This window comes from Anser cygnoides, chromosome 3 (genome assembly GCF_040182565.1).
Source record: "Anser cygnoides isolate HZ-2024a breed goose chromosome 3, Taihu_goose_T2T_genome, whole genome shotgun sequence".
Taxonomy (NCBI): Eukaryota; Metazoa; Chordata; class Aves; order Anseriformes; family Anatidae; genus Anser; species Anser cygnoides.
Window position 1 is genome coordinate 80,316,791 of NC_089875.1, and position 72,089 is coordinate 80,388,879.

A 72,089-nucleotide genomic window follows, 5' to 3' on the forward strand; every position below is an offset into this window, starting at 1 on the left:
ATTAGGCAAAAAAATAGGGGTGTAAGGCAGAAGTGAGATGGGATTTAGATATTCCTTAAATTTCATTTAAGATCTGAAACTAAGAATAGCCACCTCTCCCTCCCAATTTTGATTGCACATTCAATCATTCAATTTTTTATTTTTTTAAATGCAACTGTGAAGCTTGGAACAATCATCTTCTATATATATTCACCCCAGAAAATGTGCACTTGTAACAGAGAATCTTATTTCTTTGCATTTTGTACTAATCTTTTCCCATAGGCATACTTTAACCACTTTGAAAAAAAAAACAACAAAAAAAAACCTATTCTGATTGCAGCAGCAATTCATCCACAGAAGTCTAGTTTTTTCCTCTAATACTTGCATTAATATTTGCTCCAAGTATATAGAAAGTACTGGGAAGGCAGATGGGGTAGTCCTAGCAGCTGCTACTCCGTCAGATCTCCTCAAATTAAATTCTAATCTATGAATTTATTTTTTTTCAGGTTGCATATTTAGCCTTTAAAACACATTAAGCTAAGTGCTCAGCGGTGATGAGAACTAGGTAACTTTTTTATTTATTTTTCCAGAAATTCTGTACATTCTTCTAAAGATCCCATTGACACACCTGTGTGTCACAGCCCAAATCACTTCACAGCAAGGGCTAAATGATACCTTTACAGCAATTACAGTCTTTCTAAGAATGGAGATCCATTATGTTGTTACCATAAATTATATTTTAAACCAAGATCATCTCAGTTGTACAACACTACGCAAAAATTTTAAACTTTCAAACATCAACAAAAGAAGCAACTTTTACAGTCACAGAGAAAATATAAACTGCTACCGGGAGAAAGTAAGAAGCTGAAAGCTGAGTGCACAGTTGTCAAGACTAGTAAAGAGTTCAGACAACTACTGCGGGAGAAGAAGAGTGGATGACAAAAGTTTAAGCAGGGAAAAAGAGATTTGTCCTTTAAATGGTTTGAATCCAGAATAATTTTTAATAATATATGCAATATAGATATGCAAATAAGTTAATCATTCTTTTACATTTAAAATAAATATATGGGCTCTTTGGACTGTAAAAAACATGTACCAAATTATGAAAACAAATTACACATAGCTATTCAAAGGAGTTATAGTAAAAATGTATAAATCATTTTTCCTTAATAAATGGCAAAGTGGTTAATTTTTAAGTGGTAAAAGTCTAACAAGTGCTTCATGCGTCTCAAACACAATTTTGTGACTGTGGTAATACCTATATCTTTCTTCAGTTTATCCACTTGAGTGCACGTAAAATAAGCTCTAGTAAACATTTCTGTTAGAAGAACTTTCGAGTTTGCAGAGACACAGTATGAACGTGAAAAAAATTAACAAATACAAGTAAGACTGTAATAACTCTAGAGGCAGACTTTAACATGTCAGATTATCCATCTGTAACCCAATTTCTGCATTTTTTCAAGCAGCTGATGGCATTGCGTGACTTTTTTTTAATAATTGCAAAGAAGTGACAAGAGAATTAAATTGCAAATAAGTGGAATCAAGCCTTTTTCATACCAGCAGAAGGACTCTAAAACATACTGTTTTCTTTTTTGGTTTGTCTTCTTTTTTAGCCAGAAGTCCCCACATGCACTTTACAATTTCATGGACAGAGCACTGTGAGTAACTGAGTAAAAAGTGTGAGTAATTACAGTGGGTAGTGCTGAAATTATAGGATTCTAGTGGTCACAACAGTTCCAGCATACTAACTACAACACAGGATCAGCACCTTGTATAAAAAATGTTTTTTTGAAAAAGCCACTTTGCTACAGATTAAACACTTGCTGCAAATAAACAAAATACTGCAGTGTCTACTATTCCAATGTCTACTGTTTTCCTATAAAGTATGAAAATGTCTTGCCTCATCCCCCCCACAAAAAAAGGCATCTTAAGGAGACATGCCCATGTGACTTGAACTTTTCAAGATTCAGTAAGAAAACCAGTTAATAATCACTCACTACATCTGAAAGGTGAAACTCCTAGGTCTAAAAAGTATTTATTTCCAGGCACACCGTATAGTTAAAGGTAATATTGGTGGGGAACTTACTTGAACAATTAGAAGACTTTAGTATCTACTCTCCTGTATCTATCTCTACCCAATGAACTCTATGAAAAATTGAAATCTCATATTTCAAACAAAAGTAATGTGTGCTTGCTGTCACTGCTGCCACACTACACTGCTCCTAAATTACAAAAGAAAAAGCATAACCTAAAATTGCATTTATTGTAGCACTAGAAATATATTAGCTTTAGAATCCTTAAACATTTCTAAAAAGAAACTAAAACTGTGTCTGCAATCAATTGAAAATGTAATTTAAAAAAAAAATAGGAGTTTTCCCCCACAAAAAAAAAATATATTTTTTAATTCAAACATAGAAAACCAATGTAATTGGTCAGTATCCAGTATCCAAAAGTCCGCACCATGTATTGAACAGAACAAATAGAGTAAACTATAAATCTTTCAGCAGTTCTTTAGAACTCAATCTTTGAAAAAGTTTTTTAAAAAAAAACAAAAAAAAAAACAAAAAACACCATTGTTGCATCACACATACATCTTCAGTGTTTTTACCACAAATTAATCTTATAATCAAGAAATAACAATGTGCAAAAGCATAAAAACAGTAGATGCAGATTACTCCACACACTACAGGCATGCATCCTGCAAGGATCTACCAAGATAAAATTCAGCTTAAAGCATCACTTTGATTAGGAATACAACTACATGAATAAGTACGTAAATATAACTGCCAAATTTTTGTTCTACTTCAGTCATGTAGTTATCCCATGCAAACGTTCTTGAAGTTCAGCATGCAAATTACTATTAAAAAAAAGCTTTCTTGAACTACACTATCCAATGTTAGAGATGTCAATTGTTGTAATAATTTTTTTACTCTTTGAAATTCACATTCAGTAGTAGTGCATATACATTCATGTGATATAACAATTTGGACATATTTATAATAAAGACATTTTATAACAGATTCTTCAGCTCTCCATTTCTTTCTCATTGCATTCAGTACGTTAAGAAACAATGGCAGCAGCAATAGCTCACATAAGCCACTGCTCTTTTTCTTTTCTGTACTTCTCAGACCACTTCTGAGTCAGCTCCAGGTAAACATTTGGTTTATGGGGCTTATAATCAAGGTAAACTATCTGTCCAGTCCGTTTGGGGACAGCTTTTTCAATCTGAGTACCTTCATGCCATTCATTAAAAGATGTAATGGAAATAATTTCTGGTCGCACCAAAAGGGCTGCATTAAAGGCAGTCTCATAGTATTTTCCATTGACACGATTACGGGTGTTGTGGTTGTTCCATGGTCGAATACTGGTGTCAATATAGCCTGGTCCCACGCTTGGAATAAACATTAAGTTGTTACTATCACAAAAGGCTTTTAAACTTGCCCAATTATGATGAGATGAGCCATAAGAGAAGCCATTGGTGGCAAAGTATGTATACATTCCATCAAAGCCACTTCTGTGAATATCATGCTTATGTCTTTCTTCTACAAGAAGAGCAATGAATAATGCATCATATGGAGTATTTCGAATAGTCTGTGATCCAGATACAGTTAACAGATTTGCCCATATTTCAGGAATTGTTACATAAGAATCATAAACATAAAACATGGGAAGAAATCTGCCTGTGCTGGTCTTATGCCTGTAAAAGGCTGGATGGGCTCCATATCTATAAAGCAAAGAAGTATCATTAAAACAAGATTTGCCATTTGAAAAACACTGATTTACAATCTGAAGATTTTTATCTCTAAAAATCATTTTAAAGACAGTACAGGTGCTTCAAAATGTAGCAATCCATATCCATTTTCAATCCAATGCCTGCTGAAGTATTGAATAATCAATCTCCAAAGATCCGTTAAACTATTGCTAATCAGTAATTTAGTGTAGAACTGCACTATAGGTATTACGTTTCTCTGAAAGGCAATTCTCTAATTCGGTAAGGAACAAGACGGTGATAGTAGCGCTGATGAACAGAACAACCAGTAGCTGTACAAAATTTGACAAGCAGAATTAAAATCATTACAGGTCAACACGTTATAGCTCACTGCTCATTTGTCACTATAAAAACATATCTGATTTATATATCGTATACTTAATACTTTAATTGATTTCATGAATGTTGAAAGCAATGTACATTTGAATAACTACACAAAGTAGTTGTTAAAGTAGTTCATACTTCAGTATTTAGAAAACAGAATGAGTTTCAGTACTACTGGAAATATGAACCAAGTGTCTTAAAATTTTATTATGTCTCAATACACATTCTTAATATATTCTTTCAAGGTGTAGATAACATATCAAAGTTCTCTAAATCAATATGTAACAAAACTAAAAAGAAACATTCTGAGAGCACTCACTTGTCAATGATGTATTTGACATTGTGGTACATACTGCGGTCATCTCTATCTTTGTAGGGCTCAATATGAAAAGTGACCTGAAAAATGAAAATGCAGTAAAGCAACAGAAACCTAAAATATTATTAAATACTTGGCATTGTCTGTTATATGAAGCAAGTACCAGTCGGCATTAAAAATATTTCCTCCTTACAGAGCATTACAGTTTTTGTTAGTAATTTGAGAATAGTCCAAACCTAATTGAACTCTTAAAGATGAGTAGCTTGAGATCCAAGAACGTTCAGTAATAAATATTTTTCATTAATACAAAACACTCCTTTTGTTTTCCCTAGGCTACAGTGAGTAGTAAGCATGCTTCAGAAAATTTAAAAACTACAACAGAAACTAAAACTTGAAGTAAAAGATTATTTATTTGAATGTCAAAGAACCGGTTAACCAATTAAATATTTTAATTTTTATTTTCCAAAGAATGCATTGCTATTGATAACAATTCTCCAAGGAGAGTTTTCACTGTCAGACTAGATTTTAAGATATGGAATATGAAAATTTTTATTTAAAATTGTATGGAGTTATCAACAGCAATAAGCCTCTGTAATTAGATCTAATATGATGTCTTCCTACTGCTCTGAACTCAAGCTTGGGGTTTATGGAATTCACATACACATGAAGTCATGTCAATATAAAAATCTTGTCATTTTCAACTACACAATTAAAGGGAGGAGTATATTACATCAATCAAAGCAACTAGTTTTTCAGAAGCAAGTTTAGAGTAGAATACATTTAATAAAGCGTTCAACTAGTCTGCAATAGCAGCAAATTTCATTGTAGAGCCAATGTCTCTATTAGGTACAAACTATATAAAAATAGAATGTTACACTAAATCACAAGGACCGATAGGACAGGTTGAAGAGCATTATAATTTCATACTTCATATTTCTATCTCTCAAAAACAGGCAAATCAAAAAGACAACTTTATCAGAGTTGCATTTTTAGCGCATGTTTATTTCTTATTTTAATAAAACAGATTTATTTTCCATGCTGTTTTGGGTCTACTGACATTCCCCAAACTTAACTGTACTCATTTACTAGAGCAACGATGTTTAGAAAACATTATAATGAAAGTATAGGTTCCCTGGTAGTATCTTTACTTAGTATCTGTATTCCAGATATTACAATTTTCTTTGGTAGTTTATTTCAGTTTTGCCTGGCTCTTTTGAGAGACCTGAATGTCAGCTAGCTCTTTTAGGTTTAGAAAACAAGCTCCAACATATCATCTGAAAATTTTGTGGAAAAATAAAACTTCTTTAATAGTAATATATACATATATATAAGGCTGCATCACATCACAGTGAAATTCACATAGCATTTGCAAGTTTGCTAATTTTACTTCTGTATCTGATTTAATCTTCCTACATTCCTCCTGCTTTACAAAGGATCTACAGCTGATACTAATGACAGATTTTTTTCTGTAAATCTGACCACCTAAAACCAGAACAGATGAACATTTCTTTAGTGCCCAATACAGACAACACACTCCAGAGATGACATGCACACAGCTACTTAGATCATTCAAAAAGTCAACTTATTATTATTTGACAAAAATAAAAGGAAATATGTTTCGTTTCTTCATCCCACCCTTGCCCCTCCCCAACCATTCAAGGTAAAATAAATAAAATCAAAAACTGATTTTAGATTAGATGTCATCCTTAACTGATTTGGTATTTCAGAAGGCAGGTAATTTAGCCTTTCTATCCTGTCATACCCTGGAGTATCCTAAAGCCAGAGCAGCATCTTTCCGACCCAACTGTCCAAGGTAAGTTTTACTGATACCTTTCAGAATAAAGACATTAATACAAAACAGAAATTCTGAATTCCACTTTGTTGTTGATAATACTTGCACCTGACCTTGAGTACCAGCAAGTTATATGGTAATGTGAAAAATTAGGTTACTCCTTTCTTCTTTCTCGGTTACCTAGTTTATAGATCATTGTATTCTATAATATTTTGAAACATAATACTACCCTCATCTCCAAAGACTCATTAAAAAACAACAACAACAAATATTGCATGATTTTAAAAACTATTTCCTAAAAGGAAAGCAAAAATAAATCTTAGATTCTTCAAGCGTTAGCTCTAAACCGAAATAGAAAAACAAACAAACAAACAAAAACAGATTATGGTATTATTCTAGTTATAAGGCAATATTGCTTAGGTCTCACCAAAATTTAGTGTAGTGCAAGGACACTACATACCTACTTCCGGACAACCCCTCCCTCCCTCCCTGACCCCCCCCCCCAAAAAAAAAAAAAAAAGTGCAACATAACAGGAGACACAGAAGATACTATTACATCACAAATCTCCCTGCTCTACATCATGGTTCAAATGTAGAAAACTTTTACTTTTTTGCTTCTTTCCTATGTACTCCTATTTTAACTGTCTTAAAAGACTTTACCTTTAGATTGTATTTGTGTGCATAATCCAAAATAACAGGCACCAAATCATCAGTTGGTTCTCCATTTTCATCAGCCATACCTGGCGGGTACCATGAAAGTGCTATTACACCTGAAAATACAAAACACCACTTTTAAATTATGTGAAAATGTAACACGTAGATAGCTTGCCATGAGATGTAATTATTGTTTGATGCAAAATCTATATAATATAAACGAGAATTTCAAATTACTTTTTAATCAATTATGAAATTTCAGTGTTCTCAAGGTATATTTTAACTTCTCTTTCCCAATTTTAAAAGAAACCAGTCATAAGAGCAACTGTCAAGGGAACAGATTTGTGGTCAGTGTCCCAAGCTTGCCGTCGCCTTCCACTTTTCTGCAGAGCATGAAACATCTCTAGGTGTTGATGAGGGGAGGTGGAGAATACTCTGAAGGCATTATAGCTATGCCTAAGTATGGCTAGAGAATACCATGATACATAGGGCTACAGAACACTCCAGAGATGAGACCTATGCCTGTGATCAAAGAGATTCTTATTTTATTAAAATTTATTCCACAACGTATTTCTGCATTATACTTCATGCTCTATTACAAAACAACCATTTTGTCCTAGAAGCAGTGACTGTAATCTCACAACCTTCCTTATAGCCAAAAGCAGTCCCTGTGCTGTAATTCACCCTTCCAACTAGGTAAAATTAGTTTTTAAATTTATTACCTAAAACATGCTTGAGTAACTCTCAAAAATTTAAGCAAGTTATTATGCCTGACAAAAAAGAAGACAATAAATACAATGCCCATATGCTGTAAGTCTTCTTAATGCTCTCCATGAAAGCAAAGGAAGACATACCTCTTCAGAAGGGGCTAAAACCTTTCCTTCTAAAATAAAATGCTGTCAGAAAAACAAGTGAGACCGCTTAGGTGTGTAGCTGGAAATAATGTAATATATCAGGAAGAAGGTTAAGACAGAAAGAAATATATGAGATAGTGATGTAGGAATATCTTCCTAACGGTACTATTTTAAATATATGGAACAATAACTCAGTGTGGTTCTTTTTCACTAGATAAAGATTTAAGTAAACAGATTAGGTCACAGAGATAGGGATATGCTCTAAATTCATTCCACTTTACTAATATTATAAGTTTTCTAACTAACAATTTCCAAATAAACCCCAAATTATTCAAAATACATAATTATAAGGAATACACAACCATCTTCTAACGTCAAAACCCGAAATTTCAGTTCACTATACAAAGTAGAGGTTAGTTCGACTACCCACAATATATTCTCTCAACATTTTTTCAAAAAGGGAATCAAAAATAACAGACTACCCCAACAGACAGTCTGCTTTAGGACAAGAAAAATGCAACAGTTTACTGCATTTTTATCACCCTATATTTTATTTAACACAAGAAGAAAGGACAAAATTCAAATGATTATGATGTTAAGGACAAACAGAACAACAAAAACACAATCAGGTTACAGTCTTCAAGGTATCTCGAATACAACATCTGTCAAGACCCCCTTCTACACTGTTAGGAAACAGAAAATTTCAGGTTCTGTGAAAAATTTTGTCTCCTAACTCACACTTACATTGCTCTTTCCCTGAAAAGACGGACTTTTTTTTTCTTTTAATTTTTTCATTTACATCACAGAAAAGAAAATATACGAGCAAGGGACCACTTCAGGAGACTACAATGGGATTGATTTGCTCACAAAAAGCGCAATGTAACATGTTTTAAATCAGAGTATAGTCATTCAAGACAAACAAAGGACTTCAAAATGGAACTACCAAGAAAACAGGGTGGTGCAAAAAATAAGTTTCACCAAGCACTCTGAGGAATAACAGATGAATACAACAGATTTTGAAACTAGGAAATTAAATAAGGAAAAATTGTGAAATGTAAGAATAACACAAGGCAGCACTGCATGTGGCTCCTGCTGCTCTAATCTCTTATGTGCCTTTGATCATTACACATTATTGGCTGAAAGAACCACTTCTGAGAGTCTTGATAAAGCCTCTCAAAAAAGGCTAAAAGAAAAATTATTTGATATAGCATAAAATGCATTAGATTAGGATTAGAAATCAGCTAAAATACAAAAAGAAGTTATAAACAGTCAACCTCAGAATACACAAAAAATAACACAATATTAATCTCATAAAAAAAAGATATGAAGTAATGACCTGAGAAAAGCAGTAAATTATTGTCAAATCTAGCCTGAAGAAAATTTCAAATGTACTTCAGAATGACAACAGAAAAAAAAATAACTTTTGACAAGTACAAGTAATATATCACAAACAGTATGTTACAGGGAGCATGTACCACTCATTCATATTGCTGAGATTAAACGCAAATATAACTTGAGGTCCTAAAAAACCTCCTTTCTTAGAAAAGCATTTTTCCTCATCTTTTGGATGTTTCCTACTACCAGTTCAGCTTTATCAGGCATTTGCATTAAGAGGCTGAGTGATGTCACAGATTCTTCTAAAGCTATGTTTCATCACACTACCATGAATTATTTTGTTTTAAATAAGACAAGAAAAGTGCTTACTGACAACTAACATCGAGTTTTCTCTGCAGCAGCTTTTCCACTGTCGCTAGTGTTCCTGTTGTTAATAGAGTTATCCTGTTACTTAAAATAGTAAGAAAATTCCTACTTTTGTATTAATTCTTGTTCAAAATACAGGTTAGATCTAAAATAAAACAAAACAAAAAAAAACCACAATAATTAAAAATTACAGAAGCACTACTAATTGGAATATAGCAGTTACATCAATCCTTAGATCCTTAGTATCTAAGTGAATGAAAGTGGTTCCTTCTGAAGTGATTTAGTGCTCTGAATGATTCTATAAACTCTGGTCTTGTTGTTCCAACTATATTTATAGAAGCTGTTCAGAATTTAATACTAAATTGTATGACTGCTTATTTTAAAGACGGTAAACATAAGAAGAGCCATAAAACACACTAACGATGAATTAAAATGTATTAAATACTGTAATTTATATATTCCACCTATTTAAGAAATGGAATGTCAATTTATATTGGAAAAAAAGGTATTTTTGGTATGGAAAAAAAAAAGAGGTATTTTTTAACCATTATTAGCTATGCTGAAACTATCTTACTTGAGACACTTCTATAGCTAATGAGAACACCTAGGAATAAACTACATAAAATATAAGTTACATAAAAGCTCTAATCCTACCTGTTTTTGAAAGAATTAATATAATTTTTACGCAGCAAATACTTGGAAAAATTGTTCCATTGCCATGTTAACATGATTTACTGTTATTAAAACTTAAGTATCAATTTCCAAAAATAACATACACAGACAATATATTCTAACAATGATTTCTATATTCTCTCTATATACCATATAGTATATTCTCTCTCTATATATACCAGTGCTTAACAGTAAGTCATGAAACACACACACCTAAAGGATTACAAATACAGTTCTTAGTTTCTGTGCTGTTACACTCATCAGAAGCAGCTTCAGATCGAGGTTTCAGATTAGAGGTTAAACCTTGAAAATACAAAGACATTTACTAACTTCAGACATTTGCAGAACTACACAGGAAAAAAAAATGGTCAATCATGTTCCTTCAAATATTTAAGGCTGGATAAATGAACAATGTTCTGAAACATTAACATTCATTACCAATTGAAGCTGAAAGCATTTGTTTCATGTGTGCTTCTATGACAGAAGGGTCTTTGGAACTGTAAGATCCAAGTTCAGGATAAAAGTTAGCACCAATGTCCTCAGGAGGATTATGCCTGCCCTTCGGATAATTGTTTGCAATTTTGGGATCCCAGTGTGGCAACAACGGATGGTTCCAGTGAATATATTTGCCATCAAACTGTGGATTCCCAAACCAACTATAATAGAATATATGAAAGTTATAATTAGGAGAAGAAAGCTCTTCTTCCAACTTGCTTACAGGAGGCATAGACGCTTTCATAGTATTGACCGCAACAGCATGCATATTGCTGATTTGTGTTACAGCATCTCCATGAACCCTATTCAGTGAATTTTGTCTATTTTCTAAGAGCTCTGTCCGTTGTTGAAGCTCGGGCAACAAACCAAGTCCAAATGGGTCCCCAAAGCCAGCTCGGTCAGGTCTCAGAGTCTTCAATGCCATCATTATGGAGCAAATAAACAAAATAAAAAGCAACAAAATGATGCATGTTCTTCTGCGAAATCTTGCCATGATGTCATAGTTCAGAATCCAAACAGAAGGATTTGGGCAGCAACTATCAAAAGACAAATATTTTAAAGTCAGATTTCTTATTACCTAATTTAATAGCATAAATTTATTTATAAAGTTTCTATATAACAGAATATGGAGACAATTATGTGACATTTATACATTGCATAAATGACAGGTTTTCGCAAGAGATTAAAAGGGTGGAAAGGAACAAAAACATTTCTGGGTTTGAGAACACATGTCAATGACTAAAGTTCTACCACTGAGGAATCACAGATTTTATTAAATGTCTTACTTTTGGACTTTGCTGTTTTCCTAACCCAACTAAATCCCATGAAATTGAAATCTTTGTGATGTTATTTAAGAAGTATTACATTTTGACAAGTCTGACAGAAATAAAATAATTACAAGAAAAAAGCAAAAGCCTTGAAAAGACAGTGATGTCAAAGAATAAGAATAAAGAACAAAATGAGATATTGACAGAAGCACAGTTTATGTTCAGAATATGGGTTTGTTATTACTAACCACTTACTGGACCAACCACCTCTTGTTTAGTTACGAAATTCATTGCCTAAATATTTTTGGCCAATTACACTTTGGACTATAATGCTTTTCAACTTTCACATCTGAAAATTCACATTTATTTGCTGATTTACCTAATAAATAAATAAATAAATCAGCATAGCATTAAAGATACACTCAACCAGAAAGCCTACAAGTTATCTGCTGGCAGCCTGTTAGTACAGTACCACAGCTGCATGTGCAATTCCAGGACTAAGTTCAAAGCAATAGCGCACAGTAAAATTTGAGCACTGGAAGGAGGGAGAAGAAAAACTGTATAATGAAACCTTGATTACTTTATTCCTTGATTACTCTATTTCCTGTTCAACATTAAACTCAAAGCAAAAGAAAAGAAGAAATGAAAGTTAGGTCACCACAGAATTTCATGGAACAAGAAAAATGCATAATGCATAAAAAATGTATAAAAATGGAAAAACGCATAAAAATTGAAAATCTGAAAATAAATTTCTGATTCAACAGCTATTAGACATAGCATAGCTGTGATTTTGTGTTTCTGCCACTGACATCCAAATTTTAGAATCCAACTTTAAATTACGGAGGTATACACAGGTCATTTTTACATACTTATAAAGTATCTCTCACCTTAGTTTCCTACCAATGTTCTTGACTATTGTTAATGTGCTTTAATTGCTATGTATTGACATATAGCTTTAATTGTCAAAATACCATACTTGTCATTGCTATGACAGTGATAAACTTAGATAAGGAATTTTAGAATATGTTTTTTAACAACATAGTTTGAGTTAAATTAGCACTGTGACACTACCGAAGTGGGAAATTCTGTTTCCACTTGAACCTTATTCCATTCATCCTGTTGCCTGCCTTTTGTAACCCCTGGTATTCATCTGGTATACATAGTACTCGTACGCTCAAAGAGCAAAATCCTGTTAACATCTCAAAAATAGCCAACAAAACCTCTTACTTGGAGAGCTGACTCAGCTGAGTTAAGTATAACAGCATCAATGCCAACAAATGAGCTAACAGCACAGATGGAGGAAGGGAAGAAAAGGAAAATGAAGTAGCTCATTTTCAACAACTGGACTGTGAAACCATACCCTTGGTTACTGTCAGGGAAAATGATTTTACAGCATATATTCTTATAGTACTTCACTTTATTTAAGACTCTTCATTTAATGGATTTCACATCACTTTACATCAAATTACAGAGCTCTTTTTATCCAGCTCACAGCCCATCCCAAGATCTTAGAATTCTGTCACAGACCTTATTTGGAATCCTCAACAATTTTCTTCTAGTGAGAAATTAAAAGACATTCAGACTAATTCTACTATGTTTTTTTTTCTGGCCTTCCCAGCCTTCTTTCTAGTTTATCATGCCGAACTCCCGGGAATTTAACTCAAGTTTGGGATCAGGCAAAGTTTTCTACAGGATGAGGGTGCATTTTTTATTTTTTGTTCCTCCCTCCTCCTTCAAAGGGAACAATGTCATTTACCTGGTTAAATATATTAATGCATTCCAATTTTCTTCATTTTAACCACACGCTATTGATGTTCAGAAAACAAAATACAGGTTTGCCAATTATAAATTACTTTTGCAATTATTATTTTATCTCTTCTGTAAAGAGATTTCATGACACTAGGGATTATGGTCTATCATTAAAATGTGTTAAAGTTTTTCATTAGGGCTCTCCTATTATCTGTTGAAGAAACTGTTATTTTCTGTTCTTTGCTTGTCAAGCAAAGAACAGCTCTCAAATTTTTCCTGAGCATTTTTTCACTCTCATAAAGTATTTTTTTCTGAAACGTCAGGAATTGATCTTAGTGCTCCACATTGTTATTTAAACATTTTTCCAATGAAATATTTATAATTAAAATATATTAAAAAGTGAGCACCAAAAGTACTAACTGTACTTCCATTGGAAGCTTGTGATTACACAGATAAAAATTTTACTAGCATCAGGACAGACTCTGGTCTACCATAGCATATTATGAACCTCTCATGTACTTATACAGAGGCTCAACATTCAAGTGCAATATTTCTAAAACAAGCACGTGATACCTATGCTAACGGCTTGTGTTTTGCATGCCAAGATAGTCTCGATGACATAGTTCAGCCCTGGCATAGACACCTGTTCTGTAGCAGCTGCATTCAAGAGCTACAGGTTGGCAGTGTTTGCATTATGTCATTCTTCAGAGACAGTGAGCAAATTATGCTCATCCACACTAGTGCCACAGCAGAACAGTAGTATCAGGGAAACAGACTGAGCACATATGCCATGTGAAGCAGCTAACTGAAGTGATGTTGTTTGGCCTCCGAAATGGAGGCTTAGAATACATTTCTGATCAAAAGACATAAAAAAATCACAGCTATGCTCTGTTATCAACATCCAAATTTTAGAACAGACTTCAATTTACTGATGTAAACACAGGCCATTTTTATATACGTATGAAGTACCTTGCCTTGGACTGTTGGATCCAAAGGCAATTCCTCAGCAGGGAAAACTATGCCTGAATAACGTCAGCTTTATGCAGGTTAAGATCTCATATGCAGTTGCTATGACTGGTAAGATGCCTTGTTAACTAGTTAGCCTTGTAAACTTTCGGATTCCAACCCAAGTTTGTTGAACTACATTGGCACAACAGAAAATATATGAAAGAAAGTAGTTCAAGCTCCTTCTATTGACTAGGGAATTCATTTTAAAAGAACAGAAAAACCCTGCCTATAACAGATCAGAAGGAAAAGTAAATTAGCTTCTATCACCAGTCTCTGCCTGTGGACAGGTCCAATGCATGGCAATGTTTTATCAAAATATTTAGCCAACTTCAGCTATTTGTGGATCACAGACTTCTTAAACCGAAAGTCATTTCTTTGCCCAGTATGAAAAAACACCTGCAGTCCAGAAACTCACCTGCAAGTTTAATTTGATGTGCCTAGTTCTCAAACTAGGAGAGCAAGCATTTGGTTACATTCATTTTCACTTTCATCTTCTACATCACTGCTAATTTAACTACTTCTATCAAGTTAGCTCAATTTTCCTTTAGAAACAATTCTAGTTTTTAAAATGCATTTCTATAACTGGATATATTTAAGTGCTCGTTTTTTTGTTTGCCTGTTTTTGTTTTTTTCCTCTTCTTCCTATACCGTTTGAGGTCCACGTACATTACGTCCTTCCCTTGTAAGGGAACAAATTTTAATATGGTTCAGCACTCAACATGCATCCTGGATAAAACATTTTTTTTAATTGGCTCTCTATTCCTTTCCCAAAACTTTTGCATTCTATCAACTCAGCTGGCAGCTAATAAACAATCTGACTATAGAACTATTACCACCCCTAAATCTAGTTCCTGTGTTGTAAAAATGAGCTCAGCATTTGTTACTCTAAAATTAGAATTGTTTTCCTCCCTCTATGCATTATAATACATCTTTTCAAAATTAACTTCAAATATATGTATACACATGCACACTAATCATTCATTCACTCTGTGCTTTGGAAAGTATGGCGTAAAGTCCTTTGGCTATTTTTCCTGGGAAAGGTCTCTGAAAAAGTCAGAATCTTCAGGGAACTTGGGTTGGAAGGGACCTTAAAGAACATCTCATTCCAACCCCCCTGCCGTGGGCAGGGACACCTCCCACCACACCAGGTTGCCCAAAGCCCCATCCAGCCTGGCCTTGAGCACCTCCAGGGATGGGGCATCCACAGCTTCTCTGGGCAGCCTGTGCCAGTGCCTCACCACCTCTGAGTGAATCTCCTCCTAGAATCTAATCTAAACCTCCCCTCTTTTAGTTTAAAACCACTCCCCCTTGTCCTGTCACTGTCTGCCCGAGCTAAAAGTTGCTCTGTATCTTTTTCATAAGCCCCCCTTTAGGTATTGAAAAGCTGCAATGAGGTCTCCACAGAGCCTTCTCTTCTCCTGGCTGAACAGACCTAACTCCTTCAGCCTTTCTTCATACATAGGAGAGGTGTTTCAGCTCCCTGATCATCTTCATAGCCCTCCTCTGGACCCGCTCTAACAGGTCCACATTCTTCTTGTGCCCCCTCTGCTCTGCCCTCGTGAGACCCTACCTGGAGCACCACGTTCAGCTCTGGGGCCCCCAGCACAAGGACAGAGAGGGCCATGAGGATGGCCAGAGGGCTGGAGCACCTCTGCTATGAAGAAAGCCTGAGGGAGTTGGGGTTGTTCAGCCTGCAGAAGAGAAGGCTCCGGGCAGACCTTATACCTCCTAGAAAGAATTAATACTTCCATGAAAAAAAAAAAAAAAAAGCATTTTCTAAACTGTTCCCCAATCTTAACAATGAGCCTGTCACAAGGATAACTTCTTCCTTTCAAGCCCACATTTGACAGCAATGTACTTTCTTCTCCCTCACTCACCACTGCCTTTTTGCCTTCAGCTATTCTGCAAGATAGCTCTAAATTTTACTGTTTGTCCCTTGCCCTGTTATGAAGACAAAGGGTGTAGAGTGACAGACAGTAACCCAGCTTTCCCCCTTACCCTCCATCATTTTTCCCAGAATAAGTACGTTTCCTTACTCATAGAAAAGAATGGGTTTAATTTCTCTAGATCATTTTGGTCCTTTGATAGCTCAAGTTTATATAACCAGGCCTATATTTGTTTGTTTCTCCTGCCAGTTTTATTGATCCCAACAGAGAAACATGCAATGCAAGGAAAGTATTTTCAGATAAAACAGTATCTATTTTAGTAAGAAACAGCAAACACTATAGATTTCTTTGTTCTGATACTCCTTAAACATAACAACATAACATAACAAACAAATGAAAGCATAACAACAGAAGGTTAGGAAAATCTGACTTTCTTGATTCAGTGAGAGGAAGAGGTAGGTAAGGGCATCCTTAAGTCTTTGAGGCTGGTGGCCCACAGCAAGTATCAAAAGCTTCTCAACTAAGTTTCCTTAGTTTAGCTTCTGCTAAAATTTCCCAGCTAGAAGAAGAACCTGAACACTCTGAAGTGACAGATCAGCTCCAGACAGAGCTGAAGTTTAGGCCTTTAAAAAGTCTGATGTTTTGCAAACAGGCTGTCCTTGATCCTGTGCTGCATTCTGAGACTACAGTGCAAATATGCACCTGGAAACATTACTCAGGGTCCCAAGTGACTGAGCAGGTGACATTTAGTAAACTAAATCTCAGGGGAGGAGTCTGTCCAAACCACACTCACATAGCACATTTGGGTCTGAAATACAAACACTAAAAGCAAAAGAGGCTGGCCTGGGCAATTTTCCTTTTGAGAGCATTAGAAGTGTTTCTAGCATTAAAGGAATTTCTCCAGTAGTGTTTGCAGAGGACAAGTCTTTAGAAAAAAAGACTTTTTTTTTTTTAAAAAGCCCTTTAAAACCATTAAAGATGAGAGAAGACATTTTATACGGCATTTTATAACTGAGTTTACATTTTAGTATACACAATACATATACACATTTTTAAGCACTTCCAATAATGCAAGGTTTCTTTTTCATCCACCCAACTTAAAAATAGGGATTTGACACTTGACAATTCTGACCTGGATCATTTTATAACATTAATAAAACAGCTATTATCTTTCGCTAATCTGCTTTGAATTCCAAAGAGAAAGCAGAGACAAGGACAAAAACCAACCCTGCAGTATTTTCTTTGTTTTAAACGTGCTAAGGCAGCCTTCAGCATTACTTTATGCTAACAGATTATAGTGCTGGACTTCAGACCGCCAGCCTCCTCTTGCTTTGTGGGGAGGCTGAGGCTGCCCAGAGAAGCTGTGGATGCCCCATCCCTGGAGGTGCTCAAGGCCAGGCTGGATGGGGCTTTGGGCAACCTGGGCTGGTGGGAGGTGTCCCTGCCCGTAACAGGGGGTGGAACTGGCTGGTCTGTAAGGTCCCTTCCGACCCCAGCCACAGACACCTAACTTTGAGCATCCACGGACCGTGCACAGACAGCGACCTGCAGCCTGGCTCCTCACTTGCAGCTCCCTGCGGGCCGGCTTCACGGGGCGCTCAGAGCCCCCTGACCGCAGCGAGCCCGTTCGTGCAGCTCAGCCCCAACGCCGGGGCCGCTCCCCTCCCTCCCCGAAACAAGCCGCCAGCTAACGGGCGCTCACGTTTCGCCCTCCGCCTCGGCCCTCGGCCCCCTGCCCGCTGCCGCCGAGCCCGCCTCGGCCCCGCTCCCCCGCCCCGAGCTCCCCGCCCCGCCGCCAGGGCCCGCAGCGCGGCCGCTACTCACCCGGCCGCGGCGGGAGGGCCGGCCCGGGGGCGGCCGCAGGGGGAAGCCGAGCGCCGAGCCGCTCCGACACGGCGCGCATGCGCGGGCGGGGGAGCATGCGCGGCCGCTGCGGCAGCTTCAGGGTGGGCGGCGGGAGCAGGGCGGCCCGGAGGGCGCGCGGCAGTGGTGCGTGGGTTGTGGAGGGATCCGGAGGGGTGTTGAGGTGCTGGGGTCGTGAATCCCTTTTGCCAGGGTAGGGTTTTGGTCGTGAAACCTGCCGCCGCTTTTCTGTCGGCAGCTGGCTGCGCTTGGTGTTGTGGGGAAGTGACTAGCTGCTTATTAGACCTCCTCACGCTTTAAAGCTTTAAACTACTTTTTTTTTTTTTTTCTCTTTCATTTTTAACTCTAAATATATGATTTAAGGTGCTTTCCAGCGTCGACCATTGGTTTTCATCCCGGGGAGAACCAAAGGACAGTGCATGTTGCTGTGTGGTGACTTCAGATCATGGTGCTTCCAGAAAGCCAATGCGTTGGGGTGATGCCCCTTCATACCACGTCAGAAGCAATAAGCGTGAGCGTGTGGGTAGAAGCTTGGTCTGTTACACAGCCCTTATGTGTTCACATGCAGTCACAATAGTGTAAAATTGGGTTTTTGTATGTTTCATGCACTGATGGTCAGTGTGTGATTTACTTTTTTTTTTTTAAGTGAAAATAGGGTATGAATAGTTGCCATAATGAGTTTAGCAAACAAATCAATTAAAAAATACACGCTCATTTTCCCCTGTTACATTAGAAGCCTGTCAAGAAGCTTGCTTGTTGATGAGTACTTGAGATTGTCTCGACACAAATTGTTCCCCTCGATGAACGACATGGTTTCCCCAAAGAATAAAAACATTTTTTCCCTTTGCCTCATGAAAAGTGACTGTAATGAGTTGGATCCCCACGGTGCAGTTTGACTGATTTTTTTAAGAACCTCTCTAAGCCCCGAGAGAGACAGAGTAGAAACAGCAACCAGAATTGTGGTTGCACTGAAATCAATGCAAAACTCTCATTGATTTCACCTTGGATGTGGGTGAAAGGACTTGGAGTAAGTGTCTCACAGTGTCGATACAAACAAGATAAACAAGTAAATTCAAGACCTCCTGTGGTTCTCCTTGAAGTCTGAGAAAATGGGCAGGCAGAATTGTTGCATGATGTTTCCTTTATGCTGAGTGCTCAGATGGGAAATACATTTGCAGTAATGCACATTTCTAATATTCTTTCCTGCAAGCGTCTGAATAATAATTTCATTAACAGGGAATATATTGTAAATGGTTCAAGAATGTCATGCTTTCATAATAAATGAGTTTGCATATGAATAGACTGGAGACTGAAACTTGAACACTTGATATCGATATCATTGAGTCACTGGCTCACAACATTTTTTTAGGTTGCAATTTGTTTCTTGCTTGCTTTCTTTACCCTTTATTTCTTCCCTTAAGAAAAGATCTATTTTTTTTTTTCCTTCTCTCTTTCAAAAGAAAAGATACTATAGGTACCATTAGGATGCTTTTCATTTGTATTTTGTAGAGAACATAACTTTAATTTTTACTTGCTCTTTATCATGTGGACAAACTACTACTAGAAATAAGAAAGTTTATTTGAAAATTAAATAGCTTAAGAATAGAGAAGTAAATCTGAAATTTCATTTGGTCATTTATTTGGCAGGAAGAATAAATATATTCTTTTAATCAGAGAAAAAAAATCAGATCTGTTATGTTTGAACATTGTTGCTGAACAGACCAAATGTACTGGCTAAGATTTAAAAAAAAAAAAAAGTTCAAATTATATAATTAGTCATCATTATATTATCTGCATAGTAATGAAATAAGATAATTATGTCAGTTGAAACTTAGGTGGGACAAGGAAGGTTAATATGCCTGTGGTAATATTGTTAACTGGTTACACTTAACACTGGTTGATTAACAGTATTACCACAATTATTTTGAATTTTTAATGTCTTACATTTATTTTTCCTTCGTCTTATACTTGTTTATTTTTCTATGTTAGATTAAGGTGTACCTTTCACCAGCCTGTCTGCAGTGTATGTTCTTACCTTTCTTTCAGCTTTCATAATTTTCCATTATATCCTCTGTTTTCTCACTTATTCTTTATTTATGGACATAATAGCTGTAATAGCATATTCTGGCTTCAGAGCAAATACAAAAGAAGGAGTACCCTGTGCTTGTAGCCTTTTCTTTTATTCCAAGGAGTCCTATCTGTGTCAAAATCATGAGTCTCTCTTTCTCGCTTACAATTCTGTACTCATTCATATCCTTAGTATATTCACCTTTTGTTGTAGAATATTCGGAAGACACTGAATTGTCAGTGTATGTATGTAAAACAGATGCCCTTGGGAGCAGCAGTCAGGTGAGAAGCCAGCAGCTGGAAACCTTTTTGTTCCCTCAAAGTTCATTTAGTGACAACAAAATAAGGTATTTAATTTCTAAAATTATGTGGAACCTAATCTAATATTGGAATTTAATGCTGAGTTATATTTTCAGATAGCAAAGCACTCCTACAGAGCAGGAATACAGAGAATACTACCTTGACCATGGAATGTACATCTCTCCTTCTCATACTTTTAATACTTTTAATTTTTTTCTTCTTGATACTGGACATGTGAATTCAATACTCTAATCCTGATGCTTCGTAGCATGCTTTGCAGCATGGGTAACAAACAAGAGGAGCTGGAAGCCATCATGCAGCAGGCAGGCTATGACTTGGTTGCCATCACGGAAACGTGGTGGGACCACTGTCATGACTGGAGTGCTGCAATGTCTGGCTGTAGGCTCTTCAGGAGGGACAGGCAGCACAGAAGGGGTGGTGGTGTGGCTCTCTATATTAGAGAGTGTTTTGATGTTGTGGAACTGGAGGCTGGGAATGATAAGGTTGAGTCCCTATGGGTTAGGATCAGCGAGAAGGCCAACAAGGCAAGCATCCTGGTGGGGGTCTGTTATAGACCGTCAAACCAGGATGAGGAGACGGTTGAGGAGTTCTACAGGCAGCTGGCAGAAGTTGCGAAATCATCAGCGCTTGTTCTCGTGGGGGACTTCAACTTCCCAGACATATCCTGGAAGCACAACACAGCCCAGAGAAAGCAGTCTAGGAGGTTTCTGGGGAGCATGGAAGATAGCTTCCTGACGCAGCTGGTTAGTGAGCCTACCAGGGGAGGTGCCCCGCTAGACCTTCTGTTCACAAACAGTGACGGACTGGTGGGAGATGTGGTGGTTGGGAGCTGTCTTGGGCAGAGTGACCATGAAATGGTTCAGTTCTCTATTCTTGGCAAAGTCAGGGGAGGGCCCAGTAAAACTCCTTTCTTGGACTTCTGGAGGGCAGACTTTGAGCTGTTGAGGACACTGGTTGGCAGAGTCCCCTGGGAGGTGGTTCTGAAGGGCAGAGGAGTCCAGGAAGGCTGGGCACTCTTCAAGAAGGAAATCTTGATGGCTCAGGAGCAGTCTGTCCCGACGTGCCCAAAGACAAGCCGGCGTGGAAGAAGACCGGCCTGGCTGAACAGAGAGTTGTGGCTTGAGTTTAGGAGAAAAAAGAGGGTTTATAATCTTAGGAAAAGAGGGCGGGCCACTCAGGAGGACTATAAGGATGTTGCGAGGCTGTGCAGGGGCAAAATAAGGAAGGCCAAAGCTCATCTGGAGCTCAATCTGGCCACTGCCGTTAAAGATAACAAAAAATGTTTTTATAAATACATCAGCACAAAAAGGAGGACTAGGGAGAATCTCCATCCTTTACTGGATGCGGGGGGAAACTTAGTTACAAAAGATGAGGAAAAGGCTGAGGTGCTTAATGCCTTCTTTGCCTCAGTCTTTAGCGGCAAAACCAGTTGTTCTCTGGATACCCAGTACCCTGAGCTGGTGGAAGGGGATGGGGAGCAGGATGTGGCCCTCACTATCCATGAGGAAATGTTTGGCGACCTGCTACAGCACTTGGATGTACGCAAGTCAATGGGGCCGGATGGGATCCACCTGAGGGTACTGAAAGAAAAGTGGCGGAGGAGCTGGCCAAGCCGCTTTCCATCATTTATTGGCAGTCCTGGCTGTCAGGGGAGGTCCCAGTCGACTGGCGGCTAGCAAATGTGACGCCCATCTACAAGAAGGGCTGGAGGGTAGACCCGGGGAACTATAGGCCTGTCAGTTTGACCTCAGTGCCAGGGAAGCTCACGGAGCAGATTATCTTGAGTGTCATCACACGGCACTTACAGGGCAACCAGGCGATCAGGCCCAGTGAGTATGGGTTTATGAAAGGTAGGTCCTGCTTGACGAACCAGATCTCCTTCTATGACAAAGTGACACGCTTAGTGGATGAGGGAAAGGCTGTGGATGTGGTCTACCTTGACTTCAGTAAGGCTTTTGATACCATTTCCCACAACATTCTCCTCAAGAAACTGGCTGCTTGTGGCTTGGAATGGCGTACTCTTCGTTGGGTTAAAAACTGTCTGGATAGCCGGGCCCAAAGAGTTGTGGTGAATGGAGTCAAATCCAGTTGGAGGCCAGTCACTAGTGGAGTCCCCCAGGGCTCAGTACTGGGGCCAGTTCTCTTTAATATCTTTATCGATGATCTGGATGAGGGGATCGAGTGCACCCTCAGTAAGTTTGTAGATGACACCAAGTTAGGTGCATGTGTCGATCTGCTCGAGGGCAGGAAGGCTCTGCAGGAGGATCTGGATAGGCTGGACTGATGGGCTGAGGCCAACTGTATGAAGTTCAACAAGGCCAAGTGCCGGGTCCTGCACCTGGGGCGCAACAACCCCAAGCAGCGCTACAGGCTGGGAGATGAGTGGTTGTAAAGCTGCCTGGCAGAGAAGGACCTGGGAGTACTGGTTGATAGTCGGCTGAATATGAGCCAGCAGTGTGCTCAGGTGGCCAAGAAGACCAACGGCATCCTGGCTTGTATAAGAAGCAGTGTGGCCAGCAGGTCTAGGGAAGTGATTGTCCCCCTGTACTCAGCTCTGGGGAGGCTGCACCTCGAGTACCGTGTTCAGTTTTGGGCCCCTCACTACAGGAAGGACATGGAGGTGCTCGAGCGAGTCCAGAGAAGGGCAACGAAGCTGGTGCGGGGTCTGGAGAACAAGTCTTACGAGGAGCGGCTGAGGGAGCTGGGATTGTTCAGCCTGGAGAAGAGGAGGCTCAGGGGCAACCTTATTGCTCTCTATAGGTGCCTTAAAGGAGGCTGTAGAGAGGTGGGGGTTGGTCTATTCTTCCACGTGCCTGGTGACAGGACGAGGGGGAATGGGCTAAATTTGCACCAGAGGAGGTTTAGGTTGGATATTAGGAAAAACTTCTTTACCGAAAGGGATGTTAGGCATTGGAATGGGCTGCCCAGGGAAGTGGTTGAGCTACCATCCCTGGAGGTCTTTAAGAGATGTTTAGATATAGAGCTTAGTGGTATGGTTTAGTGAAGGACTTGTTAGTGTTAGGTCAGAGGTTGGACTAGGTGATCTTGGAGGTCTCTTCCAGCCTAGACAATTCTGTGATTCTGTTTTTAATGCTGGTCATGCTCAGTAAGCATCTGATAAAATTGGATCCCTCTGGACACAGAGAGACCAAAAACTTTTCTTTCCTTCTTGTCATGGCTCACACTCCAAAGCTCCTTGTTTGGTTTCATCAGTCTCTGGGCAGAAGCAAAAGACAGCTTTGCTTTTGTGCCACAAAGAGTGGCATAGTGTGGGTCCTTTTTTCAGTCCATTTTTCAACAGCAGGAGAGATACTATAATGTTTCGGTCAGATTTTGGTTTTGGATAGCCCTACCGTTGCTTGGTACATGTTTGGAAAGGCAATTTTAAAACAACCATGGATGACTGTAAGTCTTTAAGCTGTGGATGTAAGCGAGCCCTAATTAAGGTCATACTCTTTCTCTGTCATGAAACTAATCCCTGGATTTACTGAATGGTTCACTACACTGTTTTATTTATTAGAGGTTTCTTCCAGCCTTCTCAGAAATGACCTACTCTATATATACAGAAGTTACATTAGATTCAAAAGTATTACTCAAGTGTATAAAATCAGTGTTTTTCCTTGGAAAACTGTGGACTTTGCATATTTTTAAATTTGTGCTGTGAAATTAATAACCTGGATAAGCGAGAAAAAAATAAGAACTTGCAGCCATAGGAAAAGTACTATAGTCACCTTAGAAAGTTCCATTTATATTTTTATGTCTAGGCAATATATGTAGGTAGAAATTTCTTTTACTTACACAGGGAAATAATATTTATGTAGCTAATAATTCTAGGATGTCAAAATGCTGTATACCTTGTTTACCAAGCTTGGCAAGCTGTGCTGTTGTATATATTGGATTTGTATGAAGGTTATTCATAGAGCAAAGAATGCAGACAATATGTTGCATGTAGGTTATGTTAGCATATATTTGGATGAGCTTTTTCTTTCTTTCATTCCTTATTAAGTTCTAAGACCTTTTCTGGAAAGATAAAAAGATATAGTCAGTTAGCAAGCTTAACTCTTTTTAATATATATATATATATTTCTGGTTAGAAGCGAAGTCACATATTTTAGGGAAAAAAAAAACATTTTTTTTTCTCTCTGCTGATAAAGAAAATGATACAGACAGAATTTACATATTGTTTTCAAGGTTTTCCATGGAGTAGTTATCAATCTGTGGATGTATTTGATTTGGAGTCTCATCTCCCTCAGAAATTAAAAGCCTCATTTGTGCTTCCTCTTAGATTAAATGAACTGTGATAAGACAACGATGTTTTCTTCTTCTGGCAGAAAATGTAATTCAACCTAGGTAGTCATATGCAATGGTTTATTTATTTATTTATCATCAGTTGCAACAGAATAAATAGTTCTTCAAAGGAAGATGATACAAAGATTGAGTTGCTTTGGTGATAGAGTGGCATATGCTTTAAACATACCTGAGATAGGTGGGGTTGGCAAGAAAAAGAACCAAAGCAAGGGAGTGTTTAAAAAAAAGGCACATGGTCCGCAGCTACGCATTAAAAACATCAATTTGGATTCAGAGTGTTCCAATACCATCTAAGCATTAATTGATTTAGTATTAATTGAGAAAATAAATAATCTGAATAGTATTTCATCCCATTTCTAAGAGTGATCCAGCATTTCAGTTGCTAGTCATGCATTAATGCATGCAAACTTTCAGAAGAAATAAGAACTGTTCTCATTGCCACACAAGGTAATACACATATAAAATGCAAATGCACATTTACCTAACTGTACATCCAGAAAGGCTGTAGTCTTACCATTTTAAAAGGCCCAGTTTAGAGTGCCTATTAACTTTCTCAAGATAAAACCGCTTAGTGATTTTGTTTTGTGGTCAGGATAGCTCTGCAGGATAAAATAATTCCTTTTAATCTTGTAAGGAAACCAGCAAAGATCACATAGCTACTGCAGAGTTAAACTACCACCAGGGTTTAAAAGTGAGGTTCAGAGGTCTGTGTGCTTAACTGCTGCCTGTATATGTGAATATTAAAATAAGTAGTGCTATGTTTTGTTATTGTTGTTGCTGTGGAACATCAGTGATGAAAATGTACTAGTATCAAACAACGTGCTATTTGCAATTCAAACTTTTTACTACCCTTTTTTTATATTATTATTATTTTTTTTAGGAATAAATGAAGCACTAATACATTTCACGCTGAGATGTAACTGTCATACGAAGACAACTACATTTTCTTTTTGACCACTGGGTACATGATTAAGCTGCAGTTGAATAAACAGTAACAAATGTACTTTTTTTGTTTTGTTTTGTTTTGTTTGTCTGAAGGATTGCTGGGTGAGATAAATTATTTGTCTCATTTCCCAGTAAAAGTTTATAACAAATTTCAATTTGTAGTCACATATTGAACAGAAATACTGGCTCAAAGTAGGTTGAAGGTGTGCAGTATCTTAAAGCACCGAAATGTACTGCATGGCCTTATAGCAGTAGTGCAGCTGGGATGACAAAAGGCTACAGAGAAATGTATATGCTGCCAAATCAGTCTGCAATTTGAAAGGTGCTGGCACCGAAGGAGTCACAAGAGAATGGAGGGAATATGTTGAGTTAGACTATGAAATGAGCACTTCCAATAGTGGAAGCACTATGAAGCACAGATTTTCCTCATAAAAAATAAAATAAAATAAAAAAGATGTATTTGTGTTTAAAGTATTCCTGCCTTCCATCCTGGTTAGTTTGAGCTCATAAACCTAGAATGGGAAGCATACTAGAATTTTTATTACATTGCTGTTCTATAAAACAGCATAGTTTCCTTCTGTGTATTAGTGTTTATGTAATTGAGATGCAGAAAATGTTTGGTGCAGTTACCAAAATAGAATCCCCATTGCTCTTTCAGCCACACAAACTGCACTTGAAGAGCTCTTCTACCAACAGCATACTTTTCCCGCATTGAGGGTCTCATCTTGGAATGTTGTTAGAATTGCGAGAAGCAAAACAGGATCATGCAGACCAGGATACGGCAAGAAGGTGACCTGGTAGTTCACAAGAATATCTGTTTGCATTATATAGCCAAGCATTAGTGTCTGGAAGGTTGCCAAGTGAGTCCAGTAATTTCCGTAATTATGCAGTTAAAACCATCTGCATCATGAAGGCATCTAATTAATTCAAAGATCTTACTGTTTTACGTGATGAGAGAGGGATGAACGGCATGCAGTTATTGTTGCACTTGAGACCGTAGGCAGACTTGGCAGCTGATTTATCACGAAGAGAAAAGGAAACCTCACTGAGCTGGCAAATGGTCAAGCACTGCAGCTTTCATTATTACAGTCTCTAACAATTTTTGACATTAGATTATTGACAGAGCATGACTCTCCATTGGTCAGTGCCTATATAATAATAACAATAATAATTTATTTTGTGTAGCCCCTAATTGGATGAAAATGTTTCACAAAATAGATGAAAAGAGATATTGCTTATCATGAGGGCTTACAAACTTCTCAAGCATGATTCAATATAGAGTTGGAAGGGAGAGGTAGTTGTACACCATTAATGACTGTCTTATCTTACTGTTATTATAGTATTTGTATTACCAATAGTGGAATCAAAACTAGAATTTAATTGGCTAGATTCTTGTAGGATCTCCTAAATAAATAGGTGTTAAGGTGACCCTTGGTGGCACTGCAGGTCAGCTCAGGAGGATAAAAATATGTAGGATATTGGAAAGTATAGACAATTGCATAGATGAGTGTGGAAGCTGGTAGCAAAATGCCAATTCGGAGCACAGATTTTGCCCACTTTTTTTTTTTTTTTTTTTTTTTTACTAAAACAAATGCAAAAGTCAGGTATGATTTTTTGTTTACTCTCATAAAGCAATATTGTCAACAAGTATCCTGACAGTTAGTGCTTATTTAGAAATATGCAGATGACTTGATTTTTCTAGGAGTAGAGTGTCCTTCTTTGGGGAAAAGTGCCTTTCTCTGGTGTCTGTTGTACATCATCTACAAATATTGCTTAGTCTTGGCCCCAGACTTAAGAGATACTGTATGACTCACTTTCCTCCCATGTCTTAAAAAGCAGCTAATGTGAGCCAGGAACTTAATCAAAATACAGTTCATAGCAAAGATGATGATTTGAAGATCATTTTATGGTTACTGATTTTCTATTGTAAAGATTGTTAGTCCTGTGTAATGATATAGTATGCTGCAGAGGATATGGGGGTTGATTGGCAGCTTTGATGCAGGGCTTTCAGGAAGTCACTGGGGATAACACAAGCACATCTCGGGGAATAATCACATCCCTTAATTAAAAACCATTCAGTACATTTCATAATTCTTTGCAATTTTCATACAAATAAATAGAAGATCATGAGAAATTATGCTTCCCATTGTGCTAGGGAAGAAACCCTTTTCAAAAGCATTTTACCCACAGGAGTCATCAGAGGGTCAGGTATGCTGTGGAAAGTTAAAAAAAAAGTAAGTTCAAGTAAGTTTCTCAGCTGTATGCACCTTTCAGCCTCTACTCTTGGTTCAAGGGCATTGCTTTAGATGATCTTGTAGTATAAGACCTGCAGAGGTAATTGAATTCTGGTATATCTTGAAGGTATACTGTAGAGCAGATTACTTGTTAAGCACAGCCAAACAGCACCATGATATGTATGTGGATTAGTCCTTTTTAAGGGATGTTTTAGTACATGCTTAAAAAAAGAAAATCTTCATTTAACTAGCACAAATTTATAAAACGAAATATAATAATTTATAATCAATCTTGCAAAATATCATTCAAAATAGAAACAATGGGGCACAAGGAGGGAAATAAAACGAACAATATAATCAGTTTAATGTTAGCGCTGGTACATTTCAGTTGCTACTTTCTAAAAACAAACCTTAAGATTCTGTAGACTTCTTGTGTTGAATTGTGATTAAAAGCAACAGGTGCCTGGAACAATTGTTTGCCTAAGCATCATAGGAAAGATAGGGGAGGAAAAGAGAGACACATGAGAGATCACCCATATTTGTTTTGATTTGTGGGGTCTGAAGGGAGCTATTCTTCAGTTGATACTGAAAGAATAAAAAGATTTAAAGAGTTTACATATGAAACGTTATGCATTTTATAGGTAGTATTTCTTTGTTTACCTATTGTAATCAGAGGTAAAAGCACTTTCTGACTATCATCTTCTTTATGATTGGTTAATAATACACTGGGAACTAACTTGCGTAACAGTGCATTAAAAATAACCCAGAGAAAAAGCCCATCCATTTCTTAACTTATAACGCATTATTTGTCAGACAAGTCTGATGGACTAAAATACTAGGGAGTAAAAATGATCTTTTTGTTTTGCACATGCAAACTAGGTAGAATAAAAAGAGTTTAATCCTCGATTGTAGCCTGTACAGGCTACTGAAATAAAAATAGTGTGTTGTACAATTTTTTTTTTTTCCTCAGTAGTGAGGAAATGAATATTAAAAGGAAACACTATTCACTATAATTCTGTCATTCTTAAGGGACAGTTATAAAAAATTTCCTCTAAAAACTTGCACAGCTTTGCTTAACAACCTGTTCTAATGCTTCACTGTCCTCACTTTTAAATAGATTTTTATGATTTTTAACTTAAATCTCCTTTTCTCAAATTTAGTTAGTTCCTCACCTCAATTTCTGTAAAGGTGATGGAGGAATTCCTCCATGGAACTATTTCCAGATACATGAAGGGCAAGAAGGTGTTTGGGAGTACTAAGCACGTATTAACAAAGGAGAAGTCATGCTTTACCAACCTGACAACCTTCTACAACAATGTGACAAGCTTGGTGGATGAGGGGAGAACAATGGATGTCATTTACCTCAACTATAGTAAAGCCTTTACTACAAGTGCAGTAAAGCACTCCCTCCCATAATATTGGCAGCTTGGCAAACAAGGTCTTGCAGGTTTTGGACAGGTGTTGCCAGCAGGTCGAGGCAGGCGATCCTCACTGGTGAGACCAAACTTGGAGTGCTGAGTACAGTTCTGGGCTCCCCAGTACAAGAAAGACATGGACATGCTGGACTGAGTCCAGTGAAGGGTCACAAAGATGTTTACGAGACTGGAGCATCCTTCCTATGAGCATCCTATGAAGAGAGGCTGAGAGGGTTGAGGTTGTTTGGGCTGGAGAAGAGGACTGAGGGGATCTGATCGGTGTGCATCAGTACCTGATATGAGGGAATGAAAATAAGGGAGTCAGAGTCTTAGTAGTGCCTAGTGACAGGACAGAAGGCAATTGGCACACATTAAAACACATGAATTTTTGAATACAAAAGAACACATTTTTACTGGGAGGGTGATCAAACACTGGGACAGATTGCCAAGAGAGGTGGTAGAGTCTTGCTCCATGGAGATATTCAAAACCCTTGTGGACACAGTCCTGGACAACCTGCTGTAGCTGACCCTGCTTGAGCAGCAGTGTTGGACTAGATCATTTGAAGAGATCCCATGATTTTGTAATTCGGTGATCTTCTAATAAAGAAATGAAACAGTGAGATGCTTATTTTAGTATTTGTAATAGATACAACAAATCACCAATAGGAAGTAGTATTTTCCTTTGTCAGATATGCTTATATTTAGATATCAATAGCCTATTGTAACAATACTTTAAGTATTGCGAAATTTAGAAATATTGTTTCTTAGACTTTGAAAATACACTGGAATTTTCTTTCTTTATTGGTGAGGTGAACCCTACCCATTATTTCTTTCAAGAAAGAGTGTCTGAAGTGGCCTTCTTCATCAGTAATTGTTACTGCAACTGTAAGAAAAGTTTATTTTTAGTAAGTTATTTGTTTCCATACAAGTTTGCAGACGCTGTGCAGTCTAAACTAGATGGAACATACTTGTTTAATCTCATCTTCTCATGTGGAGTGAAATGCTGATCTAGTTGAAGTTAGGGATAATAATTTTCTCTGACTTGACTTAGGGTTAAGATTTCAACTTAGGGCTTCTTCATTTGGAAATGTTATCTAAAAGATGCATGAGACACTTCAGGTGCTTCTTGCAAGCTCTTATATTTTCTAAGTATTATCATTATATTTCACTTTTTTCTATTCCCCCATGAGTTGTCCTACAAGAACCAGCACTTTCCATTTTGTTTTGCTTTCAAAGAAAAGCAAGCTACTACTCTGCATAAATGATATTTGAAGGCAGGAGAGATTTTGCTAACGGGGACTTTAGCACCTTCTTTCCTTGTCTTGAAAATCTATGAGAGGTATCAAATAACAAGGGGCAGATAGGTCATTTACTGCTTTCTTTTACATGAAAAGTGCTATAATTCCTTAAGTATGCAACTTGACTTGCTAACTCACATGAATGAGAAATACAAGGAATGTTTTTTCTACAAAGTGCCTCTCCCATATGTTCAGTACAGTATATTTTGCCATTCAGTAGCATGCCAGAAGAGAGTTGAGCATATTTTTTTTCAAGGTCCTGTTATTAACCTCTGACATCTAAGCAGTTGCTAGTAAAAGACAGCCATAAAAGACCAGACCTGCATCTCATTTTAAGTCAGAATCTTCCCCAATAAGCTGTGGAAAAAAAGGGAATCATAATGAAAGGAAATGAATTACCACATTGTGATTAGAGGCAGGCCCTTTTTTAACACAGGAGTCCCAGTTGAACCATGTTAACAAAGAGAAGCTGAAAAAGAAAAGCCACTGTTAGGCTTAAAAAGAAAAAAAGTTTTCATTATGTGCCACCTATTACTTTGTACAACAAGTCCTTTCTTTCCAGCGTGATACTGGTAAAGTGACTTTTATCTCTGTGTTGCAACAAACTCTTGGCAGTCTGCTTTTAAACTGATGTTTGTTTTTTTTTTTATTGCTTATGTGACTTGGCAATGACTGCTCCCTGCCTCTGCTAATAATTTAACTTTTTTCCACCTACATTGCAGGTTGTCTGTGTTTTGGATATTCTTGGATATTTACAGATATCTCTACTGCCCCTCTTTGGGGAGCACAGATGGTGCTCCCAAATGGACATAATTACATACAGCAAAACAAATCGGATGTCCTCTTTTAAAAATAAATATAATATGTACAGAACACTGCAAATTGCAAGCAAATGAATAAATAATTAGGCATCATTATTTGTTTGGGAACCTTTTACTTTTTTTCTTGTTCCTATCTGGGCACAATTTTGGAAAGTATTTATGTCTAAGTTTCTTACATTGCTAGTTGAGGGACAGCTGCAAAGGGGCTAGATAGTGGTTGCAATTTGCAAAACCTGTCTGAAGCAGACTAGAGAAGAGGACTTGGAGGACAGGAATTGAGGTATATGAATTCTCAGCTCTGATCCTGATGTTCTGAGGCAGAAAGATGGCAATTAAGCAAGTAAGTGAGCCTCGGGTCTGGGAAAGACTTTCTCTGCTAAGATGTCACCAGACAAATGGGCTTCTTGATAACATGTAACACACTAGGCCAGCTAAAAAAAATAGGAGAAAACTTGGAAATAATTATTTTAGGGGGATTAGTAGTTGAGAAGCAACATAAGAATAATAAATATGAAGTGAGATTAAATTGAATGAGAAACTAAATTCATTCAGGGATGATAGCCTATTACTTTTCTGATGCGAGATAATATGGAAGCAGAATAAGAATATTATAACAAGAAAAGGGGAAAATGGGGTCTTAGCTTTTCTCTATTTATTATCTTCAGAGAAACATATCTTTAAATAATAAGCAGGTATAACAGTCTTCAAACATTTTTTGCATTACCTCTGTTACAACTGCCCTTGCTAATGAATAGCATCCTAACCCATTACAAACCTATCCAAACATATGTAAATGCAGGATTTGGCATAAAAATGTGTGTATAGTAAAGATAATAATAAATGGATCTTCTAGGCAAGGAATTTGCATGTTTGCCAAGTGCAATATTTAGATTTTTCTAACATGGTATTTATTCTGACAGCTTGAAAGGTGAAAATACAGTATTGCACTGTCTATAATTTCCTGCAAGATAAATCTGAACATCTCTGTTGAAATTGTAACCGTTATTTGCTAAGAAAAGCATCCTTAAAGTCTACAATTATTTCATAAAGTACTTCATAAGACATAAGTAGGGTCAAATAGTTTAATGAAGTCACGGTACCCTGAGAAGCTTCAATATCCAACAGCAGAAAATCTATTTTATAACAGAGTTTGATAATGATTTTCTTGGCCATTGACTTGAGTAAAGAAAGGCCTTACATTTTCTTTTAGTCTAACATAATGGATTTCAATATAAAGTGGAAACAAATAAGACACTCTATAACTTGATTACTTTTTTAACTTTTTGAATCACACAATGATTATGGTATAAAATAAAATCTATTTTACATAGGATACTATACTGTATTTGTCACTCTAACATATGGCCCTCTATCCTCTGGTATTTCATTGAACTTGTGGACAACATTTTTAGTATGCTGGTTGTTTTCTTTTCTCTCTCTCTCTTTCTCTCTCTCTCTCTTTTTTTTTTTTTTTTTTTTTTTTTTACACAAGGAAAAACTGTGTGGCAGGAGGCATGTTCTACACTGTTGTTGGTACTGCAGCCATACTACTGTTTAGTGCACATGGTGCACTAAATAAAGTCTGGAGAAAGTGCTTGTATTGCTGTATTTATTGCTGCCAAGTTTTGCAGTGGTTTTAGCTACTGGAGAAAATTATTTTCCACGGATCTGAGTTGTGATCTTTGTGAACCACACAGAGGACCTCCATGTGGAAAGTTCTGCTGGGCCAAAGACAGGAAACATCAGTCTTCCCTTCAGAACTTTTTTTTGAGTTTTTTTTTTTTTCAGAGTTTTAGGAAACATCATCCATCCAAGCCCTAGAAAATCCCAAACAAAAGGAACAAACTTTAAGTAATTTGGTATTTTTATTTTATAGGCATATCTTAAGTGCTGCAGGCTTCTAGCTGAGGTATGCTGTGGCAATCCTGCCTGAGCTGTAGGATGATGATCACATATATACTCAAACTGTTAGAAAACATTATCACAATAGTTATTAGCAATCTATAAATCTAGTAGCTGAACTAGCTTGTTGGCCTAACTAATTGACTAACTAACTAGCAGTTGCAGATTAACTGCAGGACAGCTAAACACCCCACAGCCATTTGTTCACTTTCTTCCCCCACCCCCTACAGTGGGACGAGGGAGAGAACTGAAATGAAAAATGCAAGAACTCATGGTCTGACACAGGAACAATTTAATAAGAAAGGAAGGGAAGGGAAGGGAAGGGAAGGGAAGGGAAGGGAAGGGAAGGGAAGGGAAGGGAAGGGAAGGGAAGGGAAGGGAAGGGAAGGGAAGGGAAGGGAAGGGAAGGGAAGGGAAGGGAAGGAAGGGAAGGGAAGGGAAGGGAAGGGAAGGGAAGGGAAGGGAAGGGAAGGGAAGGGAAGGGAAGGGAAGGGAAGGGAAGGGAAGGGAAGGGAAGGGAAGGGAAGGGAAGGGAAGGGAAGGGAAGGGAAGGGAAGGGAAGGGAAGGGAAGGGACAAAAAATAAATAAACAGTGCAGTTATTTACCACCAGCTGAATGATGCCCAGCCAGTCTCCAAGCAACAGCAGACCCCCACCCCGGTAAATCCCCACAGATTTATCTCTGAGCATGATGCCATATGGTATGGAATATCCCTTTGGCCAGTTTGGGTCAGCACTCCTGGTTGTGCACCTCCAGCTTCCTCACTAGCAGGGCAGTAGGAGAAACCAAAAAGTTCATGATTTAATGTAAGCTCTGCTCAGCAATAACTAAAGTATCGGTGTGTTATTAGGATTATTCTCATCCTAAATCCAAAACACAGCACCATACCAGATACTAGGAAGAAAATTGACTCTATCCCAGTTGAAAGCAGGACACTAGCTAACTAACAACTGATTTGACCAGCTGGAGGTACATATTTTCCTCACAGAAACATCTATTATAAATTGTTTCAGATACTTTCCTGTGCTTTCCAGAAATTGAATCTGAAAGAGATCTGTAATTTTTCATGATACCGCCCTAGCCACTTATTCTTCAGCAATGAACTCAGTCATCTAAGAGCTACTTGTCTGGCTACATCCAGTAAATTATCAATAGTGTTATCTGACTATGCTGGCATTTGTGTTCCTTTATGCCATGGAGTATTTTTGATAGTTTGACTTGAGGGCAGAATGCATCAAATAAAAGCAATGTAGACAGGAGCACCAAAAGAAAATAACTATTTTATGAACTGCTTTTTACAGTGGTTTTAGCTGACCCTGAAATCTCTCCTCACTGAGTTTATCTTAATTGTTTTACTACAGAGGAGGCTCCATGCTGACAGTGTAATATATTTGTGCACTAAGTCAATAAGTTTGGGTAATATTAAGCTGTAAGAACAGTTGTACTGTGACAAACAAAAAGCATGATCTGGCCTCTTTTTACCAGTGACTAGCAGCATAAGCAATAAGCACATAAACTGGCCAAGCTGAGTGGCATAGAATATCCTTCTTGCTTCCAGTAGTAAGCTGTCTTGTGAACCAGAGACAGTATTTACAGCTTTTCCACCATTCATGCAGTAGTTCATGTAGCAGTACAGCTCTATACTTTATCTGCATATTGGATGAAAATTTACGTTGTTTTTTTTTTTTTTTTTCTGAAACAGTTGCCTCATTATTCATAGACTTTTTTTTTTTTTTTTTGGTTCTTGCATTATGAAAAATAGTGAGTAGCCATTTCTTTCATATGACTGTCATGATTTCACCATAATTTATCTTATTTCCCACCAGGCATCTCTCTTCTGAGTAGCAGAGTTATCATCAATTCAATTCTTCTTGTAAAGTAGCTATTTCGTTTCATTTCTTAGCTATCACCTATGTACTTTATATTTCTGTATACATTTTCTGAGATGGGGAGATCAGGACCCCACAGTATTTTTCATAGGTACTTATCACATGTTTATGCCATGGCATAATACTGGTTTTGTGTTTTGTTCTCTATCTTCTTTCAAACATTCTATTTGACTTACTGACCTCTGTTGAACAGTAAACTGCTTTGTAAGACTTTCTCTGCTGCCTCTCTCTGTATTATTAAATAAATACTGTACATACCAGGTATGGTATTGTGGTTTTGGTTTTGTTGTTTTTTATCACATCGTTTTTGAGTTTTTCTTTCTTTTTGTTTCATTATACATTTACTGACAGAATTTCATTTGTTATATTACTCCCCAGTCAACTACTATCATGAGATCATAGGCAATTCTTTTTGGTCAGCTTTTCTTTTAATAATCTATACCACAATGGAAGCTTTGTGGAACCCACACAATTGTTTTCATCCTTTGCTTCTAGTCTTGTAACTGGTTAGAAAACAATGAGAAGCCTGATTGCTAATCCATGCTTTTTTCTCTAAAAGCCACTGATGCTATACTTGAGTAAAACCTTTTAGAAATTCAGTTATAGTATACTATTCTCTCATAACAGGCTTTCTGATGTTTTTTCTCATCTTAAGCATTCTGTAGATATTCAGCTTCTATACATTTGAAAATTTTGTCCCCTTAGCAAGTTGTTACTCCAAAGTATTTTTTGACATGTCTATTGTAGCAACCTTCTAACTGGTCAGAGCACATGTTATATCTCTCTTAATCATAATTATATGAGTAAAAATTTTCCTTTCTGAAGGATGGTTTTTGATTTATAATACACTTTTTTTGTTGTTGTTTGTTTGTTTAACCAAACCATTGAAATAAGACTGGTGCACTTATCTTTTCAAGATTCTATTGATAATTTGATATTCATTTACTGTCACCTTCTAAGTAAGCGTTTAAAGAATCTCTATACCACCCACACTTTAATACTTTTAGGTAATCTTCTAAAATCATTATAAAAAAAAAATTATAGTTCCTCTTTTTTATTATTTTTTCAGTATTTGAAAATTGGGTTTGATCCCTAAAGCCCTGACTCTTTTAATTTATTGTGTATTTTAAATGAACAATTTTGGCAGAATAACAGAATAGTTTAACAGAATAGTTTAAACAAAGTAAAACTGTCTGTGTATCCAGTTTACGTGGCAAGAGTTTGGTAGCAGGGGGCTGCAGGGATGACCTCTGTGAACAGAGCCCAGCAGCTGCCCCATGTCAGAGCAGAGCCAGCTCCAGCCGGCTCCAAAAGGGACCTGCTGCTGGCCAGAGCTGAGCCAGGGAGCCATGCTGGGTGGGCCTCTGGGAGAGCAGATTTGAGGAAGGGAAAAAAAAAATGCTGCGCAACAGCAGGTGGGAGAGAGAGGAGTGAGAAAATGTAAGAGAAACAGCCCTGCAGAGCCCAAGGTCAGTGCAGCAGGAGGGCAGGAGGTGCTCCAGGCACGCAGCAGCAGTTCCCCTGCGGGCTGTGGAGAGGCCCCTGGTGGAGCAGGCTGTCCCCCTGCAGCGCATGGGTCCCACACGGAGCAGATCTCCACGCTGCAGCCCGTGGAGGAGCCCCCGGTGGAGCAGGTGGATGTGGCCTGGAGGAGGCTGCGGCCCATGGAGAGCCCCCGCAGGAGCAGGCCCCGGGCCGGAGCTGCAGCCCGTGGAGAGGAGCCCACGCAGGAGCAGGGGGTCTGGGGGGAGCTGCCAGCCATGGGGGACCTGTGCTGGAGCAGTTTGCTCCTGGGGGATGGACCCCGTGGTACGGAGCCGTGTGGGAGCAGTTGTTGAAGAGCTGCTGCCTGTGGGCAGCCCCCGCAGGCTCAGTTCGGGCAGGACGGCATCCCGTGGGAGGGACCCCCCGTGGAGCAGGGGCAGAGAGGGACCGTGAGGGAGCAGCAGAGATGAAGTGTTAGGGGCTGACCACAGCCCTCATTCCCCATTCCCTTGTACCACTTGGGGAAAGGAGGTGGAAGAGGGTGGATGAAGGGAAGGTGTTTTTAGTTTTCTTTCAGTTTCTTACTATTCTAGTCTGCTAGTGATAGGTAGTAAATTATATTAATCTCCCTATGCTGAGTCTGTTTTGCCCATGATGATAATTGGTGAGTGATATCCCTGTCCTTATCTCAACCCTTGAGCCCTTTCCATTGTATTTTCTCCCCCTTTCCCTTTGAGGAGGGGGACTGGGAGGGAGGTTGTGGTCGAGTGTAGCTGCCCAGCAGGGTAAAACCACCACAGTCAGTCATAATAAAAATTATTTCTATGGCTGGTTAAGCTGGACTAATAATGCCACATCTAGCAGTTTTATTATATAAAACTTGTATACCAGTTAGTCTCTCAAAAAGACAATCACCCAGGAGACCAAAGGAGCTGAGGCTTGTATTAAGATGTTTCTTCAGAGGTTCGTATATTAAGCTTTGTTTGTCCCATGTGAATCTCTTCTATACGTATGATCCATAACAGTAATATTTAGCCTTTATATAGCCTCACAGACCTTCAGAGCACTCAAAATATACTAAGTACCTGTGAGATAGATATGTGTATTATTAAGTAGTTTTTAATTACATGATGAGAACATATTCTGATAATGCAGAACAGTATCTGCCAATGGTACAGGCTTGTTTCTTGTGCACTTAGAGATAGTTTCAGATTTTAATATTTTAACTACCAGATGACAAAATGACCTTTTTATTACTTTGAAAAGCAAAAGAAAAACTACTCAGAGTGATTCTCAAAAAACTTAGTAATATGTTTTACAGAGAAGACAGTGTTTCTACTGTATCTACCCAAGGGAAAAGGACATCTCATTAAGTCATGTGGAATTCTAAAAAGAAAAAAAAAAAAAAGAAAAAGAAACACAACAACAACAAAACTCATTAAGATCTCAACTGTTACTGGTATTTGTTGCTAGTATTGTGAAGAATGTTCATAGAAGTACAGTTATGATCAGTAGAATTAACTGAGAACTGAGTAGTTATCAGAAGCAGAAAAGAACTTTAAAACATCTTGTGCTTTTACCTCATTTTTCCCCAATTAGCAGTAGTCAGTTCTTACCAATTGCCAGCCATAAAACTTCTACGATGCTCCATCTATATATTTAAAGCTGGGAGCTAAATATTGGCTAAGTGTTGACCATCAGACCATAAGTATTGGCTAAGGGTTGATCAGGAAGATCTTCTCTTCCAGATCTTGCAAGCTGTGTGAAGAAAAGAAGCTTCTTACATTCTAGGTGTGTTTGTAAATTGGTCTGGATGACTGCACACCATTAACATAAAGAGATTTTTGCATGCTGAAGTCAAAGAAAAAATACTAGCTTTGAAGGCTTTCAAAATATATGTCTAAGTATCAGCATTACAAAGAAAATATAAGCTTTACTTAATCAATAGAATAGTATCTAGCATTATTTGTAAGAACTACATGTGCATGTGTGAATGCACTAAGGCAGGCATTTTAAGGGTCATCAGCAGTCACTGCTTTCTCCAGCAATACGTAAGCCTACTTAAGTGCCAAACCCTTCTTACCTTTTTGAAAACCTGAAGCTCTTCTGAAGACTTAGATAAGCTAAGGAACTCATATTACCAGTTTGCATTCAGAACTAAGTAAAGCAGTGCATATAAATAAATAAATAAATAAAAATGCAGTGATACAGAAAAGATTACCATGGTTCCTGCTTAAAGATTGCATGCAAATTCAAGAGCAGAGAGGAGACTGTCTTCACAGAATCACAGAATTGTCTAGGCTGGAAGAGACCTCCAAGATCACCTAGTCCAACCTCTGACCTAACACTAACAAGTCCTTCACTAAACCATACCACTAAGCTCTACATCTAAACCTCTTTTAAAGACCTCCAGGGATGGTGGCTCAACCACTTCCCTGGGCAGCCCATGCCAATGCCTAACAACCCTTTCGGTAAAGAAGTTCTTCCTAATATCCAACCTAAACCTCCCCTGGTGCAAATTTAGCCCATTCCCCCTTGTTCTGTCACCAGGCACATGGGAGAATAGACCAATCCCCACCTCACTACAGCCTCCTTTAAGGTAGCTGTAGATAATGATAAGGTCACCCCTGAGCCTTGTCTTCCCAAGCTTCCTCCAACAACCCCAGCTCCCTCAGCTCTTCCTCGTAAGACTTGTTCTCCAGACCACTCACCAAGCGTTCTTCTACAAGAACAATTCACCCTATTTACTTGGACGAACCTGCTGAAAAACAGGTTGGTCAGACAGAAATGGGGATTTTGTAGCTTGGTTGGAGAGAGCAAGAATATTGAGTTGAACAAGGAGTGCATACTGTGGAGTTGGAAAGGAGATCTGAAGGCATGGAAGGCACTTGTGTAGACTGGAGATTCCTAGGAAAGGACTGCCTCTGCAAAATTTAAGGTAGGCCCAGAAAGATTTTCTTTCAAATCTCTTATTGGTCTGTTTCAACAAGGGGAGTCATGTTTTCTTCCTCTACAAGGTAGTTTATTCTAATTTGTATTCTAATAAAATACGGGCATTAAAAATTCATAGTGCCTTTGCTGTGCTTTACTTTCAGAAAGAGTTGCTGGCAACTTAGTCTATACATCTGATCTATACATAAAACAAAATCCTTTAGGGTGGAAGCTACAGCTTCACTGTGTGATGATGATTATTAATCTTCCCTATCAGTAACACCACACTGAAACATTAGACATCATGAGACATCATTTCTGTTCCTGGCTCAGATAATGGAGTTTCTTGATTGCCTTAATATTTGTAGGTGCAGCACACTGCCAATAAGCAGAGCCCTCTCTGAAGTAACTTAACCTGGAATAAAATCAGCAGTTTCATCATCCAGATGAAGTTATTTTAATAACGGTACATTCCCTGTGAGAAACCAGATTGGCTGAGAAATCAGTAAGATGGATACTTTTTGTTTCTTGTCCATTAAGTCAGAGCTTTCATACACAAGGCCATTAGTCTGTTCCTGGATTTCACGCTGTTGCTATAGATTTAGTGTAAGTTATATTCATTCACCCATTTAATGTCCAGACTTGCAATATCAGTATAGGTATAGGCATCAGCAAATTCACTTTTAACATATGCATGCATCTGCAGATTTATATAAATATTGTAAAATATTGTAAATGTTATTTTGAGATTGCAATGTAGAATCAATTTAGAACCATTCATGACAGATCTTTTTGCCAGAGAGTACTAATATTTTTTCCATATATGCATAGAATATTTTATTATTGCTCTGATAATTATTAAGAAATTGATACCTGCAAAATGGCAGCTGTCATTAGAGGGACCTAGGCTTACACAACACTTTTTTTGTAGCAAAATACAAGTTCCTTAAACAGGCTTTTAAGCACTAAAATTGATTAAGTACATGTATTTCAGCTCAAAGTATAAATCCACATATTCTCAGAAAACAATTGACATGTTTTGCAGTAGACATGTACTTATTGGAAATTATGCTTCATTAATAAATGTGGAAGAATACATGTTAACGGCATTCTTTAAAGCTTTTAAAGAGTAATGCACTTGCTTTATTTTCTCTTAATGTTTAAAGAGGACAAAAAAGCAGTCTTAATACAGATCACCATTGCAAAAGACAACAAGGAAGGGAACACAAATGCATTCTAAGGTATTTGATTAAAAAAACAAACAACAACAAAACCACAAACAAACAAAACCAACATTTAATTTTGGCAGTTAAACTCTACTGTGCATGTAATTTTGTACTTAACTGGACTTGTGGTTCCAGTACAGAGAAACCTGAATCAATCCATTTGAGGATACATAAGCAGAAATGTTTCAATAGACTTGTAAATTTAGCGGTGATGTTGTAAGCTTAGTGAAAAATGGCAGGAGGCCTCTTAACATCATTGATATAAATTAAAAGATTAATGCTTTCACTTGATCAAGAGTAAGAATACTACGATATAATGAGAATAAAGAAAAAAATGGGAAAAAACAAAACAAAAACAAACAAACAAACAAAAAACCCAAAGACTACTCTTTACCGGTTTAAGATAGAAATAATATGGATGGAATGAATTCTCAATATCTGTGTATGTAGTGCTTGTTTCCTAGACTGGCATTTTGTTGGTTAAATGGCACCTGGCTCTTGGTGGAGATTGACAGTCTCCTTGAGATTGACAGATTCCTGAAGAAAAAACAAACAAACAAACACAACACAGTAGAAGTGGAAAAAGATTTGTTTCTTACTAATTCTGCTCCCTTTTAATCTAAAGGGAAACCCGAACTTTTAACAAACAGGTCTGAAAATTTTGGATTTCAAGTCTGATGCAGCAGTTTTTTGAACCACAAATATAAAAGCTCTTTGTAAAGTGCTGTTGCATTTATTTATTTATTTTCCTATATGGGAAAGCTGAGTTCTAAGGCATTAAGGTGACTTGAGTATGACTACAGATGAAATTTGCAGTGAAGCTAGAAATAGAATCAAAAATCTCTCCTATTCCTGTGTACTATTACACTATCAGTGTACTATTCAGTGGACCACAGCCTTGTTTTTCCACATGGGAAATGATTTAGATGCATCAGGACTTTCTTATATTGTGCACTTCACATTACTCCCTGAACCTCTGTGAGGGTGGAATTTGTTGGCACTTCCCAATGTCTAGTATATTTTGTCTGGTATGACAGTTCAAAAACTAGATGTGCATTGATTATTTTCTTTCCCTGCACCAACAAAAGAGGCAGGCTATATACTTTTAACAGAACAGCAATATGAGTCATAGTCAATTTCACAGCCCCTTCACCTTTTTACCTGCCAGGAAAGTCAATTTATGAAAACTCACTTGCATTAATGGATTTGAGTGCTTTAGCTGAAAGTAGAAAGCTTGACTACTGAGGCATATTCAGACTTTCCAAAGGCATTGTCCTAGAAGTAGTCAGGCTTATAAATTGTGGCTTGCCTCTCAAGCTTATGACTGAAATATTGCATACAGAAGATAAAACCCTGTTATATTATTTCACACAAGAAAAAGGAAGTGAGAAATTAGAAGCCAAAAAAACTGATGAAGAAGGCTAGGACAGGGTTGTTTAAAACACCAGGCACCTGTTCATTCTGAAGTTGAACATACTGTATCAGAACCAGGTCTTTAGGGAACATCTGGTAAACTTGATACCAGGAGACTTGAAAGCCATGTGATCATACATGTTTTCGTGATTTACACAGCATTAATCACCATGTTGCCTAATATATCTGCCAATCTTTGGATGAAGAGAACAGGAAAACATCTGGGACCATGAGAATGACAAAGTGTCATACTTTTTTGTATGCCACAACCAAAATACTTCCCTGTCTGATGCAAAATATTAAAATTTGAAAGCCACGGTGTGCCAAGAAACAGTTGAAATCAGTGATTCCTCTTTGTTCCCTAACGTGGCTACAAAGTCTTTTTAGAAACTGAGTAACAGCTGCATGATGCATTTTACCTTGGTACGAGCAGCAGGAGCCTGCCTACTGAGCTAGACTAGGCAGAAGTCTAAGCTGAGAGACAGATGGTATCAGATGTGCTTGCTTCCTCAGACCTATACTTCCTATGTGAAAAGTATTATTGATTTGGTTTTGTGACTGAGGCAAAAAGACTGGACCCCATAGAGCTAGCCACCTTTGGCAGGCTGTGGAAACCATCCTATTTGCTTTTACTGGAACCTGCTACTTCTCTCAGGAAGAGGCACTACTGTATCTGCGTTTGACCTTGGTGGAGAGGTAGAAAATGACAACACTCCTTCACCAAACCTTGTGCTTGCCTCCTCCTGGGAGGAGGAGAGATGAAAGTCAGCTGTGGAAGATGAAAGGCAGCTGGGGAAGCAGTATCAGCTGGGAAACAATGCTGTTACCTTTCACCTTAGAAGTGATCCCAGCTGACACAAGTGATTCTCCAGATTGTAGGAAACTGCTGAACAGCTGTGAGGCAGCTTTCTAAACTTGCTTTTAAAATGCTGCCCAAGTCATGTATCAGCTCACTGTGGTGTGCTGATGTGCTTGAGATGCAAGATGCCAGAAAGTTTACAGGCCTAGACCAGTTAGCATAGTTGAGACTAAGCAAGTTAAGTAAACATCAAACATCATATTCAAACCAAGTTTGAATATATGGTATAGATGTAACCCACTAGCTAGCCACTTCCTTATCATTTAGATATGACTGACTGTCAACATAAGAACATGGAGCCTTCAGCAGCATGTGTACAATGTCAGTTGTGTCACTTGACCCAAAAGTGGCTGCTAATGTGTTTCACAAGGCAGTATAGGTGCAGCTAAATAGAGACCAGGGAATGAAATTTGATGTGGAGGTAAAGTGGATGAGGAAATAATTCAGATTTGCTTAGATGCATAAAATAGTCCTGAATTCAAAATTTAGAATGCCTCCTTGCCCCAGATACTATATTTGTTAATATATAGCAATGGTAACACATAGTGTTTTATAGTATATATGTGTATATGCTGGGGAAGAAATGCACTATCGGATATTCTTGGTCATAAGACAGAGGGGAAAAAACAGTCCAATGCTCTGTATGCATTAGATGTGTAATATACATACTTTTCCTTAAGTAATTTCTGATATGAAGGCTTTCTTTTTTGATTAGTGTGTTCTGCACACGTAAAGATTAATTCTAATGTCACCAGCAAAAGTTACTTTCAAGCAACAGGATGCTTTTTTTTTTTAAGAAAAAAATGTCACTTCATTAAAAATCTTGTCTGCAATATTTTAAATGAACTCACACAGCATGACATCTGACAGCATGTATTTTCTTAAGAACCCAGGAAGTAATAGACGCATCCAAAACATCACTGAATTCTTTTGGACTCTCACTACTTATTCTGTCTGTCTGTATAAGTATTTTGCCTGTCTTTACAGTCTCTCTTCTGTCTGTCCCCTAACCCTCCTGTGTCCCCCTCCAAGAAAAAAAAAAAGGGGGGGTGGAGGGGAGAGAACAGCAAAAGCTCTGGACAGCATACTGCTTACAATGCTGGGAAGATAAAAAAAAGCACATAAACACAAATTAGTCTGAAAGGACAAGGGTAATTTATGAAATGAAAGAACAAGCCCATGCATCTTCTTTGAAGTTTTTTGATTGTATAAATATAAAATAAATTAAATCTCAAGAGATGATTTTAAGACTGGGAAAAAAAATCTTCTTATCTACTGCTTAGGATGGGATGTAATTTGGAATCACTTTTTTATTTTCAATGAAATATTACTTAAGTGTTTTAACTCCTTTCATTAAAATTCACAAAGTTTATTAAAAATACTTCATGCCTTTCTCTAAGGGAGTTTCTCAAAGTCTCTAAGGGTCATAAGAATTTTCTTTCTCTTTCCTTCTTGTTCTATTACCACAGTGAATTCCCCGAGGAAATAACCATGAAGACTTACTTTATAAAGTTAGGTGACAGATAAGGTTATTTTAAAGAGTTGTCTCTCTTTTTTTTCTTTTTTTTTCTTTTTCCTCTTTAACTGAATGGAGACAGTGAAATGTTGAATATCTTTTATGATTGCTCCCTAATAAGTACTCTAATTCAGTCCATGTAATTTTTTGTCTTTGATATACATCACAGAAATTAAAGACCATCTACATCTGGGGATATTTTTCCTCCTGAAAAACTCCAGAAAAACTCCAGAATACTGCTTGGAAATCTAAAATGCTTAGTTGATTCACTGTAGCAAATATATATTTTTTCTTTTGCATCGGTGTCATTTTTCTGCAGTTGTGTACACCCTTATTTACCTTTAAAGCTATTTGAAATTTAATGGAATTCTTTACATTACAGGATAAAAAAAATAATTGGACAGAATTAGCAAAAGCAGATTTTATTTTCTATCAAGATAAAAAATAAAGGGCTTCAGTTACAAGAAGCAGGTAGTGACAGTGGAAAAACAGCTGGTTGCTGTTTACATTAATTAACACAGTTGGAACAGCCAAATGATAATTTAAGAATAATTGGTTTTGAAAGTGGTTTAATCACTATTTTGATTACCAATAATTGAATACAGAGATTCCAAGAGAGAAACTGAAAATTATGCCATCACTGGATACCTGACATTTTAGCTCCTAAACAATGAAAAATAATTTATTCAGAGATTATTATTGATGATCATGTCTGTTAAAATGAATTTGTCTTTGCGAAGTTTAAATACTACTCTTAAAACTTTTTCAATTCTTCCAACTTCTTTTATGAAAAAATACTGTTAATTCAGATGAATTTCTAAATAAGTAATTACCTAATACTGACCTTTTCACACTTAAAAATAAATACATAAAAGAATAAAAATCTACTTTTCTACAGGGAAAGAAAGTTTGGTTATAACCTGTAGCCAAACAGGTGGTATAGGTGGCTACAACCTACAGCCAAACAGCACATGTACAGCAGTACACCAAAGATTAGATGGCAGTGCCAAATCCAGTACTAGAAAACTGAATATTTCACTTCAGTTCGCCATGAGAAACAAAAATTACTATAAATTTTTACTATAACATTAGATTGTCTTACATTTTTCTTTGAGCTTTTCTGTGTTGTGGACCCCTTCCACTCAAGAACGATTTGTAGAATTGTGCTTCTGGGAGGGGAGAGCTGTAGGGGATTTGGAACCGAGGTGGGGGAGCATGGTCTTTCAGGTCCGTCAAGACAGAGATGTCCTCAGCGTCTAGCAGCCTTCATGATATCCATGTCTCTTGGAGGCAAACTACTTTGCAGATGAAAAAATTTAAAACCTCAGACAGAATGCTCCTCAAAGGGCTGACCATCTACATTGCTCAGCCAGGTGTATGATTTGCCTCAGAGGCCCGGCTGGGTCCTGAATTACACAGCAAGAAGCTTACTTTCACAGTGTTTTCTTATTTATGAGGTTAGCAGCAAGAGTCCAAAGGAGATGCAGAACAATATTAACAATTCTTTATGTTCCTTTTGCTAAATGTAATCAGTTATGTAAGAAGTAAAACATGGGAATGACAGTTTTAAAAAATGTAGTTTTATGGATTCCCTTCTTTTCAGCAGAGAAAATCAAAGCTGACTGATCAGGGTTTTCTACCTGCTGTGGTACCCAAGCTGGTATCTTGAACTTAATCTTATACTTACCCCCTCTTGTGGGAATGGTGGTCGTTGACTGTTGCTGAAAATGTTGCATTGACTAACTGAAGTTGTAGTACCTAATCCTGGTAATAATCTTGAATAATATTTTAGTGGGTGACAATAAGAATGTGTGTTACCTGGGCCACCAGTCTTGAAGTTAGCTTCTTGCTATATTTGAACCCATTTGCAAAATAAGAAAGCTATTAAATATCTTGAGTCAAAACATAAACTCAAGTTTTCTGTAATTTTGGGTTATTCAATTGTATTTGGTAAAGAAAGCAAATCTGCCAGTGGATTCATATTAACCGTGAATTGCTCAGCCATTCTATTCTACTCTTCTTTATCTTGCTGAAAGACGTGGCCTGTTATTCCAATAAATGTATGTGATGTATAAGAGAATAAACCACAACATAAATGTGTAGTTCAGATTTTTATACCAGGATCCTTGCTTTCATTTCTGTTTTTTCTTGTTTTACTGTTTTTTTTTGTTGCTATATCCTTTTAGCATGTTGCCTTTATTTGCCTTATAATTTGACTTCACTCATTACACACTACACTTTCACCTTGCAATTGTAACTGCATCAACTAAACAATCCCCAGTGTCTGTTGCTGAGGTGTAAAAATGAGCTTCCTTTTCCTCCTCTTTCTCCATTCCATGTTTTCTTACCTTCATATTTCATGATTTTAGAGTTCAACTTTGCATATGTACTTCCATCTTCAGAAATTGGGAGATGTCATTCTGAATAAAATTTGTTTGCATGAACATAATCTGTAGGGATTTAGTTTTATTTGTTGGTGACAATCTGGATAACCTATTATTTAAGAAGCTGTTCTTTTATGAAAGAATATCTGATGCCTAAAATTCCTGATTTTAACTTTCCTATGCTATCTTTCATAGTCCAGACAGCCTTTATAGAAAACCCACCTCCTGAAATCATTAAACATCTTCATGCTACACTTTGTTGCCCTTTTCATTCTTCTAGCTACATTTCTTTACTCACTGTGTCCACTCTTTTGCACGTTTGCATGATTTAAATTTTTTTTTTTTGGAAGGGTTAAAGATTGACGTGGTGGACCTCTAAAAACCAATGCCTTTCAAGCAACAAAAATAATAAAAATCCCCATAATTGCTGGACTGACATTACCAGCAAGGAAGCATAGGGATGGATGGGTTAAAATTAATGCATTCAACAGGATTATATTATTATTATTATTATTATTATTATTATTATTATTGTTTAATAAATTATAAAAAGCATGAGGGGAAACAATCCTGCTATCCTGTGATTATTAGGCACTCTAAACATTTTATTAGATAGGAAATTCTAGATTTCCTTGCAGACTGCTGTTTAAAAAAAAATTATATACAATACATAATATGTGTGGGCTAGACCCCAGGTACCTAAACTTATGAATATCTCCTGTCATATTCATGCTGTCTTATTAAGATTTATATTACATAAGGGCTATCGTGCCTGGTATATCTATAAAGCTCATGATCAAGTTTCAGTAATGCCACTATTACTCATCGAAGTACCACATTTTGTTTATGTGTCCCAAGTGTTCTGTTTGTTTTCAGTATAATATTTTTTGTGAAGTTAATCTTGGAACTTAAGTCTCAGGACGGGATTGTCACTATGCTTTCTGAAGTATTCAACCAAAAACTGATTTAATGTTTTCCAAAGTTGGTCTCCAGCAGAAAATATAGGAATGGAGTATATAAATAATTCATATTCAAGAAATCTCAGCTGTTCAATGAAGTAATATGTAATTATTTTTGATAGATGTTCTGACTATGTATTGGATAATGTCACTGCCTGCAAATTAGTGTGTTTTACTCCTGTGGCTGTTACAGACAGTGGGGCTAGCAAGTTTATTAGCTTCAGCCCTCCATTTAGGCAGAGTGGAAAGGCATTTTATCTCTGTGATGCAAAAGTAGAAGCTACCACAGAAGGACCCTAGAAAAGCCTGGGAAGAGACATTTCCAGAAATATATGAGTTTAACAGATAGCTAATGCTGAAAACATGGTATTGATTTATGATGGTTGTGTGTTTGCCAGCAAAACAAAACAAGACCATGGAAACAGTTATAAATGTGACAGAACTTAGGAAGGTGAGCATAAACACTTGCATAATGCTTTTAGGTTTGATATATAGCTTGCTTATGGACAAGTGTAGAATCACTTGGGTGAACATAATACATTTAAAATTTTAAAGTAATTTTTAAAGTTATTTATGTGCAAAAATTACAATCTCATCTATCTCTGCAAACTGCTGCCTGAAAAAATATAGATGCCTCAATTCTGACTTGAAACTCTAGCATAATTTATATATTTTGTACTTGCCTGGAGTTCTCCAGCCTAAAAAAGGTAAGAACCAATATCCTCTTTGTTTTTTGATCTCTGGCATAAATGTAATTAGTGATATAAACTGTGAAACATGGGAATGACAGTTTTATATATAAAACAAATGTTTACTAGCATACCACAGAGTATAATCAGCCAGTTTTCAGAGGGCTGAGCATGTTTGTGGTTTTGCCTAAAATATACTACTAGCAAGATCTAATATTTCTTTTGCAGAACTGTAAATGCTGGGTCAAATCCAAAGAACATTTTCTAGGATAAGATACCTTTCCCTTTGAGTTCTCACGTGTCACTGTCATATAGCTGCTTTCTCTCTCCTTTAAAAAAAAATACCTAAATTTCTGTCTTCCGTTTCAGTAATGATTATCAGCAAGACAGCCATTGTTCCAGTAAGAAAGTATGATTCAGTACTGATGTTTATTTATGATGCATATGTGTATTTTTTAATCTGGGACTTCTTAAGCATTGGATATAGCTAAATATAAGCATCACTAAATTATGAATATTTCTTTGGGTTTTGGAGTTAGATTTGTCAATGATAGTATAGAACTCTACATCTGCTATATTGCAACAATTCCTATCTTTATGCCTCAATGTGCTGCAAAAGGAAATAAGAGCAAGTCTTGTTGATCACCCCTTAGCTTTCCAGTCGATGAACCAGCTTATGGATGGGAATCAGGGAGGCCTGGTTGGTGTGATATTGCTGCCAGTGCACTGTTGTGGTAGCAGTTGGCACCTGCTGCTCTTCAGCCCTCAGCAACCCCACAACAGAAGGGTCCTCCAAGAGACTGGGCAGGGCTGACAGCTAATTAATTTCCTTCATCTTCAGGGCAGCTATGCCAAAAGCCCACAAGTAGGTACCCTTTTGGGTCCTTGAAGTACCCTCTCCTGAGGTAGTCTATGCCAAGGATGCACGGAGACTTGGGGCCAGTCACAATGGGGTGCTTTTGCTACTCATTCGCAGTCAGGCTCACTTCGGCCTCCCATACTCTTAGCTGTTGGGATCCCCCTGTCACTCCATAAATATAGATGGGTTCTGTCCCCTTCTAGCTTGATGACATTAGGGTACACTGTGAGCCAGTGTCCACTAGAACCTTATTCTACTGTCAGTCTTATGTGCCAGCCTATCGAATCCACAAAGTCTAATAAACACACTTGTCCTTTTCCTCCACCTGTCTGGAAACAGGGGCTCTCTAGTCCTCGTCATAGAGTTCTTTTCTCACTTCTTGTAAATGCAAATCAGAAGTCCGTTCATTAAGGTCCCTTCTGCACTGTCTGGGGAACTGTCCATTGGAAACTGGCACAGCAATTTTCCTGGAAAATTTCCTCTTTTGTGATTGTTTTCCCTTGCATCTCATGTATCTGTACCTCTAGGGTCAAGGTAGGCTTGTGCCCCTTTTCTAATCACTTTGTCAATGCCCCCCTCACTATAGAGGGATCCCAGCTGTTTGGCATCCCTGCCCTCTAATTCTGGGCTACTGGCCCCTTTATCCCAGCATCAGAGCAGCCAGGTGACAATGTGCTCACCTGGATGACAGCTGAAATGTTTTTGCATATCTTTCAACTCACCTGAGGATAGGGATTGTGTGGTTACTGCTGTGTTTATGAATTCTGCCTCTTCCTCTTGCCGTTCTCTTGATGGCCCTGTTTCAGAGTAGCCTGCCTCATCCAATTCCTCCTTCCCCTTCTTAGTTTCATCCCTGACTAAATGAGCTGACTCACATCCATCATTTCCTTTTGTGTGTAGGGGTGACTGATACAGGCACAGGCTGGTTCTCTGGTTCAGCTGCAGTGCCTGTTGCAGGGGTTGGAGTGGTCACAGTGCCTGTCATTGTGTCATCAGATCCAGAGACCTTATCTTCCCCCTCTCCCTCCTGAGGGTACTGAATAGTGTTGAGCAGGGCTCAGTAGGCATGGGTCAGGCCCTACCTAGCACATTGCAGTGGTTCACGTCTCTGGAATTGCCAGGGTGACAGCATACTTTTTCCAAATTTTGCACTAGTTTTTCAGGACTCTGCACTTGTTTAGGGGTAAAGTTCCAAAACACTAGAAGTGCCCACTGTCCTAGATACCTGTCCATACTATCCCACATGCCCTGCCACTTGTACCTACCAAGCCTTGGGGCAGATCACTGCGTGGTATTCTTAAATGGTTGTTTAAGTTTAAACAAGACCTGAAACACATTCAGGAGACATAGAAACAGGAGCATGCTGATTTGAACATCCCAAGGATATTCACAACTCTCAAGAGCTATTGTAACTAACCTGGAGGAGAAGGGGAAGGTGAAGGAGCAGGACAAGGTTTTTCCCTTTGTCTCCCTCATAGATTGGCTTGCAGAGGAGAAAAGGTAGAGTGTAATTATCAATAGTTTCTAAGAGATGGTTCCAAAAATATGGAGATGATGGCAATGCTTATTATAAATACCAGATTGGCCTCAAGACCATTGATTTTATCATATCATAAACCAGAATAAAACAGTTAAACAGCAAAATGATAAACTTAATCTAGGCCCCAAGGTGATCAACAGCACAACGGGGATCATATACAACAAGTAAGGTGTTATATAACACAACTCAGAAAAAGCACAACTCTGAGAAGAGAGGAAAAAAAAAATCAATATTGTGACCAGCAACTACTAAACTAATATAATGAATAATTATAACAAATTTGTTTTAACACTCTCTGATCAGATCTGTCATTAACTTGACCCTTTGAGCCTCAGACTGGGTGCCAAAAGGACAGTTGTGGTTTAACCTGTCAGGCAGCTAAGCACCACATGGCTGTTCACTCACTCAGCCCTAAGTGGGATGGGGGAGAAAATCAGAAAAAAAGGTAAAAGTCATGGGTTGAGATCAAGACAGTTTAATAAGACAGAAAAGAAATGGAAAATTATAATAATGTTTAAAGAATATACATAACAATTGAAGCACAAAGCAATTGCTCACCAGCCACTGATGCCCCAAGCAGTGCCCCACTCCCAGCCAACTCTGCCATTTTATTACTCAGCATGATGCCACATGGTATGGGACATCCCTTTGGCCATTTTTGGTCAGCTGTCCTGGCTGTCTCCCCTCCCAGCTTCTTGTGCACATCCAGCCTCCTCGCTGGCAGGGCAACGTGAGAAGATGACAAGTCCTTGACTAAGCTTTGCTCACTGGTGTTTTATCACCACTATTTCCATCAAAACTCCAAAACATAGCACCATACCAGCTACCAGGAAGGAAAAATAACTATCCCAGCTGAAACCATGACACTAGTACAAGGTAATTAGAAATCAAATTTCCAGACTCCATACTCAATTGACTAGATAGGCTAACATATCTTGACATATGCAGTAGATCCCAAAACACCAACCTGTAAGACAAATCTGGTGTCCTTCTATGATGGGGTTACAGCATTGGTGGATAGGGGAAGTGCAACTGATATCTGCCTCCACATGTGCAAAGTATTTGACACTGTCCTGCATTATGTCCTTCATTACTTCTCCTTGTCTCTAGATTGGAGAGATGTGGATTTGATGGACAAACCACTCAGTGGGTAAGAAATTGGGAACTGGCTGGATGGCTGAACTCAAAGAGTTGTGGTCAACAGCTCAATGTCCAGGTAGAAATCATTAATGAGTGGTATTCCTTGAGAGGTGGGCCTGTTCAAACCTCATGAAATTCAACAAGGCCAATACCAAGGTCCTGCAATTTGGGACAATCCCAACCACAAATTTGGACGGGGCGGAGAATGGATTGAGAGCAGCCCCGATGAGAAGGACCTTGGGGTGTTGGTTGATGAGAAGCTCAACATGAGCTGGCAGTGTTCACTTGCAGCCCAGAAAGCCAACCATATCCTGGGCTGCATCAAAAGCAGTGTGGCCCTTGCAGTTCAAGGGAGGTGATTTTCCCCCTCTCTTCTGCTCTCGTGAGACCCCAGCTCGAGTACTGCATTCAGCTCTGGGGTCACCAGCACAAGAAGGACATGGACCTATTAGAACAACTCCAGAGGAGGGCCATGAAGATGATCAAAGAGCTGAAGCCCCTCTCTTATGAGGAGAAGCTGAGGGAATTGGGGTTGTTCAGCCTGGAGAAAGAAGAGACCTTATAGCAGACTTCCAGTAGCTAAAGAGGACCTACAGGAAAGCTGGGGAAGGACTCTTTGTCAGGGTGTATAGTGATAGGACAAGGAGTAATGGTTTTAAACTAAGAGGGTGGAGTTAGATTAGAAATTAGGAAGAAATTCTTTACAATGAGGGTGTTGAAACAGTGGAACAGGTTGCCGAAAGAAGTTGTGGATGCCCCCTCCCTAGAAGTGTTCAAAGCCAGGCTCGATGGGGCTTTGAGCAACCTGGTGTGGTGGGAGGTGTCCCTGCCCATGGCAGGAGGGTTGAAATGAGATGATCTTTAAGGTCCCTTCCAACTCAAACCATTCTATGATTCTAAAAACAAAAACAAAAACAAACAAAACCACCACCACCACCTAAAATAAAATAAAATAAAATAAAGGACTGAATGTAGCTGTAAAGTAGAATAGCAAAACAGATGAGGTAATATTTCATACTTACAATTAAAACTGGAAGTGTATATCTGTCCACTTAAGTCAGTAGTGAGGATTCAGGATCATACACAATTTGTCAGCATTGATTCCAATTAAACTCTTGAGGTCCCACTATAAAGAGTGGTGACTAATCAATGAGCAATTAAGAGCATAAACCTTGAAAGTAACTTATTGTAGTAAACCCAGTATTGTGATGGTGCAGGCAAATTGCTATTAAACCACTTACATTAGTGATAAGGTGCTGCAGGTAACAACGTTTATTGCTCTTTCAGGGCTGACTATGGTGTAAATGGCTTTAGGTTTAACCTCCTAAATTCTTGGGACAACAAGCAACATTTGTGAGTAAATGAGGGCCTGGGCTGGTTTGTCCACTATAACCATCTACTACACCTCCCAGCTTTAGTAATGGTAGCTTAGAAAATCAAATCAAGTTCTTAAGGATAAAGTGTGCTTAAAATTATTAACGGCAGAAAATATGTCAATAAAGAAGCACCAAAGTTAAAATAAGGATATCAGTAGCAGAAAGTATGAATATGTTGATTTGGCCGTAGGTGTTCTAACTGGCTTTCATTAGGCTGAGGGAGGGAAATAGAGGCCAAGTGAACTTGTCACAAGTGTCATGCATACAAATATTATTCTCATAATAATTTAAGGTTTTATTGTCAAACACAACATCTCTTTGAAAAATGTCATCACTTCAAAGAGTCTCTGTCACACTGCCTACAAGCAGTCTTTTTCAATTAACATATATATATATATATTTTAATTGCTTCACTAACACCTAATTGATCTTGTGCCTTATTTTTCTTGTTCTTGGAGATGTGTGACTACCCAATTAGGATCCATTTCTTTTTGAATATATAAATATTCCCCTAGAGAAAGTATGTATATATATATATATGTATGTATATATATATATATCACATATATGCAAAATGTAAACATGTATTTCTCAACGTAGATTAACTTTAACAACTTGCCACAATTACTAAAAGCTAATCTAGGAAGTGCAGCTATAAACTGTTATTGCATGACTTTTGACTTTTGACATGAATTGATGACTAGAAAACCACTGTGTTGTCTGTATGCCTGTATGGATGTGCCTGTATGTTTGTATCTTTTTTTTTTTCTTTTTAACTGTATATTATTTTCCATGTTGCAGTACTATGTAGCATTTAAAATGAAATTCTAGCATTTAACTTATTTGCCCTGGTTGTTACACTCAAAATCTTGTTATGGATAAAAAGGGTTACACACCAGACGTGAAACGAAGAATTTATTGTTAGCCTATTTAAAATCCTAATAACCTTCACTAAAAAAAAAACCAGTTACTCTGATTTGTCCAGTAAGAATCATACTAATATTTGCAGTCCAAAGACATCTCATTAGTAATATGGTTGGAAATTGTGATACCAAGCCTTCCTAGTATACGCCTTTTTTTCTGGTGTTATGGTCAGTCACCTTTCACTGCACCTTATCTCCTAAAGAAGTCAGAGGGATGGTGCACTGAGTTGTCAGGATCCTGAATTTCTCACAGGGAGGAGTGTGAAGCTGGTGATGAAATTTCTTCCTCTTCTTTGACAAGAGGAGTATGGTTGTTTTCCCTTCATTCTAAGATCTGCTTGGGCTATTTTTATGCTTTCTAATGTGCTTTACGCCTTGCTTTTTCTTCATTGTTCTGCAATTCTACATTAAATTTAGATTTACATCTAAAAATGTAAATTTACATCTAAATTTACAATATATGTTTTACATATGTGAGATACTTGTTCTTTGTTTTGGGGGCTTTATTGTTACTCCAAAAACTGTTTTTGCCCACCTCCAAAGTTTTCCTTGACTGACCACAGGCTGTGTGCAGCCTTGGGGTCTCCAGTGTTACTCTACACCCTCATTTTTAAGATTGTGTTCCTGTACTTCTCTGTGCTCTGTCTTGTATTGCACTTTGCAGATCCCTGCTATCATCCTGTGCCTGCATTGCTCTACACTGTGTCATTATGCAGGAGTCATAAATATTCCATTCGAAACAGAATAACATCTTGTTATTTCTCTCGGTGTAAAAAATATGTTTAAACCAAACAATTATATAAAGGTAAACAGAAAGGAAATGGATTAGACAATAAGCACCATGTCATTTGAAAAATTGCTGGTTCAGCTCTACCATCTGAAAGCAGGCTCCAGTCAAGCCATGATAATTTCAGATAAAGCAAGCCCAGCAAGCCACAGCCCCAAGGGCTTGCAAAGCTAGTACAAGGCTGGTACTGGTAATGGCATTATTGAACTACAGAACTACTATGTATGTTGCTATTAAGCTGTGAATGCCATGGATACCTACTGTGCAATACAGATTTCACATCAAAACTGATTTTCATTTAGGTAGCTTTTGTTTAGCTAAGTCATCTTTTTACACATAATAGAAGATATGACCTTTTCCTAATATCCTCAGACGTCAAGCCAAAGTGACAGCAACTTTGTCTTAAGAAAAGTTCTGATTATAAGAAAAGTTCTGATTATATGTTGCAGTTTAGTGCAACTGCAGTGCAGTTTCCCATTTGGTCTATATATATACCCAGCTGAAAGAAAACAAAACACCTACATCTTTTAATGAGGTATACAAATATATATATATATATATATTTTTTTTTTCCCTCACAGAGACTAAACATACACTATTTGGGGAATTTACTTGTTTGCCACACACTGGAAATAAGAGGATTTTTGTTTTCTGTTGGAAGATTCCGAGTTGGACTGATGTTAAACTTATTATTGAAAATCCATAATCACATACAAAAGATCACAGGAAATCGCAGGTTTAGATTTCTTTAATATCTTATTACGGAAGCTACTTGCATATGTTGAAACAAAAGTATTTTCACAAGTCTTTTACACTGCAATTACATACAGAAAATTGACTTGACATAGCTCACGAGCAAATCAAGTCCTCTCTACCTCAGATGCATTGCTATTTGGTTTGTTATTTTCTCTGACAGATAAATTACATTCGTATACCCTTAAATGGGATCGTAATCCAGAAGGAAATAAGTATGTGTAGTTTCTCTGTAAGGTTTCTCTTTAATCAGGAAACAAGTATTATGTGTGTTGACAGGTTTATGTGCATTCTGTATTACAGGATATGGTGGTACTGATAAGAACTTGTAATACTCTGTCTAAAGACCTCACATCTTTGCAATGTGCAGTGCTAAGTATTTGACATCCCACACTCATTTTGATCTTCAGTAGGTAAAAAAGAGAAATGCAATATTGGAGCTTACATGATAGAATTCATAGTTTTCCCAAACAAGAGTGTTGGGAGGGAAAAAAGAAAAAAAAAAAAAAGAAAGAAAGAAAAAAAAGACTTTCTGGTGTCTTTTGTTATATCAGAATAAACTACTTGATTTAAGTAGAGAAAATTAATTTACTCATCAAATAAATCTATTTACAATACTGGTTTTTAGGTATCTTTGGGTTAGCTGTGTGTCCCTTTCTTACTCTATCTGTATTATCTGGTTCATTAAAAGGTACAGAATTTTTCCCATATCTCTGATGAGCTAAGAATATAATGACACTAACAGTACAGTTTTGTCTTATAAAACGTTTTGTCTGCATGTACTAGTATGGCTTACCTGTTCCTACTCTAAGGAACACATTCAGTAAAACTCAATTTAAAATGTAGGCCAAGAAATTTCAGGCTTAATTCAGAAATTTATGGACTCATCAGCACATCTATAACTTGAAAGTTTAATCTCTTATGCTGCGTTACAGCACAATCATGCTAAATGCTGTAGGTAAGGGGCTGTCAGCAGTTTTAGTTTAAACGTCCATTTTTGGATATTACTTTTGGATCTCACTGCCATTGAGGGGAGTGTGGGGAGGCAAACAGAACAGTGCAGATTGAAGGTGCCACTCAGAAAACTCTGGACATCTGAGATGTCCTGTTCAGAGGCTGTGAAAACAATTGATGCAGCTAGGGTAGCTTAGGGCTGGAAGTGTAAGTGGGAGAAGGACAAAACAGGAGCTGTTGGGCTGTTGGGTGTCAGTAGTTTAGTAGTTTTGTCCTTGATGCTATGAGATATTGAGGCCTTTCCTGAGAAGTCCTCAGATTCTCTAGAAACTTCCTGATCTCTCTCTCTCTCTTTTTTGTTTTGTTTTGTTTTGTTTTGTTTTTGTGACTGTGACAAGCTTTTGCCATTTGTTTGCTTGTTTGTCAGGTTTGGATCCTATAATGAAAGGTCTTTGTTTTAGGGTAGATCAGAGGTGAGCAGGGTTGACAAAGCTGTTTATATTTCACAAAATGCTCTATATTCTCCGCAGCACAGAAAAACATTTTGGCATGCCCCTATGAGCTAGAAAATCCACTCCAAACAAACAAACAAACAAAAAAAACCACCTTTGCAAGAGTAGAGAATATGAGAAAGGAGAATTTTAATTGTCAGTAAGGACACTAACTTGGTTGATATATAATTCATCATGTTATAATTTTCAGTGCAGACATCTCTCAACTTATTTGAGAAACCATTTCAAACATACCTACATTGGTTGGGTGTCTGGACATGGAGATACCAGTTAATATTGGAACTGTCAGAGTGTCTTGCAGAAGAATGCATTTGTAGTTTAATATAGTGAATGAGGCAACACTATTTTAAGTATTTCTTTTGGCTTGTTTACAGCAACTGGCTGTAAATAAGGAGAAATGCAATTATACCTTGTACTCGATATATACAATTGTTGTCTATTAATACTTTAGAGTAGTCATCTATATCTTTTTCTGCATTTATTTTATGGTGCAATTATTTGGGAATGATTTTATGCACAGTAGCTTTTAATATGTTTAGAGGTAGTAAAATCATACATGCTATGAAAATCCTGATAACATTTGTATACTCATTGCAAGATACTGGTATGCAGAGGAATACACATTAAAAGACACGCAGAGTGCAGGAAATAGAACTTCAGTATGGTGGTAATCAAAGAGTAACATCTGAATTGGAGGCAAATTCAAAAAATCCTAGGTATGATCATTCGTAAGCTGAATAGACTGATTTGAAGCTAAGTACAGAGCACCCTTCTTAAGCAGTTACACTTTGTATGTAAACACAAAGCGTGTGAAGTATGTAAACTTTTGTATGTAAACACAAAGTTACACTTTGTATGCCTGAAATCATCCTTAAACCCAAGTGATTCTCATGTTTGTAGTACTTAGATACAGTACTACAAACTACAGTTTGAATTCAGATGCAGACGAGCAAGTTTATGTGCAAGTTTGGGACATAAAAATAACAAATGTTCTTCCTTGTGTTGGATGTCTGCCATTATTTGCCCTGTGATGGCTCAGCTGGGTCCTTCCTATAAAGTTCTCAGCTTTATAGCTTTATGTTGCAGTCAGACTGATATTATCCTGTGGTTTGACCACAGGGGACAACGTTGTGGCTTTATCCCTATGACAGTGAGCGAGGCTGGGTGAGGCCAGGAGGCATGCTTGCTCATAGGCTGCACTGCTTCTAAGGACCATTGTAAATAGAGCATCTATCTTAGAGTTTCATAGCAATATTCATTTCTGAAGTGTAGAAAGCATCTTTCACATTAAATTGTGAAATCTAACCTTCAGACTTTGGATCTGAGGATTAGTTTTATTTCTCAGATAGTGCCAGAAAGCATTTGATTGCTGGGTTTTAGCCATTGCACCATTGCTACTGATCTCACTCTTAGCTCTGTCATAAGATCCTCACCAAAAAGTCTTTGGCAGTTTTCACTGTCTTTAGGGCTCTATGTCTCTAATTCTCCATGTGTATTTGTATTTTGGTTACATGGACTGTTTCAGGCAATAGGGAACACCAGTGATCAAAGTGTCTTTCTTTCTATGACGGAAGGGCAGGAGCAGTGACAAATACATCCAGCATGGAGAAGCTGAATCAGTAATTCATCTTCCTTTCTTCTGACACAGATTTTTTTTTTTTTTTGTCCCACAGGCTTAGAGCAGAATGAGGACCTGTGACAATTCAAGTTGTGAGGAGTATACCCTTGGAATGGAACAGGGGTAGTTCTGACAGTGTTGGCTCAACAGGAAGGAAATGGAAATTAAGGACAAATCAGACGTGAAATTAACATGACATGTACAGGAGGTCTCATATCTGCATCTATCTGCATTCTCAGATACTAGTATCCTTTAATATACCTGATACCATATTCAGCAAGTGAGGAACTATGGTAATGGTAGCATTCAAAGCTGGTTTTGTTGTTACTTTTCCTTATGTTCTCCAGTCTTTACCATTACTATTTCAGTGGGCATAATGATGGAGAGCAATGGGCTGAAGTTCAGGAAGAGAAAAATAAATAAAAAAAAGAACCCCAAAGCCCTTCCCTCTTTAAGATATGCCTTCTGTTATGCACAACAATAAATTGAGCAGGCTGTTATTGGAGTTTTAATAAGACCATAAACTTTCTACTCTATGTAAAATGAAACAGTTGATTTAGTTTATAACAATACAAACAATAAAAGCTCCTGTAAAATATATGTAATTATCTGAAGTATGAATTTGATTACAGAGTATAATGCTGACAAAATGCACTGCATCTGATGCAGCTAGGCAGAAGAGGTAGGAGGATAATTAAAAACTGTTACATCATAATTCATTCAAAACTTGAGAGTCTGACTTCCAATATAAACCAACACATCCTGAGAAAGGTCAGCTTGGAAGATAACTGCAGTTACCAACCAATATAAGCTTCAGTCAAGGCAAAATAAGTGTGCCTCTTCCAATCTCCTTGCCTGCAGGCATCTGCTTTGTGCCAGTCATAGTTAATTTTGCACTAGAATGCCATGTGGGACTGCCAGCTGGAACAGGGAGAATGAGAACAATGTGGGTAAGTGCCTGGAACTGCTGGAAATATGATGCTTGGCATTTAGATGTCAAAAAAATTGCTATTTGTTTATTGTCAAATTAAATGCCCTCAGACTAAGAGCTCATCTATAATTGAACTTTACTTCTGAAGTGAACTTCAACAACCTCTCATTCTGCTTTTGCCACCTATTTTTATTGTCCTGGGTTGGTCTGGAAGCATGTTGCAATGCCAAAGAGATTTCAAGCATATGCATCTTCAGGGAACTATAGGTCATAATTAAGTACTTCATCTGAAGTTGATATCAGCAAGTTTAGTAGTTTTTGCTATTTTGAAGAAAGGAAGGGAAGGGAAGGGAAGAGGAGAGGAGGAGAGGAGAGGAGAAAGGAGAGGAAAGAAAGAGGAAAGAGAAAAGAAAAACAAAGGAAAGGAAAGGAAAGGATTATACAGAATAATACAATAATTAAGGTTGGAGAGGACCTCTGAAAGTCATTTGATCCAACCCCTGTTCAGAGTACATCTCTATGTTAGTCAAAATTATTTAAACTTAGTGAACTCAACATGGCTGAAGAAGGAATGAAGAAAATATATTTCCCTCATCTATCTGGAGTGGGTCTGAAGGATTAAATATCGGTTTGTATAGAAATAGAGACACCCAGATTTGGAGACTGAAAGTGGAGATGTTTATCTGAACCAATGTTTATGTAGATGATAAAATTTTAACTTCCTATCTACTGTCCCTGCAGATCTCTCAGACTCTTTTTCCCTGTACTTTTGTAATAGTGCACCACAGCCAGAATTCATGATGGCTTCTGATACATGGAAGTCTGTTAGTTTCTTATTTCTTCATTGTAGGTGGTGAAGGATCACAGTGAGGGGGGTTCCAAGAAACTTTTTCTCTCATGGTGGCTGTGACCTTAAGAAGAGGAATCCAGAAGCATCTGAAACACTTTGTTAGGTAACCCATCCCATCCTACGTTTTTAAGCACAAATTCAGATAGAATTCAAAAGGTATGAGATGGAGAGAAGCCTAAATTAAAAAAACAGGTCTGGAAAATGTTTTTTCTTTAAACTTTAGCAAGGTTTCTCATGCAGAGCTAGATCATCATATTAAGAATGAGGCATATGCTCTAGTTGATCATTCAGTGAAAATTTATATGTATTGAATGGCCTATCTCTGTCCTTTGCATGTAATTCCTCTGACCCTAGGGATTCTCTTGACAGAATCAGACCCTTCTATCTAGCTTCTACTTTATGGCCTCATAGTCCCTTTCAGCTGCTTAGCTCATATGTACTCTCACCACACCATTTTAACATTGAGATTTGAGAGCAAGGAGTCTCTGTTACTCCCAGGCCTGCTATAGAAATTTCAACTAAAACTCTATGAAATTAAATTTTAAAGCTGCTCAGGGTATAAAGGCTGCCTTTGGCTGTTCTGCTTCTCCTTGTATGAAAGCAGCAATGTTATGTGGCCAGCAGCATGGTACAATCATATTTTCAGGACCCACTCATCTCCACTTTTGGGTGGTGGGCTTCTGGGTGATAGGAAGAGGTGAGAAAGGAGAAATATTGTACAAAGAAAAGAGGAAAGGATAAACTGCCCAATTATTTTCTAAATAATATTAATATAACCTTTACTGTTAAATGTTATTGTGACCTTTTCAAAAATACCCTGATTTAAAGTAATACATGTATTTTAACCTTATATGGTTGTCCAATTGCAATAAAAATAATTCTAGCTGATTTAACAGCCACTTAATTTTCTTTTTCTAAAAAAAAAAAAAAAGCAATTTTTTTTTGCTATAACTTCTGAAATGTAATACTGCAACAAATGAATTCATTTTTCCACTTCTTTCAAGGCATTATGATGCTATAATGCAAAGGCAGCCTGCCTGGGCTGGCTTATTATGTTGAGGTAGATGATTGCAGTGGCTAATGGAACCTAGGCAAACAATGAAACCCTGGAAACTTCAGATAAAGCAAACAAGATCAATCTGAGGGGTGAAAAATATTTCTATAAAGGCATGGTTTATTAGGAATGGATGTGGGGGAGTGGGGGAAACAGACAAGGTGTGGGGAAAAGGAAGCAGCTGCAGCAGTTGAAACTAATAAGGTATAGCAGAAATTAAGAAGCAGAGAGGGATAGAGAATCAAAGGATTTCTCAATATATTTTTCTCAGTGAGGCACAGAACTATGTTGTGACTTTGACAATGATGAAATTCAATATTGTTACCAGAGCATTACAAAAATATTTGACTTTACAAGGTTTATGGATTTTAAAGGAACAATTTCCAATCTGCCATCCAGATCTTGTGAAGATTATTCACTGTTTGACTTTTCTATATTAAGGGTCTAGGAAACAGTAAGACCCATGTCAAAGATAATTAGAAATTTGTTTTCAGTGAGTCTGGAGACAGCTCTGTTTTGTGAAACAGCTCCCTAAAACAAGGAACATTGACTGAGTGAGGGCACTCTTAGAAAAATAAATACAGACCGACTTTCAGTAGAATGTCATCTTAACATCTCTGGCATGAGTAGCTGGACAAGTTATACAGAGTAAATGAAAATTCTTGTTTTTATAAAATAAGATGTTAAAAGGATAACCAATTTCAAAAATATTTCCTACAAGTTTTATCATAATGTTCTTTCATGGTAAGTTGCTGAAACATTTTACTCTCCACTGCAGTAGACTAGGAGATTTGTTATAATAGCTCTGCTAATGAGACACAATCTGTTAAACCCTGTAACACAACTGTTTGTAATCATATGACTATACATCATCATTTTGTTCTGCTTTGCGAACATGGCAGATTGACATAAACCAACTTCCTTACCTTCTCAAAGGAAGAACTTATCTGGGAATGCAGACGTGTTCACCCATTTCCTGCCAGAAAGTAAAACCTTCATTTGGAAACTGTGGTCAGGCTGAGGAGATGAAAGCAGTAGGAAACAGTCATCAAGCCTAATTTGTTTCTAAGGTCTGAAAGTGAAACCCATCTTTTTTTCCAGCACAGAAGAGAGGCTTGTGGATCCTGCTATCCTCCAAACCAAAAATCTGGTATTTCAGATTAAATCTATTGATAGCTTTTGTACAGGAAAACATTTCCTGCTTCTTCCCCCTCTCTTACCAAGCATGTCTTGTAAAGCACTTTCCATTTCTCCCTTTTCAGTGTGGCACTATTCGATTTCATATCTAATGTAAAATGACAACGTATTGAACACTTTTTTTTTCTTAGTATTCATTAAAAATATCTTTCTTCACACAACCAACAAAGTAAAATGAGCACAAATTCAAAATGTAGGTGAATTAGAAGAGACCTTATTTATAACATATATCATATATTGATGAGTGAGTTTAAATAAAATTTTAAATTTTATCTATTAGGCTGGTGCATGAAATTTCACGTTTCAGCTTTCATAAAAAATACACAAAATAGAAGATAGTTTCTTTAAAATAATTTCTTAAATCTTTTACTTATTTGTTCCACTTCCTAAGGGTAGCCTGCGTCTGTCACTTAATGCTTCTTTTTCATTCTTCCTGATTTCATTCAATTCCTATTCAAAATTCCTATGTAGAAGTTATTATTTTTCTTTGTTAATGTAGAATATTTTGATTGTGTTCATAGAGTTGTTTTAATCTGTAGTCACTTCTCTTCTGCCGTTCTCCAAGGTAAAATTCTTCTGTGCCCTCAGCCTAAGTACTGAAATGATAAGTGTAAGAATGAGATAGGGATAACCATTTGCTTGGTCCAGATATGCCTGGTTGACTTTTCTTTCTTTTTTTTTTTTTTTTCCAATAACCTACTAATACTTCAAGGTTTTTAAATCTATAACCACCTCAACCTGTTTATTTTATTTTATTTTATTTTGTTTTGTTTTGTTTTACTTTGTTTTATTTTATTTTACTTATCCCTTATTAAGGAGCTAGTGTTCTAGAAAGTTCATTCTGAAAAGAAAAGATATGACTTTCTTTGTCTACTTCTTTATAATAATATTCAGAAAGTACACTGTCTACCGCTACAGATTTCATTTTGATTATAGGTAAGATATTTTTGGTATGTGTACAGCACAGACTTCAGTATAGCCAGCGCTAGCTAGCTTGGCTAGTGGAACAGAAAAGCAATTTAAATGATTTATCATGATGGAGCTGTGCAGTGCCACATAGTTTATTGTACATATGCATAGTTCACTGTGAGCTAGAGCCCCTGACGGGCCAATGACTGAAATTTATGCATCACTTGAGATCCTCAGACCATTCAGTCGCTGCCTAATGTAATAAAATGTCTAAATTTCCTCAGTGTACTGCTACATGTGTTGCCTAACTGTTCAAATCCTCATGAAGACTACCAAGCAACCTGGTATAGTGGAAGGTGTCCCTACCCATAGCAGGGGCATTGGGACTAGATGGTCTTTAAAGTCCCTTCCAACCCAAAGCATTCTATGGTTCTATGACAGATGCCTAGGTGGTAGCTGGCTTCTTTGAGTAGAATTTCTTTATACTTATGGGATCCAAATGTGTTCTCAAGCTATACCCACAAAACAAGAACAGTACTAAAAGGGACTTGTGCATCTTTCCATGGTGACTGCAAGAGCCAAAAGCCAGACTCAATTTTGTGAGAATAGCAAAGCTCATCTCAAAATTAATCTGTTCATTCTCTCTCCCCTCCCTTCTGTTTTCCTCCCTTTCTGCCCCAGTTCTCATTGGAAGGCTGCTTGAGGGTTTCTACTAAATTTCATTTGAGAGTTTATTCATATCTGTGTTTGTGCTAATAATGTTTCTTAGCTGAAGTCACTCTTCTTCCTCCTGAGTGTTTATCTTCCTGAAGTACCTTAGAAAGAAGAGTTAAGTTTCACCTCAGCCTACATTTTGGTAGATTAAAAAAGTCCTCTTCTAGTACTCTTGTAGGACTCTTCTAGTCCTCTCTCCCATGATAGGCTTTTAATTGTCCTTATCATCTTAACAGCCCTTTCCTAATTCTCTTCCATTTTAATTAATCTGTCTAAAGCTTGACAATCACTATATTCTTAATGATGATGTTCCAGTATTGCATTTGTCTTTTAGGTAGTTGAGTCACATTAATATCACATTAGACCAACGGATATGATCAGATCCTTCTGTTTTCATGTTATAGGAATAAATAAAAAATATTTTTCATTTACATATTTTTAGATATTAGTGCACAGCCAAGTATTTAGTATTGGTGAATATCCACTACCACAGCCCTTCAGATCATTCAACCCTTTTTCTTTTTTCTTCTGTCTTTGTGATGAGAACTCCTTTTCTGGCAATGGAAATTTGTAAAGAGATCAGGCCCAAAGACATTCTTTGCTTCCCCAAGTAATCACCCCAGCCGCAGGAATTTTCTATTTAATTGTCTAGTGTTGTCTCCTATTAGACCAATTTATTGCTAAGGTTAGGTTTGTATTAATCTTTATCTTCTATAGCTAAACTACCAGATTTCAGTGTGTCAGTGTCTTAGAGCCTAGATGGATGAGCTCTTACTTCATTACCCTACTGCAGGAAATTATTTCATTTTTAAAAAGGACGGGTTACATCTTTACTTTTTTCAGTGGAAAAAAAAAAGTCTTATAGATGAAGGAAAAATGTATACGAAACCTTGTGTGTTATTTCAGTTATATGAAAAAGTCTGTATTTATTGGTCTATTCTTGTTCTCTTTAACAGAGGTAATATGTGTTACTGTTCTTCACATTTGTTTGATTGCTGCCTTGTGGCAGTAATCTGAAATTACATGCTATCTGGCTTGCAACTTAATTTGTCAGTTCTTCTAGAAATCTGGAGTGGTGTTCACTTGGTGCTTATAAGGTTTAACTCCCTGAGATCTGCTTCTGCTTCCAGTACTGTATTTTTACTGCATTTCATATACACTTCTTTTATTTGGCTTAGACATGCAGTCCAGGATATCATTAGCCTTCTTTGTGTCTATAGCACATTGCTGGCTAACGTTCAACTTGCATGCACAAGACGTTCAAGAGCATGCACAAGTCCTTTTTTACAAATCAGCTTTCCATCCTCTCAGCCTCCAGCATGTACTGGGGCATGGTTCTACCTTTCAGCATCAGACTTTATCTGTGTATTCTGTGTGATGCTGGGGCTCTCAGCTTTTAACAGCAATTTAGCTGGAGTAGAAGATGCCTAATGGTTGAATATTGCAATAACTGAGTCCCTGTATAATTTTAGTCCTAGATTTTAATGTGTCACATGGAAGTTATTGAGAACACTAACTCTCTAAATGATTTTGTGCATAAACACACTGATGACTGTGAAGAGTTCTTTACCTAAAGCAATGAAAGTCATAAATGCAACTTAGCCATATAGCTGGACCTTTAGAAAGTGCAATGTATATTTACTCTTACAACTGGCAAAATGAAAGTTAGTACTAAGTAAAAGCTGTCACTTCCTAGTTATCTTTTATTCCACTATGACAAATTTTCAAGACTAAGAAAGTTCTATTTATTATTGTTATTATTGTTATTATTGTTATTATTGTTATTGTTATTAAATATTCAAGAGAGATATGTCATATTTTATTTTTGTTAACTGCTCTTTTTAAGAACCACCATTTTTTTCCAGTAACAATTACCAATGGACTAGTACTTCACTTTCCAGCCCAGTCTGGCAAATAGAAACTACCTATTTCCAGATCTTCTAAAACAATTTTTTAGTGCTGAGAACACCTAAACAGCTGCAGAAAAATGCTATTTATAAAACAGGAAGTAACAAACAATACAGGTTAATTGACAATGTTTGCATTACTAATTTATATTGTGATTACAAGCTTTTGTTACTTATTTTTTATAAAGGGCAAACGCTACTTTGGGGGATTTTTCCCCTGTATTTCTTTTCTCGATACAAAGGCGCCGGCTCATGCACTCTTTTTGCAATGGAAATTTTGCCCTCTAGTGGTTTCTCGCGGTTACAACACTTTCTGAGGGAACCTATTTCTTTACCTAACGATACCTGGGGGTTTTGAATATAATTTTTAAATTGTGCACCCAAATTCATCACAGTCTACTTAGATTGTGGTGTGGAACTGCGAAGAAATTAATTTTTATATTATTTTTAAAATGAAGGGGTTATTTTCTTTTGTCTCTGCTTCCACTGAGACATTTTTAATACCCAAACACTCAAGTACTTGCCTCAAGTCTGGAATATATTTTACTCAGGTAAATTGTTTATAAGAAGTTAAAAGTCACTGCATTTTAATTTGAAAGCATTAGCAAGGAAATGAGCTTGCAAAAGTTTTGCTTTTAAATGCATCTTTACTTCAAAACAGTGACACTATGTATATTATGTATAGTGTTATTGTTTTATTTATCAAAAGAAATTAATGAAGAATGTTAGAAATGAAGCTTTAACAGTTTTTATTGATAAGACTATTGATAGCGTATGTCTGCTGCAAAATGTTTCTTTGACTTGATAGTTAAGATCCATTTATGCTTATTTGAGATATTGAATATTGAATTTGTGGTATAAATTATGACAGACAGAATAGATTTACATTTGCTCCAAAAGCCACAGTCACCGCTTTGGTGTTTGGGGAATACGCAAATTAAGTGCTACTATTTATATTTTAATTATTGTGACTCCAGCATACTGGTTTTTAGTTGCAATATTTGTATGCATTTTTTATTACGTGAAGTTTTTCTGAAGTGAATAGCATGTTGGCACCCTCAGCTTATGTGGAGCTGTGCAGAGGAGGCATAAAATATGTAATATTCTTCTGAAAGATAAAGAAGAGGCATAATTAGCATGCTTGGTACAGCACCAAATGAGATTAAATATGTATGCTACCCAGGATTATTCTGTTCAAGCTAAAAATGTTTAGGAGGTATTACAAAAAATCAACTTCAACACAAAGTTTCTCTACATCTATGAATTAAAATAATGCCTGATTGGAATAACAGAGGTTAATAGATTAATGCTCTTCCAATTCTCTGTTACACAGTTCCCAAAACATTTAGTTTAACTAATCCTTGGAAAGAATCACAGACTAGGCAGACGTATTGATGATATCCAATGTTTTTTTAATTGCTGGATTAGAATAAACATGGGTTAGGCAGTGCTTGACACTAACAACTGTATTTAAATACAACCACACTCTTTCATAATAAGAACTAAGCATATTTCCATTGATGAAAATATTCTGAAAAAAAATAATTAAAAAAAAATGTCTCTTTGTGCTCTTTCCAGTACTCTATTTTTCTTGCACAACATTTGTGTTGATAAATCTGTATTTTCGTGCCCTCTTCCTCCACTCCAAAATGTGGAAAATTGTATCGCCCAAGGCACTCGGACTTTATGGAATATTAGGATTTTCCTTTGAAAATTCCAATTACATGAGAGTAATAAAACACTCTTAGAAGAGAGTAGAGAGGCCCTACAATAAATCATGCATTTATAAGCACTCATCTACAGAGATATGATGGGAGGGACATGAAGTAAAGAATTTTTTTCCTGAGGCTTTTAGATTCTGTGGCCCTGCACAATAAGGGCTGTGGATCTGCGAAGGTGGCATGAACAGCTATGGCTTGGGAGAAAGTTGAGTGAAGTGTGTCTATGGTTGGAGGAAAATCTTCTAAGGAAGATGGTAGAAATGTGTTAAACACAGAAGAAAGTTCTCCCTGTAGCTTATTTTAACAAGGAAATATTCTTAGTACCAAGTGCTCCAAAAATTAACATAAATTTTAAAATAAGTAATAGTACAAGAATATGGATAGAACGGGTGTATGACAAGATTAAGGAAGAAAAAATGTATTATTCTCTCAATTACTTGTCAATTTTCTTCTCTGTCTGCATTTGGTTCCCTAATTTCCCACTGTGCTGCAGAAGATCTATAATAAATGTTTCTGGTAGTCAAGCGGACGCTGCTGTTCTAAATCATTGTGTGCCATGGGCTCCGCGTAGAGCAGCAAGCAGACTTGGCCTCTCTGATCTAGCTGCTGTTGCCCAGAACTGCCAGTTCTGTCTTCTGACCAAAGGATTCTGACCCTGTGCCAGGAATGAAAGAGGCAGTTCTGTGCCCCAGTACCTCAGGTCACCATCTTACGTATTCCTTTTTAGCAACTATCACTTAAAATGTGTTAATACGAGAGGCTGTTAAATTGTGGTGTCTGTGAGATGCTTAGTACTTTCACAGCTTTGGAAGTGCTCCCCAGGAGTCCCAAGGTCCCCAAGAACAGGGGACATTTATCAGTTCAGTACCACTGCTTGGTCTCCTTGGAGTCCAGAGTCCAAGCCTCCAAAGTCGTACATGGAGAAACTGCAGTGATTGAAGATCTGCAAGGTCCCTGTTCATTCTGCGTTGAAATCAAAGGTACAGATAAGTTTGTTTTGGATGAGGTAGCTTACAGCTGGAAAATGCCACCATTCTTATCTGAATAAAAGCAAACTTTCTAAACTTTATGTGAGATGAACTGTGGTGAGGATTTTTGTTATTATTTTATTTTTCCTACTAAATTAGTTGCTTTCTTTCTAGTTCCTACTTGTGATTCTTAACATTATAATTGGTTGCTTTCTTTGTGCATATTTTAACAGCAGAAAATATTGTCTATTTCTTCTTATTTCTTCTTCTTTTTTTTTTTTCTTTATATTCAGTAGGAAAGTAAGAATTGAATCCAAAACGAAAATTATATGTCTGTTTTGTTTTTCCGGAGGAGCGCCATAAATCTTAGAATCATAGAATCATTTAGGTTGGAAAAGACTTCTAAAACCATCTAGTCAAATGACAATAACAATAGCATAAGAGTTATGGCAATAACTCTTATAATTGTTGTCATATGCTGTAATATACTCGTCAGTTGGTGATTGTTAAATTGATTAATCAGCTGGTGTTAATGTTCAAAATTCCATTACAATATAGTTAATCTAAATCATGTATCAAATATTGAAAATCATATCATTATGGTCATTTAAACTGCAATTAAAAATAATTAAATTATCCCAACCAAAACAAGTGTAGTAAATAGAAGAACAGATTAAACTTGATTTTATTTTAGTTTATTCTTCTTTAATAAATTATGCTAGAACATTAAAATATCTCTTAGGAAACATTTACTATAGGTTAATAAAGGCTATATTTCAAACTTTTATACTCTTGTATGAATATCTAGATATAGTATAAAGAGTTTCTGATAAACAGTCTGAAAACAATTCGTTCCTGTTTAGGGATATTTTTCCAGTTTGCTATGCTAACATTTTTTACTATAGTGTCAGTGGTCTTGAGAAAAATGGGATGCCCTAGAGACACTCTTGCATCATGGTACTGATTTCAGTCATTCTAAATTTATTTATTTATTTTTTTGACCACAGTGTATTTAGTTCTGAAGGAATTTTTTTTCCCTTCACTTGCAGCTATAACATGACACTTGGTAGTTCCAGTTCTGACATACTTCTAAACTCAGCCTAAGGCTGACTACGACAATAGTGTCTTCAAAAGTTTTAATTCATTAAACTAGCTGAAGTACAAGTTGTTTTCCCATTTTGTAAACTTTTAGTTGTTGTCACGATCATGCAGTGTTTTTTTACCTCTATGTTGCTTCACCCATCATCTCCCCCCTCCTCTGAGGCTTTATGTCTACTTTATGTGTATCAAGACACAGTAGTCCTTGGTTTAATAATTCTCAGGGACTTTAGATTCAATAAAGGTTACCTGTAGATGATACTCTGCAAGGTTTAGTTTATGTTATGTGGCCTCCAGAGAGAACTTTCATCGTAGTTCCTAGCAGTGAAGTATGGCTGCAAAGAAAGGCAATGCCAAGGCTGGGTATTTCTGATACCTTTCCTCTTGCTGGAACTTACCTACGTGACACAAGTCTGCAAGCATGTACCTTCACCTACCCAGGGCCAGAGCCCTCAGACTGGGGCCTCAGAAACAGTGGGCTGTTGTGGAGTGTTTCCCTCAACTGTGCTTAGAGGATAATTGGAGGGTTTTCTCAGGGAGTGGAAAATCCTGTCTGATGTCCTTCTCACCCACAAAGGACTCAGACCCTGTGCTGCACACCATTTTAAATTTAACCTTTAAAACTTGTTTGAGGGATTTGAGATGAAATGTCATACTACAGAATGTGTTGTAATGCACTTCAGCGTTAATAGCAACATTTGTGCAGTAAACCCCTCAAGGGAAAATAAGAGTATAAAGAGTGGACCAAATTCAGAGATTAGTAACTGAGAGCCTCTGCTGTGTTTCAACCATGAAAAAGGCCAGTTAAAATCTAAATTGTGTCAAGAGAGATATTTACAGTAAGGATGGAAAATCCACACCATACTGCCGTGATTTTGTCTAGTCAGTTATGTTCAAGACAAATGTAACCTCTGTGTTCAAGACAGGTCTGCCAAATCTCCCACTGTATTAGGCAACCATACAAGAGGGGAGTAGAAGAAATTGATTTGCTTAGATCAGCACAACGCAGACTGAGATAGGATATATTTGTTGTCTGTAAGTACCTTGGAATGGTATGACAAAAGGTCAGAGGAGAATTTGTGTACAGCAATATTTGCAAGAAAACAAGCATGCAAAAATTACACGAATTAGATTTGAATCCTTGATTTGGTTCCTTGAGAGCAGGAAATTTGCAGCTAGCTCAGGGAATGGAGGAGGTAGTATTTTGGGTGAATTGTCAAGCTCTGGCTTCAACCCCGTTTCATTAACATTGTCCAAGGGAACAAATATCTGAAACTTTTAAATTGCCAAGAACTCTCATTTTCTAATGAGTCTTACTGAGAAAGAGATCTACTGAATTTACCTCACTCCCACTGCTGTTTGTTTCCAGAAGGTTTTGCAGCTCAGTACGTGACCAATATGTGCAGCTTGCTATTGTCCATCTTATGGTATGAGAACCAACATTGTCAAGGTAGATGTTTCAAGCTCTTTCAAATCACAAAAGAGGCTTTTGGGTCTGTGAGTGCTAGGGGACGTTACAAGTGACCACTGCATCCAGCAGCTCCAGGCCAGGGGTTTTCTACTGGAGCTCAGAGATCCGAGATCTCTGTCCCCAAGACAAATGGGTGATGGACATGGCTGCTGCTCTACTGTTTTCAGGTTCAGACAGTGGGGGAGATCAGCATGTATCCCAGAGGCAGTGGGCACAGAGGACATGGACAAGGCCAGCTGCACTGACTGCTGCAGAAAAGGCGCTGCCTTGAACAGCACCCACATGTAGGCCTCGCTAGCACTGTATCTCACAGGT

General features: G+C 37.4%; 1 protein-coding gene across 2 annotated transcripts; it reads right to left on the reverse strand.

Annotated features, from left to right (window-relative positions):
- Window positions 1–2,523: 2,523 nt before the first annotated feature.
- On the reverse strand, window positions 2,524–17,893 carry MANEA (mannosidase endo-alpha). Of its 2 annotated transcripts, none has more exons than XM_048066660.2 (5): window positions 17,791–17,893; window positions 10,500–11,092; window positions 6,841–6,950; window positions 4,392–4,468; window positions 2,524–3,703 (listed from the first exon to the last, which is right to left on the reverse strand). In XM_048066660.2, the coding sequence occupies exons 2-5, from the start codon at window positions 11,047–11,049 to the stop codon at window positions 3,067–3,069; spliced, it is 1,374 nt and encodes a 457-aa protein (XP_047922617.1). In that variant the 5' UTR covers window positions 11,050–11,092; window positions 17,791–17,893; the 3' UTR covers window positions 2,524–3,066. The 2 variants fall into 2 exon arrangements, with proteins under 2 accessions (XP_047922617.1, XP_047922618.1); XM_048066661.2 differs by lacking the exon at window positions 17,791–17,893 and adding an exon at window positions 14,496–15,519.
- Between the last annotated feature and the right edge of the window lie 54,196 nt (window positions 17,894–72,089).

Coding starts and splice junctions, on each gene's coding strand:
- MANEA (XM_048066660.2), bottom strand. CDS start 11,049: ATGGCAAGATTTCGCAGAAGAACATGCATCATTTTGTTGCTTTTTATT. Junction 4,469..6,840: donor CACACAAATACAATCTAAAG/GTAAAGTCTTTT, acceptor TTCATTTTTCAG/GTCACTTTTCATATTGAGCC. Junction 3,704..4,391: donor GTCAAATACATCATTGACAA/GTGAGTGCTCTC, acceptor TTTGCTTTATAG/ATATGGAGCCCATCCAGCCT.